General features: G+C 37.6%; 1 protein-coding gene across 1 annotated transcript; it reads right to left on the bottom strand.

Annotated features, from left to right (window-relative positions):
* Positions 1 to 3,427: 3,427 nt before the first annotated feature.
* Positions 3,428 to 33,194, bottom strand: LPL (lipoprotein lipase). Its single transcript, XM_029203732.1, has 10 exons — positions 32,747 to 33,194; positions 26,397 to 26,566; positions 22,338 to 22,517; positions 20,922 to 21,033; positions 19,916 to 20,149; positions 18,476 to 18,718; positions 16,397 to 16,517; positions 15,485 to 15,667; positions 7,564 to 7,668; positions 3,428 to 5,414 (listed from the first exon to the last, which is right to left on the bottom strand). Coding segments are annotated over exons 1-10 (1,437 nt in total). The 5' UTR covers positions 32,835 to 33,194; the 3' UTR covers positions 3,428 to 5,413.
* Positions 33,195 to 72,089: the final 38,895 nt, after the last annotated feature.

The following is a 72,089-nucleotide window of genomic DNA, read 5'->3' on the forward strand; positions in this document are numbered from 1 at the left end:
TTAAATACATTTAAATAACAGGAAAAAAAATCTTATTTATTTACCCAAACAGTTACAATTTCTAGTGGTCTTCATTATGTTGTGTAGATCCTTATTTCCATTTGGTACTATTTTCTTTCCACCTAAGGAATATTTAACATTTCTTTAACATTTCTTGTAGTGTGCACCTGCTGTTAATGAATTATTTTAACTTTTGTATGTCTGAAAAACTCTTTTTTCTCCACTTTTGTTTTTGAAAGACATTTTTACTGGGTATAGAATTCTAAGCAACAGGTTTTTTTCTTTGAGTACTTAAAGATGTTGTTCACTTGTATTCTCATGCATTTTTTTCAACAAGAAATATTCTTCCATCTTTATATTTCTCCGTCTGTGCATATATAATCTTTTTTCTCTAGCTGCTTTTAAATTTTTCTTTCTCACTTGTTTCGAGAAACTTAACTACAATGTACTTTGGTGTAGTTTTCTTGTTTCTGGGTTTCATTAAATTTCTTGAATCTATAGTTTTCATCAGATTTGAAAATGTTCTACCATTTTTTCATTTTATATTTTTTCTGTTCCTTAAGAACCCCTGCTTTCATTCAAAGTCACCGATTACACATATAATAGGACACTTCAAGTTATCCCACAACTCACTGATGCTTTGTTTAATTTTTGGTACTTTTTACTCTCTTTTTCATTTTGTACAGTATGTCTTCCCATCCCTTAATCTTTTCTTCTGCAATGCTTAGGCTGTCATTAATTCCATACAGTTTATTTTTCATCTCAAACATTATAGTTTTCATCCCTAGATGTTTGATTATTTAAAAGAAGCTTCCATGTTTCTATACTTAACATAATCTTACCTGTAGCTCTTTGAACACATAAAATGTAGTCATTATAACTGTTTTTTTTGTTTGTTTGTTTCTTTGTTTTGTTGTTTTTTATTTTTTTGTGGTATGTGTGCCTCTCACTGTTGTGGCCTCTCCCGTTGCGGAGCACAGCTCTGCTCGGCGGCCATGGCTCACGGGCCCAGCCGCTCCGCGGCACGTGGGATCTTCCTAGACCGGGACACGAACCCGTGTCCCCTGCATCGGCAGGTGGACTCTCAACCACTGCGCCACCAGGGAAGCCCTATAACTGTTTTAATGTCCTAAACTACAGATTCTATCATCTGGGTTGGTTTTGATTAGTTAATTTTTCTTTTCTTTTCAGTTACGGGTCATGTTTTTCTGCCTTTTGCATTCTTGATAATTTTGATCAGGTACATTTGTGAATTTTGCCTTGGTGGATGCTTAAAATTCTTATAAATATTCTTTAGCCTTGTTCTGGGATGCAGGTTCTTAGAAACAATTTTAGCCTTTGGGTCTTGCTTTTAAGCTGTGTTGACAGGACCAGTGAAGTGTTTATTTTAGAGCTATTTTTGTTGAACTACCAAGGCAAAGCCCTTTTGTGTATTCTACTTGATAACTCACTAATTATGAGGTTTTTCTAGTCTGTAAATTGGAGACAGGCACTATTTTATTTCTGTGTGAACTATATAGGTACTATTTTCTCTATTCCTTTTGGATGGTTCTTTCCTGAACCTTTGGTAGTTCATTATCTCCACTCCCACACACACATATATACACAATGACCAGTACTCAGCCAAAGACTCAAGGGGAACCCTCAGCTGAACTCCAGAGTTCATTATGAAATGATAGCTATGATAAGTCTAGTAGTCATCTGTTCTCATACAAAGTTACTACAATATTATTGATTGTATTCCTTAATCTTTTGACACTTAAAGAGTGGAAATGAGAACAATCAGGTACAGATACTGCATTTCTGAAGTTAAGTGGGCACAGTTTGAATGCTAATAAGGTAGGTTAGAAGCTTGGGTTATCCCAGAAGTAGCTGATAAGCATACCTTATTGGATGGTGTCATTCAGATATAATAATTCTGTGTTCCAAAAGACTTTCCCTAATGAACAAAACGGAGGCTGTGTCTAGAACATTAGTAACTAACTGTCTAAATTTCTTAAGAGGTCATTACAGATTTTATAAAACCATACTTATTTTAGTTTAACTAGAAAAACAAAATGTATAATCCATAACACTTTTTTTTTTTTTTGCGGTACGTGAGCCTCTCACTGTTGTGGCCTCTCCCATTGCAGAGCACAGGCTCTGGACGCACAGGCTCAACGGCCATGGCTCATGGGCCCAGCCGCTCCGTGGCATGTGGGATCCTCCCAGACCGGGGCACGAACCCGTGTCCCCTGCATCGGCAGGTGGACTCTCAACCACTGTGCCACCAGGGAAGCCCAATCCATAACTCTTTAAATGAAGAATGTGTGGACCAGGAAGTCAAACTAATTGCAAGCTATTCTGAGTCCCGGAAGGGCAATCCCTGCTCTAGAAATTGATGCAGGAGTACTAAGAAGTACTGATTGTTCTAAGAACCAATCCTTACTTAGTTACATGGATGGACCGTACGTTGTTCTTTTTCTTTTTAATTAATTTATTTATTTACTTATTTATTTATTTTTGGCTGTGTTGGGTCTTCATTGCTGCACATGGGCTTTCTCTAGTTGCAGCGAGCGGGAGCTACTCTTTTTTGCAGTGTGCTGGCTTCATACTGCAGTGGCTTCTCTTGTTGAGGAGCAAGGGCTCTAGGTACACGGGCTCAGTAGTTGTGGCTCGTGGGCTCTACAGCGCAGGCTCAGTAGTTGTGGTGCATGGGCTTAGTTGCTCCGCAGCATGTGGGATTTTCCCACACCAGGGTTCGAACCAATGTCCCCTGCATTGGCAGGCAGATTCTTAAGCACTGAGCCACCAGGGAAGTCCCCTTCTTTTTTAAGTCTTTACTGAATTTTGTTACAATATTGCTTCTGTTTTATGTTTTGGTTTTCTGGCTGTGAGGCATGTGGGATCTTAGCTCCCTGACCAGGGATCAAACCCACATTCCCTGCATTGGAAGGTGAAGTCTTAACCACTGGACTACCAGGGAAGACCCTGTATGTTGTTCTTTCTCATTATCAAGACAATTCAAAGAAAAGGTCTAAAAATGCACCCTCTCATCCCAAATAATTCATTTTATTGCACAAATGCCACTGACTTTGTGGCTAATGGTCAGACCTCAGAAATAGAAACACTATTCCAGAAAATGGTGAAAGATATTTTTATATTAATCTAACATTTTACTTGTTAAAAAGTATCTGGCAGGCGAGGAAAGTCCTGTGTATTTTTTTAGGAAAAATTCTGTATCATTTTTCTCTATAATGTAAAGGATCTCTAAGACTTTGTACACATGTAAATATAAAAAAATAAAATATAATATGCACTGTAATTTTTAGAAGCTATATTTTTTACTAAACATAGGATTACTCAGTAAAAATTTGCTTAATGAATCTACCCTAAGAATAAATTTCTTTTTGGAGGGGTTTAAATGATACAAAGTAATGACTTAGTATTGTAATAAAATTTCATAAATTTTATTAAAAGCAGATTCCATTTCTTCACATAGTTAAGTAAGTTTTGTGTTTTTTTAAAGCCCATTTTATTGTATTACTTCATAAGAGTAAGTTTGCTCAGTGAGACTGTCACTGATAAAGACATGTACAAAGTTAGCACCAAACAGCTATAAATGCAGATAGCCACAACGACCTTTCCAATATGTACAAACTCCCTTTACACATACACACATATATTTACAGCTAATAAATAACATTTAAAGCCAAAGCATTGCTGATATATATAGTGAAGTCTGTAGAAGCCAGAGTTCCCAGGGGCATACACTGATTTGATTCATATTTTCTAAAGTTGATGCACACTTGCTCAAAACCCAAATCCAGAGAATTAATGAATTAACAATAAAGGGTGATGCCAACAACATGTCGCACAACATTTTATTTTTAGAGAGAATTCATTCCAAGCTGGCTGATGTCAATCACAACATTCATCCTATTTTGTACAGGCAAAACCATATTTCTCAGATGAAGGGCTTAAGTTCTGGCACCACTGGAACAATTTCTACTCCAATATGTTCCAATACATCTCTTGATCATTTACCTTCCAAGCCACGCTGAGGAATAATCATACATGTGGGGCTTCATATGTGAATATGTGTTCAGACACCCACACACATTCACAGTTTGGATTCCCAGCAATAGCCTCTGAGATATTTGACTTCTTTATCATTTTATAATAATATATAGAAAAGCATTCTGAAAATATGAGATCTAGTTTATAAATAATTGTTCACTCACTCTTGACTAGTTGTTAAAAACAACAACAACTCTCATGATATTCCATGTGATTATAACAATGGAGGATCCTTTTAACTGCCCGCGATGGTTTTAAGCACTGCCTATGAATATATCCTGTAACTCTTCTATTTCTTTACTTAGTAAAAACAATCCTTGTCTAAAATTTGTAAGAGTTTGCATGATGCAAAATTTGACCTTGAACACATATTTTCTTATCAAAATTAGGGAAGAAAGAGACATGCTCAAAGTCTGACTGAAGCATGGTTGAATAAGCCTAAAATTAAATAGTAACCATCATATATTACAGGACTTCAAATCAATGAATATAATTTTGAAAATCTGATAATAAAATTATTGTTTCATTTTCTTTCTCTGTAGTTAAAATTATGTGTAAGCTGATGATAACAGGCTCATTTTAAACACCTATCCAGGGAAATTTGTTAAAATATAATCTTGAGACAAAGCAAGAAAAGGAAGGGGAAAGACTAAGCCATAAACAGTAAAGCCTATTAAGATTTAATTGATCTCAATATTATATGTCCTTTAATTTGTAACTTTTTTATGATGCAACCAACCGCAGGGAGTATTTAAAGCTCTAGTGCTTCATTCATAGCACTCCATTCTCCATTCCTCTCTCCAAGTCACTAGTTCCTGGTTAACTCCTGGGCTACATCCCAATGGCAAGAGGATCATTCCAAGAAAGTAGGTATTTTGACTGATAAGTAAATGGGTCCGACTCATGCCACCGAAAATCACTTTCTATATTTAGACCTGGAGAAAACTTTGAAAAGGCTATCAGTCTAGAAAATGCAGAATTCCAATTAAAATGTGAGGTTCTAATCAATTTTAGGCTATGGCTAAACTTACTATATGAAGAGGTCTGATTATTTTACCATGAGCCCAAACAATTCTTATTTCTTTCTCAAAGGACAGAAGGCAGTGCTTTTCATATCTGCTATTTTTTAATGTTGAAAGATGTGCTATTTGGCCACTCTACTCCTCAAATTGAATTAGCCACTTTTCAGTATTTGAGACTGTCTCCTAAAATAACTAACAAGGCTATAGAGCTGGGATTAATACTCAGGAAAGTCCACCTTTAACCACCCAAAGCACTGGGCGTCTTTTGTAAAAGTTACTTCATTCTTCATAGAATTCATAGGCTGTTCTTTCTTCTGTAGATTTTCCCAGTTTCTGAGAGAAAACAGAGGAAGAACGGCAATTTATTACCTGCTTAGTGTTTTATAACCCTTCCCCCCTCCCCCCACTACCTTCATGGTGAAAAAGTAGTCACCTGGAAGTTCAGAACAAAGGTTGTGAGAATAAACTGAATCAGAGGAAGTGGCAGGCTCATAGCAATAAAAGACACTCTAATATATACTTAGCCATGTCCTGATAAGCAGTATCATTTTCAGAAGACTGAACCAAATGATTTCAAAATTTAGGAAGATTGCTTACTTCTAAAACTTGTTAAATAAAATACCTATTTTTTCTTTTCTTGAGAGTTCTAACGAGTTATATCATAAAGTGAGAGAAAGAGAAGCTTTTATTTGATTGATTAATTTAGTCACAGAGGCGACAAACTGCAGAGTCTGATTCATAATTACCTCCTAGATAAAGATCAGATGTAAAACAAAAAAAAAGCTCTCTAAATACATGTTGTTCCAGTAGTCTTATAATCAGGTGAGGAATGTATCATAACTATCTCAGATAAAGTCTTACAACTTATATAAATAATATGACCAATATGACCAGAAATACTTTATAAACAGCTGGAGTTATTTCCTAATTTTTCGAGTTTTGTTTTTAAATTCACATTATATGTTTAGAGTTGTGGATGATTTGGAGAGAATGTATGCAGAGGTGTGTTTGTGTATGTTTATAGGTAACGTAAAAGCAATGTATAAAACTTCATATAGGAGCTCCTTTCAAAGAGTTAAAGCAAGTGTGAAATTGCCTCAGATTTGTGATGAGGAAAAACAAAGCAATGAAGCTCTTAGTAGAAGTCTCCACTTAGATAAATATTCAGTTATTCTCCCTGGCTCAATACCAGTAACTATTCTCTATTTCAAGTTTATCTTGAGTGCTCTTACATTAATGTTTTCAATCCAGATGGCTTCATCTTGTCACTCAAAGTACATATGTCATAATGCCATTATTTAAAAAAATTAAAAAATATAAATATTACATGTGCATAGAGAAAGTCTGAAAGGATATGAATTAAAATGCTAGTTGGGGGTTGTCCCTGGGTGATAGTTACAATGATTTTATTATCTTTTTGCCTATTTTCTCTAATCTATTCAAAATCCATAATTATCCATGGATAAACTATCTTATAAAATGGAAATTAAAAATAATAGAGATATTCCACATTAGGGTCTTTAATATACTTTTTTTGATTAGAAAATTCTTATTCTGTACTTTCGTCTATAAATGTAACTGGGAGAAGACAAACCGAAAGCAATTGGCTTTTCTATTTCCAGATGATGTTGTGACCAACTTTTCCCATTGTTTCTTATGTCACTGCCTTCTATGATATGACATGATATGATCTAAGCTTTCCCCCTTTATGCTTATAAGCCATCAGCACTTGGCTTCTGGCAGTGGAATGAGTGGAGGAATGAAAGTGGCACACTTTGGGAATTCAGGAGGGGACGGGGAAGGTCACATGTTCAGTCTCTACTTAGTACTGACACTCTGGAATGATTCAGCTGACAGCTGCCATGTGGATTAGCCTTAAAGGTCAGGTAGAAAAGAGCCAGGCAGTTGTTTTGAGATGGAAAAGAGAACCATCTCCTAAACTCTAAGTCCACTAGCTTTCCGTCTTTGGGGGTTTTGAGATGGATGCTTGGTGGCTGCCCCTTTGGCTCTCTGTCCTGGAATCTGCTGGCACTTGGAGAATCAAGGAGGACTCGGGCTGCAGCTGATGTTTTGCTCCCCTGGGTACATCCTGGGAGGAGCTGCACCCACAGCCGCAATCACGGCTACTAACTTGTGTTGTATCCACTGCACATAGGGTCTGTAAATGGGGCAGTACAGGAAAAAGCAGAAGTGAAGATTCTGTGGTAGTTCAAGATGTAAAATAAAATCTAAAAAGTGCACCTGGGGTGAAGGTCAGAGCTGGCAGAAAGAACAGAAAGAAGAAGAAAATAGAGGAAGTACTGCCAAAAGCAAATGCACTGGTCTAATGTGTATGCAAGAGGCCTGAGAAAGGCCACCCGAAGGCTCTGATCACAAGACTCAGTCCAAGCCTTTAGTTCAGGGATGAAGGGTAATGCATGAAGCAGCATCCCTCAGAGAGCAAGTTCAAGATACCCAGACAGCCTTAGCCCATGATGCTCACCAGCCAGACTTTCTATTCAGAGACTTGTCGTGGCATTTCACAAATATCACAGGTGACTTTCCTTTCTGCAGATGAGACATCTTCTCCCTGGAACAGAAGATCACCCTGTGGAAGAAAATGGACGTGAGCACACCATATTGGAACAATAAAAATGTTCAAAAATAAATGGTTCAGTCAGGGCTGTTTGAATCCTACATAATCGTTCTGATTGTTTTGATATTTCCAATAATTACCTGTTTATACTCAGGCCATTCAGGTCAGCAACACATCCGAATCAGAGGGTTATCTGAGGGCTTAACCCACTGTCCAGCAGTAAAGCTAGTTCATCAGTACAGACAGGCACACAGACAGCACAGACAGCCTGGAACAGGCTTAAAATCACAATATTTTCACCAAAAAATGATACAAGATCAATTTTACCACTTCTTAGTGTCTGCATTAGGGAATTCACAAACTAGCCTTCAACTGGCCCTGCTGGAAAAACAAATACTCTGTACAGCCTCTCCATTCACAACCTCTTTTCCCCGCTTTTGGTTTTAAAAGAAAATGACAAAAGAGAAATACATTATCAACACTTATTTATTTATTCATTCATTCATTCATTCATTGGTCATGCCTCGTGGCTTAGGGGATCTTAGTTCCCCAGCCAGGGATTGAACCCAGGCCCTCCACAGTGAAAGCACTGAGTCCTAACCACTGGACCACCAGAGAATTCCTTATCAATCCTAATTTAAAGAGTCATTTTATTTACAATAATAGTATACTACAGTTTGCAAAATCCCGGTACATTTAGTATAAAATTTTAAATCTTATGGGGCTCTCTATGCAATTCATTTTATCTATGTGGAGTGGGGTTGGGAAGAGAGGATGAGATTATCTTGGAATCTTGTCCTTCTTGAAGAGGTTAGTTTTAATCTTTGAATGTCCAAGTGGCATCTCTGAGGTTCTCTGCATAACTGTTTTGTGCTTGCAAGAATCAGTGCTAAATGAGAAGCTGAGATTCTTGACTTCTAATCTCAACTCTCACTCAATGACTGTGGCAATTCAGAGTTTAGGTTTTCTTTCCATAAAATGCAGAGATACCATTACTTCCCTAGTATGACAATAAAATAACACACCTAAAAAATGATAGGTGTAATTATCTAGGTAATGTAGTTTTAAAGACAAAGCTTACTAAAGTTTCACCTGAACATTGGAGGCTCCATAAATACTATTTCTAGGTAATAACATTAGAGTGAATGAAAATGAATGGAGAGGGGCGAAGTCGAGAGGGGCAGAGTCAAGATGGCGTACTAGGAGGACGCGGAATTCGCGTCTCTCACAACTAGGGCACCTACCAGGCACCGGTGGGGGACCACGGACACGTAAGGGGACTGGAGGAACCCCCAGCGACCAGGTAGAAACACGGAGAATGGGGGGAGTGAAGGGGGATGAGAAGTGGAGGTGGGATGGGACTGGCGCCCCTGAGGGGCGGCTGGGGGTGGGGAAGGGATCCCACGCTGGAAGGGGTAAATTGGGGAACCACTGGGGGCCAGAGGATCAAAAGGAAGCGTGGCCAGGTTTCCTCTGCCCACTTGGACCCCGAGGAACCTGCTGAGATCCTGGGCCTGATCCTCTACCCACCGAGGCCCCCTCCAGCCATGCTGGCCCTGAGGAAGTGGGAGGGTGAGAAGGGGGAGCAAAAACAAAGGCCGGACCTCCGGCACCCCTGAGGGGCGGCTGGCGGAGGGGAGAAGTTCCTACACCATAGGACCCACCCACGGTTAGGGGGTCCAGTGGGGTGGGGGAGACCCTGGGGGAGACGGTGGTCGTGGGATGTGAAGGAATGGAAGGGAACGCAGCCAGTGCTTTCCCTGTCCACTTAGCAAATGGGAAGCCTGTTGGGCTTCCGGGCCTAATCCTCTGCCCTTGGAGCCTCCCTCCTGCCGCGCAGAACCTGAGCCCCACCCCTACACCCCCAACCAGGGCCCCACTTCTACACTCTGAGGGCCCCTCCAATGTGCTCAGCCTAAACCCCACCCACACACGCTCACTCAGGGCCTTACCTCCAAACCCCAGAACCCCACACTCCAGAGGCCCTCCTTCCAATGTGCTGCCTCTCCCTTTCTGTGCACTTCCTAGGCAGAGGCCCCGCCCCACGCTTGAACGTCACCCCGCCTAGGTCCCGCCCCACGCTCAAGCGTCAGTCCCCCACCAGCCTAGGTACCGCCCTACCCAAAACCCCGCCCCTGCCTAAGTTCCACCCCCTGCCTAAATTCCACCCCCATAGCCAAGGATTTTTTTTTTTTTCTGTGTGGTTTTATTTTACCTTGTTGCAGTTGTTTCAATTATAGTTTTATTTTTCCTAATATATTTTTTATCTTTCTAATTTTATTTTGTTTCTATCCTTTGATATGGTACTGCTCCTTCCTTTCTTTCTGATTTCCTTTTTTGTTTTTAACCATGCCACAAAGCTTGTGAGATCTTGGTTCCCAGGCTGGAGGTCAGGCCCGAGCTCCTATGGTGGGAGCTCTGAGTCCAAACCGCTGGACTAACAGAGAACCCCAGACCCCAGGGAATATTGATTGGAATGAGGCCTCCCGGATGTCCTCATCTCAGCAACAAGACCCGGCTCTATCCAACTGCTTGCAAACTCAAGTGCTGGACGTCTCAGGCCAAACCACCAGTAAGACAGGAATACAGCACCACCCATCAAAAAGAGAGAAAAAAAAAAGAAATGACAAAAAAATATGTTACAGACAAAGAAGCAAGGTAAAAACCTATAAGACCAAATAAATGAAGATGAAATAGGCAATCTACCTGAAAAAGAATTCAGAGTAATGATAGTAAAGATGATCCAAAATCTTGGAAACAGAATGGAAAAAATACAAGAAACATTTAACAAGGATCTAGAAGAACTAAAGAGCAAAGAGTGATGAACCACACAATTACTGAAACTAAAAATACTCTAGAAGGAATCAATAGCAGAATAACTGAGGCAGAAGAACGGATAACTGAGCTGGAAGATAAAATGGTGGAAATAACTGCCAGAGAGCAGAATAAAGAAAAAACAATGAAAAGAATTGAGGACAGTCTCAGAGACCTCTGGGACAACATTAAATGCACCAACATTTGAATTACAGAGGTCCCAGAAGAAGAAGAGAAGAAGAAAGGGGCTGAGAAAATATTTGAAGAGATTATACTTGAAAACTTCCTTAACATGGGAAAGGAAATAGTCAGTCCAGGAAGCACAGAGAGTACCATACAGAATAAACCCAAAGAGAAACACACTGAGACACATATTAATGAAACCATCAAAAATTAAATACAAAGAAAAAATATTAAAAGCAGCAAGGGTTAGTGTTAACATACAAGGCAATCCATATAAGGTTAACAGCTGATTTTTCAGCAGAAACTCTGCAAGCCAGAAGGGAGTGGCAGGACATATTTCAAGTGATGAAAGGGAAAAACCTACAACCAAGATTACTCTATCCAGCAAAGATATCATTCAGATTTGACAGAGAAATTAAAACTTTTACAGACAAGCACAAGTTAAGAGAATTCAGCACCACCAAACCAGCTATACAACAAATGCTAAAGGAACTTCTCTAGGCAGGAAACACAAGAGAAGGAAAAGACCTACAAAAACAAACCCAAAACAATTAAGAAAATGGTAATAGGAACATACATATCGATAATTACCTTACACGTAAATGGATTAAATGTTACAACTAAAAGGCAAAGATTGGCTGACTGGATACAAAAACAAAACCCGTATACATGCTGTTTACAAGACACCCACTTCAGACCTAGGGACACATACAGACTGAAAGTGAAAGGATGGAAATCAAAAGAAAGCTGGAGTAGCAATTCTCATATCAGACAAAATAGACTTTATAACAAACACTATTACAAGAGACAAAGAAGTACACTACATAATGATCAAGGGATTAATCCAAGAAGAAGATATAACAATTATAAACATTTATGCACCCAACATAGGAGCACCTTAATACATAAGGCAAATGCTAAAAACCATGAAAGGAGAAATCGACAGTAACACGATAATAGTAGGAGACTTTTAACACCCCACTTTCACCAATGGGCGGATCATCCAAAATGAAAATAAATAAGGAAACACAAGATTTAAATGACACATTAAGCAAGATATTCTTAATTGATATATATAGGACATTCCACCCAAAAACAACAGAATACACTTTCTTCTCAAGTGCTCATGGAAAATTCTCCAAGATAGACCACATTTTGGGTCAAAAATCAAGCCTTGGTAAATTTAAGAAAATTGAAACCATATCAGGTATCTTTTCTGACCACAACGCTATGAGACTAGATATCAATTACAGGAAAAAACTAAAAATTACAAACACATGGCGGCTAAACAATATGCTACTAAATAACCAAGAGATCACTGAAGAAATCAAAGAGGAAATTAAAAAATACCTAGAAACAAATGACAATGAAAACAAGATGACCCAAAACCAATGGGATGCAGCAAAAGCAGTTCTAAGAGGGAAGTTTATAGCAATACAATCCTACCTCAAGAGACAAGAAACATCTCAAATAAGCAACCTAACCTTACACCTAAAGCAATTAGAGAAAGAAAAACAAAAAAAACCCCAACGTTAGCAGAAGGAAAGAAGTCATAAAAATCAGATCAGAAATACATGAAAAAGAAATGAAGGAAACACTAGCAAAGATCAATAAAACTAAAAGCCGGTTCTTTGAGAAGATAAACAAAATTGATGAACCATTAGCCAGATTTCTCAAGAAAAAAAGGGAGAAGACTCAAATCCATAGAATTAGAAATGAAAAGGGAGAAGTAACAACTGACACTGCAGAAATACAAAGGATCATGAGAGATTACTACAAGCAACGATATGCCAATAAAATGGACAACCAGAAAGAAATTGAAAATTTCTTAGAAAAGCACAACCTACCGAGACTGAACCAGGAAGAAATAGAAAATATAAACAGACCAATCACAAGCACTGAAATTGAAACTGTGATTAAAAATCTACCAACAATCAAAACCCCAGGACCAGATGGCTTCACAGGTGAATTCTATCAAACATTTAGAGAAGACCTAACACCTATCCTTCTCAAATTCTTCCAAAATATAGCTGAGGGAGGAAGACTCCCAAACTCATCCTACGAGGCCACCATCGCCCTGATACCAAAACCACACAAAGATGTCACAAAAAAAGAAAACTACAGGCCAATGTCTCTGATCAACATAGATGCAAAAATCCTCAACAAAATACTAACAAACAAAATCCAATAGCACACTAAAAGGATCAAACACCATGATCAACTGGATTTTTCCTAGGAATGCAAGGATTCTTCAATACATGCATATCAATCAATGTGATACACCATATTAACAAACTGAAGAATAAAAACCATATGATCAACTCAATAGATGCAGAAAAAGCTTTTGACAAAATTCAACACTCATTTATGATAAAAACCCTCCAGAAAGTAGGCTTAGAGGGAGCTTACCTCAACATAATAAAGGCCATATATGACAAACCACAGCCAACATCGTTCTCAATGGTGAAAAAATGAAACCATCTCCTCTAAGAACAGGAACAAGACAAGGTTGCCCACTCTCACCACTATTATTCAACCTAGTTTTGGAAGTTTTAGCCACAGCAATCAGAGAAGAAAAAGAAATAAAAGGAATCTAAATCAGAAAAGAAGACGTGAAACTGTCACTGTTTGCAGATGACATGATACTATACATAGAGAATTCTAAAGATGCTACCAGAGTACTACTAGAGCTAATCAATGAATTTGGTAGAGTAGCAGGATACAAAATTAATGCACAGAAATCTCTTGCATTCCTATACACTAATGATGAAAAATCTGAAAGAGAAATTAAGGAAACAGTCCCATTTACCATTGCAACAAAAAGAATAAAATACCTAGGAATAAACCTGCCTAAGGAGACAAAAGACCTGTCTGCAGAAAACTATAAGACACTGATGAAAGAAATTAAAGATGAAACAAACAGATGGAGAGATATACCATGTTCTTGGATTGGAAGAATCAACATTATGACAATGACTATACTACCCAAAGCAATCTACAGATTCAATGCAATCCCTATCAAATTGCCAATGGCATTTTTCACAGAACTAGAACAAGAAATTTTACAATTTGTATGGAAACACAAAAGACCCTGAATAGCCAAAGCTATCTTGAGAAAGAAAAATGGAGCTGGAGGAATCAGAGTCCCTGACTTCAGACTATGCTACAAAGCTATAGTAATCAAGACAGTATGGTACTGGCACAAAAACAGAACGATAGATCAATGGAACAGGATAGAAAGCCCAGAGATAAACCCATGCACAAATGGTCACCTTATCTTTGATAAAGGAGGTAAGAGTATACAATGGAGGAAAGACTACCTCTTCAATAAGTGGTGCTGGGAAAACTGGACAGCTACATGTAAAAGAATGAAATTAGAACACTCCCTAACACCATACACAAAAATAAACTCAAAATGGATTAGAGACCTACATGTAAGGCCACACACTATAGAACTCTTAGAGGAAAACAGGCAGAATACTCCATGACATAAATCACAGAAAGATCCTTTTTGACCCACCTCCTAGAGAAATGGAAATAAAAACAAAAATAAACAATTGGGACCTAATGAAACTTCAGAGCTTTTGCACAGCAAAGGAAACCATAAACAAGACCAAAAGACAACCCTCAGAATGGGAGATATTTGCAAACGAAGCAACTGACAAAGGATTAATCTCCAAAATGTATATGGAGCTCATGCAGCTCAATATCAAAAAAACACACAACCCAAGCCAAAAGTGGGCAGGGGACCTAAATAGACATTTCTCCAAAGAAGTTATACAGATTGCCAACAAACACATGAAAAGATGCTCAACATCACTAATCATTAGAGAAATGCAAATCAAAACTACAATGAGGTTCACGTCACACCAGTCAGAATGGCCATCATCAAAAAGTCTATAAACAGTAAAGGCTGGAGAGGGTGTGGAGAAAAGGAAACCCTCTTGCACAGTTGGTGAGAATGTAAGTTGATACAGCCATTATGGAGAACAGTACGGAGTTTCCTTAAAAAACTAAAGCTAGAAGTATTATATGACCCAGCAGTCCCACTACTGGGCATATACCCTGAGAAAACCATAATTCAAAAAGAGTCATGTACCACAATGTTCATTGCTGCACTATTTACAATAGCCAGGGCATGAAAGCAATCTAAGTGTCCATTGACAGATGAATGGATAAAGAAGATGTGGTACATATATACAATGGAATATTACTCAGCCATAAACGGAAACGAAATTGAGTTATTTGTAGTGAAGTGAATGGACCTAGAGTCTGTCATACAGAGTGAAGTATGTCAGAAAGAGAAAAACAAATACCATATGCTAGCACATATATATGGAATCTAAAAAGAAAAGAAAAAATATGGTTCTGAAGAACCTAGGGGCAGGACAGGAATAAATACACAGACGTAGAGAATGGACTTGAGGGGGAACGGTAAGTTGGGAGAAAGTGAGAGAATAACATTAACATATATATACTACCAAATGTAAAATAGCTAGTGGGAAGCAGCCGCGTAGCACAGGGAGATCAGCATAGCACAGGGAGATCAGCTTGGTGCTTTGCGACCACCTAAAGGGGTAGGATAAGGAGGGTGGGAGGGAGACACAAGAGGGAGGGGATATGGGGATATAGTATGCATATAGCATGCATATAGCTGATTCACTTAGTTATACAGAAGAAACTAACACAACATTGTAAAGCAATTATACTCCAATAAAGATGTTAAAGGAAAAAAGAAGAAAAAAACATGTGAGCTACCTTTGTAGGCTAGAGATTAAGGCAAAATAACCATTTTTTTAAAAAATGAATGGAGAAAAATAAATTTAATTACTTTTTTTGAGTCTCTCCTGCCTTTACTCTGATCTTCTCAATAGCAAAGCCGGGGCTGCTCCACCAGTTGGACCAGCTGAAGTACGAATCGCTGATCCATTTGAGTTTCAACATTAGCAATTCTCCAATATCCACCTCAGTATAAATTAGAAAGGAGTATGTTTTATTTGTGGAAACTTCAGGCCTGAATAAAAAATCAACATATTTAGTTAGTTCTGGAAAGCAGGGTGGTTTTTTTTTTTCCTTTTTCTTCCTCCTAAGATATAAATAGCTTTACTCTTCGGGGAATATTTTTCAAATGCAAAAAATGTCCAACAAAATATGCAAGATGCATGTCAATGGCATTTAGTGTATTTTAAACAATATCTACACTAATGTGTACCTTTAATGTATTCCAACTTTTATCCTAACAATATGAACTATGTAATATAATTCTTAAGAGAAAAAAGTTCATAAGTCCACCATTTAGAGATATTATTTTCATTTTCATATATTCCCTTTCAATTTGTATTGATATGTGAACGTGTCCTTTGTTACAGTCATAGTGTACATAATACAATTCTCTATTCTTTATTTGTTCACTTCATATTTTATCTTTCACTTTTTGCCACGTTTTACCTAGTTTTCTATAATTACAGTTTTTAGAGGCTAGATTGATTTTCTTGATTTGTTAAACCACAATTCACTTAGCCATTGCCTCAGTTTTGGACACTTGCCTTGCTTCTAATTTATGCTACTATATGTACCACTGCAATGAACATCTTTTGCCATATAGCTTTTAAAAAATTTTTCTGTTAAATATGTGTTTTTCTAGGTGTCCTATGCCTCTTCTGTTCCTCAGACCAATGATTAGAGCAGGTAGCAGTGCCATGATAAACCCACATGCTGGAGGTCATGTTCCGTGGCTACTCACAGGGTGAAAGGGATGTTCTCGCTCTCGGCCACAGTGCCATACAGAGAGATCTCGAAGGCCTGGTTGCTGTGTGTATCACTCTCAGTCCCAGAAAAATGTATCTTTACTTGGTAATGGAAGACTGTAGAGAGAAAAGCAGAACAACCTCTGATCAGTCTTTATGGAACACTACAGCCGAAATAAGCAGGCAATTCTGAACGACAGACAGTACCTTACTAATGATCAACAGGAAGTGCTCATACATGACTATAATTATGTGTGGCTTGGAAAGATTTCTTCATGTCTGTACAGTGCTCACTACTAGAAAATTCAGAATTTGAATTCTACTCCCCTGCATTAAAGTGTGATTGTAGTGGATAGGAAGAATCCAGGTGTATCTGAATTGCTAAAGCCAACCCAGAAAGTAGTCAACTTTGATGGGGTACTAGGAAGATCAAACCAAGAGGCCAAAATTCCCATGAAGCTTTCACTATGAACTCCACCTTTCCTTGGCTGTTTTGTCCCTTAGCATCTGGAACAAGCACATTTGGTATTTTTTACTGTCACTGTATGTGACCATGTTTCTTCATGTTTCTTGGGTATGTCTGACCTCCCTACCCTGTATGTAGGCTCCTTCAGTTCAGAGGGTCACGTGTACCTTCTATTCTCCACTGTCTAGCACACAGTCAGTAAATAATAGGCTCACAATAACATTATTTCATTAAATCACCAGTGAGGCTGTAAAGACAGCCAGTTCCTAAAGTGTTCTGTATTAGAGAGAGCCTCCAGAAGCAGGTACTTAAACTTCCACACCTCCTCCTACTCTCCCCATCTCTACTAAAAACCCTGAGTAGATGGGATGCGGGAGAGGTTAAGGGATAGGAAAGGCAGCAGGCTTGCAACACAGCTGTAAAGGATGAAGAGAAAGAGTTTGGGTTAAATGGAGCCCTTGCAGGCATCGCCACAGACCAGAGCAAGGGAACTCTGACTGCCGAAGTGTCCCCAGAGAACACTGAGGCAGGATGCTGGGGATGAGTGAGCCCTGCCCAATTCTTCAGAAGATTATGGTCTCCTCTATACCTGACACACACTTCCCTACTCTGAAAAGTCAAGGAAACTAAGGATTCCCTCATTGCTTAAAATGTTTCCTTGAATTATAGATGCTCCAAACCTCTGGACCACCAAATGCACCTCTAGATTCTAACAAACCACCTTAAAAATGGGTGCCTCTATCAGATATATTTTACCCTGGGAAACTGTTCTTCAATGCCATCTCTTCCCTCATACTTCCACCTGGACTCCACATAAACTAGCCCTTCTGACATTAGTCCCTCTCTCTAGATTTATCTGATTATCTCCTCTTCCTGTCTCCCTTCAATTCCTGCAGGTCTTGCTCTGAACAAGCTGCCAAGTTTGAAATTCAACTGTGAACAAATTCATGACAAAATGGGAATATCTTAGAAAGTTTGGTATAGACTTCCCTCCCAGGAATAGTTATATTTTCAAATACAGGTGGTTCTTGCCTTCACTGAAAGCAAACTTTAGGAGTTTGCAAACTTTTTCTATAAAGGGCCAGAGAGTAAATAATTTAGGCTTTGTGGGACCAAATAGTCTCTGTCCCAACTACTCAGCTCTGCTGTGGAGGCATGAAAGCAGCCTTAGTCAGTACAGAAATGAATTAGTGTGGCTATATTCTAATAAAACTTTATTTACAAAAGCAGGTGGTGGGTTGGATTTGGCCCATGGGCCATAGTTTGCTGACCCTGGATGAATGGTTTCAGATTAACTTGGAGCCTGGTGCTAATGCAGTGGTCCATGCTAATGGTCACAAGTACAAAGGATGGTGGCAAGCAGGGCTGCTGCATTGAGCAGTGCACTTGTGCCCTGGGTCTTACTGGCAATGGGAATTAGGAGCTTCAGTAAAATGGATTAGTACAACTCCTTCTCTACCAACAGAAACACAGGTGAGGGATCGGAGTTCAGCAACATCGTTTTATCATCTCTGTTGCAATGGACAGAATCAGTACATGTGATGCAACAAGCATGATAAGAAAAATAGGATCAAATCAATTTTCCTATTTACAACAGTCTCCAGCCTACCTTTGTAGGGCATCTGAGAACGAGTCTTCAGGTACATTTTGCTGCTTCTTTTGGCTCTGACTTTATTGACCTCATAGCCCAAGTTGTTGCAACGGTTCTTTCTGCAACTCAGGCAGAGCCCTTTTTCAAAGGCTTCCCTGGAATTGCACCGGTAGGCCTTACTTGGATTTTCTTCATTCAACAGAGAGTCAATGAAGAGATGAATGGAACGCTCGTGGGAGCACTTCACTAGCTGGTCCACATCTGGGGCAAAAGAGACACAAAGAACATTTCAACTCTGTGACAGTCCACAATGAGTGTTTCGTCTTGCATGTCTAAAATAGTTGAGGTGTGGTGTTAGAATAAAATGACCCCCTTGATTGTAGGTCCTATTTAAGGAGGCACTCTTGGCGGCAGCTTCTCACCTACCCCCAACAGTGCCAAAGTTGCAAATTTATAGGGAACTTTTGATGTTTTTGCTGTCTCCATTTGTGAGTATGTTTATGAAGCTATAATAAGAGACATCCAAGATAGAAGTTAATTTCCCCCAGTTTATCACAACTTTCTCTTATATTGAAAGCATATAATACTTCTAAATGCTTCTAGAAACATAACTCTAGAAACCACATCATAAAGGGCAGGCATAATTGTTAAATTAATAGTATTTTATCATAGATATTGATACTATGTATAATTGAGGGGTGTGTCACTGCTAATGATTTTTACATTAAATGAATTATAGAAATAATCAGCAATGTCATAAACGTGCAGCTATTACCATAAGCTTTATAACAGTTGAAGTTAGTAACATTATGCTGTAAATTCTATAATATATGCCCAAAACACCTGAGCATATTGACTACAGGTAGGTCCCATTGTCCACAAGGTATGCAAAGGTCCCTTAAAACAAATCATAAAATTAACACAGCTAACATGATTATTAAAGTAAATATTAAAAACTAATATTAAATCGTATTTTCTTCTTAAAATTTTGGAATATTTATTCTTAGGGAATGGCGATTTGTTTCTGACTTGTACATCTCTTTTAAAAGGCTGACAAAAGAAATTTGGACTAATTAACATGTCCTTTACTTTTAGTAAAATTCAAAATAACTTGTTTTGCAGCTGTATTCGAAGTTTAGCATGTGGCCAGATAACACTTTCAAAGGCAGTGCAGTTCTCTTGTCTAAATCTCACCATTTTTTTTTTCCTTTTATTACTGCAAGTGCAGTAGTTTACAACATAAGTGTAGTTTGCAATATAAGATGAAATGTCTCTCTGACCACAGGAAGTACTGAGCCTCTGAGGTGGTCATGCTAAATGTGACAGACTTCTTCAAAAACATATCTTTGCTAAATGTGTGTATTCAAACTACGTACTTGTGGAGAATGGGTAGGACCCTTGGTCAGTAAGAGTTAAGGTGAAAACTTAACATTTAATTAACTTCTAAATTATATTTACCTCCAAGGCCTCTCTCTGCGATCACACGGATAGCTTCTGCAACGTTACATCCTGGTTGGAAAGTGCCTCCGTTAGGATAAATGTCAACATGCCCTACTGGTTTCTGAATTCCAATACTTCGGCCAGGTGACCCTCTGGTGAATGTGTGTAAGACATCTACAAAATCCGCATCATCTGGAGAAAGGCGACCTGGGGCTTCTGCATACTCAAAGTTGGGTCCAGCTGGATCTAGGCCTTAGTGGGAAAACAAAAAGTCCTCAGAGCTTTTTAAATGCCCATTAGTTTTAGTCTCCTCCAGTATCACCTTATCATTCCATTGTTCATCATTTGAATGTAAATGGCAGCCACATAGATTCTTATTAACACCTCCTATTCTATAGTGACTGGATTTTTAAATTACTGAGATTCATCAAAGCAGCTTAACTCCTTCTCAAATAAAATTTGAGTTTCTCAAGCTAGCCATTAAATAACAATTTTCACTCAGTATGACTTGATTCCCTTTTGTATCAATAAATTATTTCTGAGCCTGGTTAGAAGGCGTTTATATAGTGCTGGGCTCTTTCTTCCTCTCTACACAGGCCAAACAACCAATTGCTATTGGCCCAGATGACAAGACTCCTTTTTCCAAATGGCCTCTGGTGTTGGTCCTTTTTCATTTTTCCCAGTATTGATGGGAGAGGTGACATATGTGTGTGCAATAAACTATCAAAGCACAGAGCAGAGGGAGGAGGGAAATGGGTTTCTCAGAGACACCACTGGGCTCTCTGTGCTTAACTCTGCAACCATTTCTCTTCTACTGCCATTAGACGGTAAGCTCATGAGAGCAAGCGTCTGTATTTTATCTTACTCCAGAAAAAGAGCCCTCCCATGGGATAACCAAATGGCCAGGTGTACCCAGAAGACTACCACTCACATATGGTTGTTTGACAAACAGTCTGATTCTCTTTCAGAAAATGACAGGCATCTCAAGTCTTTTGTTATAAGAAAAATGGCATTGCTTTCTTACCGGTAATTCTGTTGACCTTCTTATTGGTCAGACTTCCTGCAATGCCAGCAACATGGGCTCCAAGGCTATATCCCAAGAGATGCACATTGTCCAGAGGATAATTAAATTCATCCTTTGGAAGAAGAAAAGAAAAAGGTATTTGATATTTTACAGTTCTTTGCAAAATATCACTGCTAAAAGAAATAAAAGTTTAATAGTATTCCCGCCAAATAAATAAATAAATAAAATATATTGTTTTGAAAATATAGGCAATACTGAAAATTAATTCTACTTATTTTAATTTCTTGTTACAGATGAGAGGAACATATACTATAGTATTGAGATTTTCTCTTTCCTTAAAAACATATTTAAATTAGAAAGTTTTCCCATACATCTGAAATAGAAAGGTATGGAAACATGAATTTCCATACATCTGAAAATATATGTATATGTGTATATTTATATATAGATATTTGTATATATATTGAATAGATACATACATATACAAATATATATTTAACTCATTATCCTCTACTCTAAATACCCTGCATCACTTTATTCTTTAAGGTTAGCCAAGCAATGACTTAAAATCAGAAAATATTACAGGGGAAAGGACCACAGACACGTTGAGTCCAGTCTCCTCATTCAACAGATGAGAAGTCTGAGGTCCAGGAAGGTGATCTGATTTGTCCAAATTCACTCTCCTGGTTAGCCAAAGAGTCAAGAAAAGAACTTTTATCTTTTAATGAGCAGCCAATAAACAGCTTATTTTTTACCTCCAAGCATCTGACTTAAATAATTTGGTCCTGTGAGAGTATTAGCTTCCTTTCAACCCCGAGATACTTTCCAAAGGTAATTTTCAGAGAATGGCCTCAGAGAGTCAGAGGGAGTAAAACTCCTGGCTCTCAGCACCTCATATCCTACAGACTTTTCCTGCCATTTTTCCCTAGTTCATCTCCATCACTCCCTTAACCCTCAACAAAAATCTGGATCCTTAATCCACACTAAGGAATAAGTACTATTAATATTTTTGTCAAAGAGATTGATATTCTAACAGGTCAAACCCTGGATAAAATTTCCATGTGCCAGCCAACTGGGAGGGAAGGATTTGGCTGAACATGACATCTTCCCTCTGCCCTGAAATAACAAGCTTTTGTCCCTCCTGCCCACTTAGTTCTTGGTCTCAGCAAATCCATTCACCATGAAAATATCAAAGGACAGGGCAGGGCAGGACTACGCCTTATGGGCTTTATAGCTTTATCATTCTTATCATAATGATGCTTTTAGTCAGAAAATAATGTCCAGGCTTATTCTAAAGATATGAGTTGACCCAGAAAATATCTATATCTAAGTGAAAAAGAGCAACAACCAGTCATTAATTCAGCTGTAGCCAAGAGATCTGTTTTGGACATACAAGGCTCCTTCCCCCAGTCTTACCGCCATCCAGTTGATAAACTTGGCCACATCCTGTCCCACCAGTTTGGTGTACCCCGCAGACACAGGATAATGCTGCTGGGCCCGTGACAGCCAGTCCACCACGATAACGTTGGAGTCCGGTTCCCTCTTGTACAGGGCAGCCACGAGTTTTGGCACCCAACTCTCATACATTCCTGTCACCTGAAGAGGATGATACCAGCATTCTTAAAATATCCACCTACAACTTGTTATAGATATGTCAGCCCAATACACCTACATTAAATGGAAAAAAGAAACAAACCCACGGGAAGCCCATTGGCTCAGACACAAAACTCAAACCACAAGAGTATTCAGTCTTCTGCCTGACCCTTCTGAGGCAAATTTGTGTACCCCAAAGAAGGACTTTGTTGAGCTCAGGAATGGCAGACTGAGGTTTCAATTTTAAAAGCATATTTTATAAGTTCAGTAAAACTTCAATAATTTATAGTATTAAAAGGAAAGATCAATCTGAATAAGTTAAAAATTTGCAGCAGAATTACAGACGATTTTAAAAGAAATTTAGTTTAAAAAAAAAAGAAATTTAGTTTAAATAATTTCAATTAGGCTAATAAGTTAATTGGGAGATGTGAATGCCCTTTATTCTTATAAAGGGTCATTTACGTACAACATTTGATGTGATAATGAAAAAAATAGTTTTAAACATACTAATCTATTCCAACAGAAGGTAACTTTGTTTAGCAATCTCTTAATACATAAGAAAATTATTAGTTTCAGTTCAGACTTTTTCACAATTCTCTCAAATTCTTGATTATCACAGTGCAAATTAATGAGGCTTAATAATTGCATTTCCCAAATTATTAGATTGGTCCTGTTTTGGAGATAAGCAGACTGCCAACTGTAATTCTTTGCTTCTTGTTGATAAAAGCCCCCAAATTCAAAGTCAAAAGACTTATGCTATCAAAGAAGAGACATTGGACATCTTTGCAAAGATGCTTACTTTAAAATAATCGAAACACATTAAACAACTGCAGGTGATAAAATTCCATGCCTTCCTGCCAGGAGCCTGTACACAGCAACAACCTACTTTAAATCCACAAATCTATCCACTCCTAATATTACCTGAGAGCAGATCATACTGTAGCCACAGTAAAAGTTACTCAACTATGTACTCAACAGGAAAAGATTCTGAAATCCATGTTTAAGGCAGCTTTTAAGGGGAAGCTTGTAAAACCTATATTCTTCTTAGAGTAATGCCAATAGACAAAAATAAGACTCTTGAATTCCCAAACCAAGGGACTTCATTTAAAACTTTGATCTTAGATGGTGGGTTCTTTTAAATCTATGCTTCCATTTTGTTTAGTCTATTTTCTAGGCTAAAACATTAAAACATGAGCTCTCTCTTCACTCCTGACACTAACTGCACAATTTTTAACCAAATTGTTGTGCTCTGTGGAAGGAAAAAGCAAGCCTGGGACTCAGGAGATCTTGGTTCCAATCCCAGCTCTTCCACTGATTACTTCTATGAACACAGGCACTGTATTAACCTTACTAGGCTACCTATAAAACAAAGCGGTCAGAATCAGATGATCCGGAAGTTACTCTCCACCTCCAAAATTTCTTCTTGTGACCATTTTGGTTCCCAATCTACTTGCAGTGATAAAATGCCAGTTCTATAATCTATTTCCAGCATGAGGAGAAAACAAAAAAGAAAAAGCACATAGGTGATGTGAGCCCATTAGGAACATGTTTAAGTCTTCTTTGAACATGTCTCAGTGAGGCTGCTTCAAGCCTGGGTACAGCCTGGGTCTTTGGAGGAACCAGCTGGAATGCCCACCCAGCAAAAAAAACCCTAAGGAATCGGTCCTGCCTCCCTTTCTCCTTCTTAGAGGTTGAAGGCTGGCCACCCTTTGCAGCTGCCTTTTGAGAGAGGATGATGTCATTTCTTCAGAATGCAACGTTAATCACTCCTCTCAGCCAGGGGTGAGGATATCCAACACCACAATGAGAACCCTGGACTTAAACACAAGCAGGTGGCCAAGCTCCAGGACAGCTGTGTCTGACTGCCTTCTGGCAGGTGTCCTGTGCACACTGCATGCTAAGCATTCTTTCAGGTTCGTCAAAGCTGCAGAACAAACCTCCTCACTTCCCCTAGTCCTACGCCCTTGAGTCGCTGAGCAGCTTACCTCAGACACGGCAGGAAAATCTCATTTGCTCTCAGACCCTGTTTTAAGTTTTTCTGTACTATCAGTGTTTCTAAATTAGGTAATCTGTCAAAGGGCAAGGAGCCCAACATACTCCTACAGTGAATGATACTTTTAGTAACTGCCTAATAACCAATCTAATTCTTTCTTTTTTTAATTTAACATAAGACACTGCTATAAGTAACCCCAACAAAGGGGTGGAAAACAAGGACCCAACTTCTTCAATTCTGAAAAGGTATTATTTCCTAATTTTTTCTTCTGTGCTTCCTTAAATCAGTACCAATTTTTAAAGGCTTTGATTCTTAGGCATACAGCTGAACTTGAAGCTCTCCTTGCCACCTGCCCCAGGTGGTCCCACTGAACCAGCCAGGGAGTTTACTGAAATGGCTGAGATCAGTTATCCAGCACGGCTGGATGAGTTATAGCACATACCGACCAGCTCTGTACGATGCAACTCAGTCCCACAGCCAGTGGCCCAGCCTCTGAGCCCAGGCACTCAAAAAAGTCAGGACATATGATGTGAAGAATATAAGTGGGCTTATTGGGCAGTAGGGCTAATGATAGAAATTGGTGCTATCTACTGATACTAGGTGAGTCGTGTCATCTTAATGTGAGAAGGAAATGTTTTTCAAATATTCTTAAATTATAAAATTCTCTCAGGGATAAGATTGAGATGCCTGAGATATTCAATTTATTTCTGTCATATAAATGTTTATTAAGCTTAAACTTTTTTGAAAAGTATTAACAGCCAAGACCATATACAACTAAAATGTCTCTAAAATCATCAAAGGTTATGTTTTCCTATTTAAACCTCTTAAAATATAAAAAGATCTATGTTAGGAATTTGAATATGTAATTTTATCATAAGATATGTAATTTACTGTGTTACCTCTAGTAAATAGATGTATTTTATTAAAATAAACATCCCTGTGAATTCTGTTACTAGTTGCCTTCATCTCTATAAAAGTTATAGCAATTGTCCTACACTGTCAATAACAAAGGCACTTATGTAGGAAAAGAAATCAGGACTGGAAGTATCAATCATTAGCTAATTCATCTCATTAGAATTTAGTGTCTATTACCTTATTCACAAGCTCTGACACAATGGAAAGATATTATCTCTTTAACCATCAATTTTATATAAGTCCTTTTTAATAAACAGTAAAATCTGCTCACTAAGGAATGAAAATATTGAAAACAAGCTAAAGTAGTTAAGTAAGAACTATACCATATAAAGTGACTAATTAGCATATTTATTCATATTCTTATCATGTCGCTGACAGTTCCCTGGCTAGCCCTCTTTCATCTCAAGTAAAGCTCCCAAAAGTTTACAACTGGAGAATGTTGAAAGTGGAGGGACGTCTAGTCTAATCTCATTGTTTTACAGATTAGTAAACTGAGGCCCAGGGATGAGAGGTATCTGGATCCACATCACAGAGCTGGAGAAGGGCAAAGCAGAACCAGAACCAGCACCTCCTCCCTCCACTCCAGCTCTCTCCTCCCCCTTACAGGTTATCTTCCTTAGGAAAGGACTTTGGCGAAGTGCTGGATGAATCAGGATCATGCCAGTTTTCCATTGTCTCCTCTAAATGGTAACCTATATTCTTCTCTGTACTTAAGCAAAGGCCCAGGGGAATGGCTGCTTCAAGGTCACAGCTAGGTACCGTGGTAAAATGAAGGCTGGCACTGTCCAGAGGAAGTACCCATGAACCTTTGGCTTTAGATTCCTCAGTCCCCACCCCGAGCCAGAATTGTCTCTACTCAAGTTTAAAGCAAAGCCATCACTGTGTTCCCATCACTGGGCTCCCAACAACTGGGGCAAGACAATCAGAATGCTTGGTTCATGCCACTCAGCTCCTTCCTAAGGAGCCTTTCTTACCGTCCAGCCGTGGAGCACCATAAAGGTTTTGCTGCTGTGGTTAAATTGACAGTTAGCCACAGATTCTGTCACGCCAGGAATGAGGTGGCAAGTGTCCTCAGCTGTGTCTTCGGGGGTCCTGAGAGCAAATTTACTTTCGATGTCTATAAAATCTTTTCCTCCTGTAATTCCTGAAAAGGAAAAATTGGATAAGAGGTTAATTAGACGGTTGTTTTACTTGCTGGACTGATATGTTTTAGATTCACAAGCAAAACATCACCAATGCTATTTTTGTTTCTAAAGTTAAAAAAAAAAAAAACTGAATGTGGATTGAAAGAGAATGACTGATCCTCCAGCGGTGCTCAAAGTTGACAGAGACAGCCTTAAAATAACTGAGTTAAGTAATATTGACCTCTCCTGTGTCTTCCATCCTTTTCTTCAGCTCTTTTTCAGTCAAGGGGTGTGTGTGTATGGTGTATACAGTTTCAAGTAAGACAACTTCTATTTGGGAATTCCTTAATTAATCTTCTCTCAAAATATGAATTTAAGAGAGTTAGCTGAGGTTATGCTGCCAATAGTGGGAGAGAGAGTAGGGACCAGAACCCAGGTCTCTTGGTTGTAGTTCTTCTAGAGAACACTGGCTCAGGGCACTTGTGTTGTGTAGTTCCACTTACTTCATGTATGATTTCACCCTCTTTAAATCTCTGATTACATCAAAAGATTGTCTTCCTGCAAAATATGATACAATAAGGTTTGTTTGAAGGAAGGTTGTTTCCTTTTCACTAGCATTATTTTTTTTAATTTTAGAAAGAAGAAAAGTTGGAAACATGGGGAAGTTTTTATATGGAATCATTCCCACCAGCATGGCAAGATGCATCACTTTAAAATGTTTTTAAAAATCCTTTAGCGGGTTGTTCAGAAATATCTGTACTATGTGTGAGTTATGGTTAATTCTTCCCCCATTTCTTTTCTCAATTTTGTCTCTACAGTCTTCCACACAAAGTCCTTGCCTAAAGTACTGTAGCAAAGGTGGTTTTGGAAAGAATCCACTTTGGTTCTTCATGGTTAATCCCAAAGTGAGTCAGGAGAGAAAGAGAACTTTGGCCTATTTTTTGACTCTCTGGACAATACTTCTGAATGTTGATAAATGTTCACAGGGTATTTGTAGGTAGTACATATAATATCACAGTGAACACTTTAAGTAAATTGTATTGCAAATAAAATCAAACTCTTTTATAAAGCAAGCACATCAAAGGGAAGTTATATTAAGAAGTTATCTAATTTCTGGTCAAGTAAAAAAAGAAGTCAAAAAACCTATCCATTCACTACAAGAAGGTAGTAACTTATACATTTTAGATTTGGCTATTTAAAAGTTTCAAAAGATAAATACCTAAGGTTGCTTAGAAATACTTCTAATTTCTTAATCTAAACCTTCTTCCTTTTCACAAAAGTTGAAAATCCATAATTTCAAATAACCTTGCAAAAGTCAGACCAAAAATTAAAATAAGAATGATATAGTACAGTGAAAGTACAGGCATTTGAATCAAACTTATCATTTAACTTTCTGAGGACTGACCAGCATTCTCCTTTTTAATTATTTCCCAAAATTCCTTAAACAATAGTGTGGTTGCTTGCAAGTGATTCATTATATGCAACAAGTTGATCTCTCTCTCTCTCTCTCTCTCTCTCTCTCTCACACACACACACACACACACACACACAAACACACACACCTCTAGCACCTAAACATTCTAAGAAGATTTATTCAAATACAAGACTGTGATAGACTATTGATATTTAAAGCTTTTTTTTCATTTCCATATAGTAAAATTTCACTTGAAATCCATTCATTAATCAAGAATATTCTCTGCCTCTCAACTCATTTGAAGATGTGGGTCTTCCTTTTCCTTCCTAACCAGAAAGCACTCTGGTGGCCTAATAATTTATCTCATGGTCGAAAAAAATTATAGATTTTTAATCTGATTCCACTTTCAGATTCTGCCCAAGAAGTTCTTTTACTGTTAGAAAGTGCTTTAGAAAATTGAAAACTAAATTAACTTTACCCACTATATATTTGCTCTTTATCAAATAACTCATGTTTCCTCTCATAACAGTCTTATTTTAACATGTTCGATCAGCAAGCTTTTTAAAGCAGAAATACTCTGAACAGTCTGGCAGACAGATCTTGCCCACTACCTATTTGCCAAACTGATATTTAAGATTATTGCCTTGCATAACTCCAGAGGATACCAGTCACTTTTATTCTATTTTTTCCTAGAATTGTGCAACACGGTGGCTCTGGTGTTGCTGGTGGTTTTGAAATGACTAAGAATATTCTTTGAAATTATTAAGGCAGGATTCCAGTTTCCCACAACCAACCTTTCCTGTTGGGTACATCACTTGTAAAGAAAAATGATAGGAAATTCATATATTCTCAAGCAAATTTGTATTTGGAAACTTTTGTTTCACTTTTCATGGAATTTTTTTTTTTTTCATTTTAAGTTACAGAAAACATAATGAAGTCTTTGACAAGAAAATAATACCACTCTATATGCCACGTGATGTTTTCAATTCTATGTTTGTTCTTTATATGAAATCATAAATGTTACTGGTGTTTAGTCAGTCTTTCCCTCTCTTTGGCGTTCTGACAGGTATTTCCACACTACTGGTGTTTCCAACCCCTCAAGGATGTCTTGGCATTCTAAAGATGAGTGTGCTTTCCAAACATCCACCAGCCCTCACACAACTGACTTAGGCCAGGAAGAGTTAGGGAGAAGGATGGACCCTGATTTATGGGTCATCAATTCATTATGGATCATTATGAGTATGTTTAGTTGACCTAATATATACACTGGGATTGCTCCTGGCTGGCAGATGAACTGATTTGGCTCAACTGTTGCTAAAAAAATTATTGTTTTTCATACATGGAAATGATATTAGTGACTCTGCCCTTAGCCCTTTAAGGGGAGAAGGACCTTTCACCAGATCCCCTTAGAAATTAAAGCCACCTTAGAATAGTGTGTGTCAGGGGAGAGGTGCATAGGTTTAATCGTTTATAAGGGCCCCTATTCTGAATTTGGTTTATCATATCAATAACATCACACCATCAGACCTGTTCTTATCAAACCCTAAGGGGAGAGATTTTGGGGCACCAGGAAAGTTACAAGTTAATGCATTTCTTGACTATATTATCTTTATCCCTAAATTCCTAAATAGATAGCTAAAAATCTATGTGTATAAACAAAGACAAGGAGTTATCTTAATATGGATAATAACTCACAGGAATGAAATTAGGCTGAGAAGTCAAAGCACTTTAAAGGTACATTTATAGAGGGTACATTATAGGAGGAACACTGAGCATCCCAGGAAAGAGACTCTAAAGGCAGTTCACAGTTATCAGATAAATAAGATTAACATTTATATGAAAACATGAGATACAAGAGCTCAATTATAATGCAATCCTCTTATAAGTTTCTACTTCCTTTCTCTCTTTTTCTTTCCTCTCTCTCTCACACACAAAAACACACACTCCTAAAGAACTTCATCAGTAATTCACCTCCTCTCTGAGGCTGATGGTCACAGTTATTGACAGCTTCTGTAGAATGCCAAAAAACAAGTGAAAAATAAAACAATGGGGGTGGGGTGGAGGGGTAATCAGTGCTGTTATCTGACTGAATTAATTGAGGTTTTCAGATATTCCAATGTAAACAATGTGCCTGACTTACCTAACAAGCTGGTTTACTTTTCATTTTTATAGAAAAAAAGTGTTTGCTAAAATAGTGGCCGTAAAATGTGCAGCCCAATTTCTCTTCCCAGAATAAAGCAAAAACAGAGGGCTGAGCTAAAAATACACTGCCTGAAAGAAAGTGAAAATTTCCCATTGTCAGTTTTCCCCAGTGCCTGACTCCCACCTTTCCATACAGCTATTAATCAATCACTCTCTTGTGCTCTGCTCCCCTTGCAGGTGGTACCTGCTACTTTGCTGTCATCACCCAACATGTTTAATTCAGATGTTAGCCTAGAAATTCACTATGGCCAGTCAAATAGAACTGCAGCTACTGAGCTCTTCAAATTTCCTAATGGGGCCACGCAGAGGCTGTGGTGCCTCCAAGAGCAAAGAGCTCAGGGCAGTGCCTGTAACCTCATATTTTTCCTAGAAATCGAGAATGAATAAGTAAAGTCAGAGCCCAGAGGGGGTGCTGCTTGCCATTCCCTCACACTTGTACCTTTCTACTCTGAATTTCTTACATTCCTACCTAAATTCATTTGGAGGATAAAGGGGGCAGAAATTTGCTGTGTTGGGAGAGCCACAATATAAAGGGGAAGCAGGGGAGTGGGGCAGTAGAGTGAGAGTGGGAGGGAAGGATGAGAAGGATTAATTTCAAGTCCACTTCAAAATGATTCCTCCCTTACAAAGCATTTACAGCCATGAAAAGCATGTGTTGATTAAAATCCAATTTAATTCATTAATCACTTGTATCCATTTACATCAAAGAGTAAAGAATTAGAGGGGTCTAAGAGAACTCTTTTTAGAATTTTTTATTTGAGTATAATTGCTTTACACTGTTGTGTTAGTTTCTGCTGTACAGCAAAGTCAATCAGTTATACGTATACATATACCCCCTTTTTTAGATTTCTCTTCCATCTAGGTCACCACAGAGCATTGAGCAGACTTCCTTGTGCTATACAGTAGGTTCTCATCGGTTATCTATTTTATACATAGTAGTGTATATATGTCAATCCCAATCTCCCAATTCATCCCATCCCCCCTTCCCCCCTTGGTATCCATAAGTTTGTTCTCTACATCTGGAGGGGTCTAAGAGAATTTTGAGTCTGGTCCAAACTCCTCATTTTAGAATTGAGGAAGCAAAACCCAGAGAGGTGACCACTGACCAGCCCAGGAATTTAGGGTCCTGAATCTCTCAGGGAGTCTAGAAAAAACTCAATCTGTGGATGACACTTATTTGTGTGTGTTTTTTAGTCTAAGTAACATTACTCTGTAGTGTACTTTCTGATATAAGAATTTGGAGTTTGTTCCAACCTTTTTCTTGGACCGTGTAAAACACTATCCAGCGGCACATGCTACTTCATAAGGTGTTTAAGACTTTCTAATTGAACAACTTCGTGCTGAAATAAAACAAGTGTTTAGCAGCAACCAAAGTCAGAGACAAACTCGACTATAACGTGAACCGCTGCAGACCGCGCCGCCTGAAAGCACGACCAAAGGACACCGCCTTAACTGCAAGTCCACCAAGGAAGAGAAAAGAAAATGTTGCCTCCTTGCATGACTTGCTTCAGTTGCCTTTTCAGTTGCTGCTGTGTGTTAACTGAACCAAGGTTCAAGTTACACAGGCTGCCTCTACTGTGGCAGGTCTCGGGCTGGGCGCTCACCTTCCCGGCAATAAAGAAATGCACATCCGGCCTCGAAGCCTCAACCCTGGTGAGAGGTAACTGGGGTTCAGCCAGTGGCCTCCCGGCGGCGCCCAAGAAACCCCAAGTGCTCGCGACCGCACCGCGGGGCAGGGCGCCCGGAGCCGAGCTCAGCTCGCAGGACGGTAAGGGTAGCCAAGTGCAAACCTGGCAACCCCCAAGTCGGCGGCCACAGACTGCTGGTCGCTCTGCCACGTTTTTCAGGAGGGTCAACCCTTCGCTAGGTTTGCTGGCCGCTAAGAAAAGCCGAGCGTACAAGAGTCGAAGTTAAACAGCTTCCCCGGCGCCCCAACTCTTGCAGGACGCTGCGTCCCCAGGACTCCGCGTCCCGCGTCCTCTCCTCCCACCTCCACGTGCAGAGCAAGAATGTCCTGTACTCCTAAGTGGCGGCCAGCACCTCCCCCCACGACCCGCGGCCACGGGCCAGCTTCTCCAGGAGAAGGGGCCACTTTCTAACCGCGCTCTCAATGACGGGGACTGAGCCGCGGCCAAGGCCAAGCCAGGGTCACCTTGGCTCCCTTGCCTTTCATTCCAGGCCCCCCCCCCCCCCGAGCGAAAAGGTTGCTGCAGGTCACCGCCATCTGAGCCCTTCCTCCCGCCCCCCTGGTCCCGCCCCTCACACTCTCCCCCCGCTCCCTTCCCTGCTGAGCCCAGGCGGACGGGAACTCAGCCTCAGCCAGAGTGGAGGGGACAGCGCGGGAACGCGGGAAAGAGAGAAAGGAGAAGTGGGAGCCGCCCCAGAGAGATCGGAGGAAAAATTCCCTCCGTGGCCCTTCCAGATCCCACCCCGGTGACCCTTTCTGGGGCAAGCGCTCGGGCTAGGAGAGTCCCCGGCGCGCATCGCAACCCCTTCCTACTTCCTCCTTCCCATCTTCAGAACGTGTGCAAGTGGCCGCTGAGCAGATTCTGCAAGTGGAGGGGAGTCTGCGCGCAAAACTTACTGTCGGCGGTGGCCACCCCTCCGCGGGAGACGGTCAGACTCTGAAGCCACACGCTCAGAGCCACCAGAAGCAGGGCTTTGCTCTCCATCTCGGGGCGCGTCCCTCTGTGGGAGTTACAGGGCACCCGGCTGGAGCGGGGACAGACGGATGGACCGGCCGAGTCTGAAGCGGGAGCAGGCTGGAGCAGCGGTCTGGCGCAGGGCAAGTCACCCTTTAAAGAGGAGGCAGGACAGCTAGAAGTGGCAGGTTTCCTCGGAGAAGGAGGAGGAAGAGGAGGAGAAATTGAGTCCGACACTGTTTCCACTCCACGGCTGCTTATGTGATTGGAAATATGCAAATAAACCTCATCACCTATTGGCTATAAAATCATAAGCTGGGGGGAGGGTCCTAAATTCACTTCCAAATATTTGAGCAAATTGTAATGAGGATCAACCCTGCCAGCAAGAAGAGGGGGAAAGGGCAGAAATGAAATTTTACTTTCTCTATGAGGCCTATTTGCTTTTCCTAAGGGGTCTGGCTCTGCTGGGTGCCCAGCACAAGCACCAAACACAGGTTTATGTGAAATAATCTGGAATCACCAGTTTTCCAAGGAAAGGAAGTTAAGTTGTTAAACTACATTTGGTCAACACTGAAACCCACTCCTCCTTTGATGGATCCTGTTTGTAACTTGCAGTGTTTTTTGTTTTGTTTTTGGTTTATCCCCCCACCCCCCAAATTCTCCTGGACCATGTCAATCTAAGGACCCATGAACACACGTTGTTCTGCAGCTTGAACTTGCACAATCTGGTATTTTAACATTGGCAAAATGGCAAGTGGTTGTGGAAAGTCCTCTTGCTCTAACTAGTTTCTAATTTCTGCCTCACGAATATTATACCCAGTCCTCAAACTCATCAAGGAATGCAAAGATTACATTTTATCCTCAGAGGCAGAATATTGAGGCCAAATAGTCTAAAACTATATTGTTATGCTAAATGAAAGATGCCAGTCACAAAAGACATATATCCTATGATTCCATTGATATAAAATATCCACCAGTAGGCAAATCTTAGAGAGTAGATTAGTGGTTGCCTAGTGCTGGGGAATAGGGGAGGGAGGAGAATGGAGATGTTTTCGGGGAGATGGTGATGAAAATGTCTAAAATTACATTATGGTGATGGTTGTACAACTGGGTAGATAAATGAAGAAAATTGACTTGTACACTTTATTTATTTATTTATTTATTTATTTGTGCGGTACGCGGGCCTCTCACTGCTGTGGCCTCTCCCGCTGCGGAGCACAGGCTTTGAACGCGCAGGCTCAGCAGCCATGGCTCACGGGCCCAGCCGCTCCGCGGCATGTGGGATCTTCCCGGGGCACGAACCCGTATCCCCTGCATCAGCAGGCGGACGCCCAACCACTGCGCCACCAGGGAAGCCTAACTTGTACACTTTAAATGGGCAAACTTTATGGTATGTAAATTATATCTTAATAAAGCTATTAAAAAGATGTATTGAGGTATGCAAGTAAAATACTAAGAATAATAAAATCACTTTGGATATTGCATTTTTTTTGCCAAAATGCTGAGAATACTTTCAAATATCTTTTTAAATGTAAAGAATTAGAATTAGCCAAGAGGGATAATTAACTCTATACTCTCCACTTTACATCTGAGTAATGGGCTCATAAACCAAAACCTCCAATTCACTGTCCATATTGGATTATTTCTCTGAATACCTTTAATGCTTCCTTCTACTCATCCCTCCTTCCTTCCCTCTCTCTCTGCCTCTCCTCCCTCACAGACACACACACAATCTACATTTGTATGTTAGAAAGATGAAAGGCCATACAATTTAAACTAGGCTCATATTTTCAGTTTTTCTCAAAAACAAAATACCTGATAATGCCCAAATAATTCAGTTTGCTATTCTACAGAATAGAGTTCTATCTTTAAGCTACTGTGTTAAATGTCACAGCACAATTTGTCTTGTATTGCATATATTAAACAATACATCGCGCACATGCAGTCTATACTACAATACATGTAAAGGAATGTTGAAATGTGCCAAGAATTAAACCCTCAGAAGAGTTTCAGAAGTAGCAGAACAGACCAAGCAGCAGATGAATGATTATGCTGTGGCAGTCATCCAAAAATTCTATAGTAAATTCTAATTTTAAAAAATGACACAAGATGAGTGCATTTGCATTGCCTGTGCTCAAGGTATAAATAACATATAAACAAAAGTGCAAAAATGTCTACTATCTTATATAGAATACACAAGCAGTCTATTTTCACACATAAATATCATTTGTTAAGACAACCAAACCAATCTGCACAGCTGTGCCTTTCAGAGAACTGCAAGAAGATTTTACGTAATTGCTAAAGGGAAGTGTGATGCTTATAGCTATATGTTTAAAATGATTTTCTGGGTTAACAGACACAAAATCAGAGCAATCAAGAGTTAGAGTAATTTTTATTTTAAATATGAAACAGATTTTGGAGTGGTCTGTACTGTTACACTGCATGTCCATCAGAGTTGCAGAGATTTCCAGGAAGAATTCACTCATAGCAGCTCAGCGTGGTAGAAAAGCAGACAGATTGGCTCCAATCCCGGGGACAAGCAGTGGGCAGGTGGGTGTGGCGGCAAGGCACTCTCTTGATTGGCTGCTCTCAGAGCATCAGATGCCTGCGTTCTCTTGCAGAGGCTCACATGATCTCCAAGTACAGACTTGCATGTGCGTTAGAGAAGTGCCTCGCCCAAACTTCAGCAAGGTTATTTGATCACGGATAGTGTGAGCCTTGACTTTTTCCGTGATTGACACTTCCCTTGTAACAGACTTAAAAAGCTTCAGGTTAAAAGATACTAAGCTTTGTATAAACGTTTAACAAACAAGTACTCTTACGGTAGGACATTTGCTCCTGTTATAAGCTTAAAACTGTAAGTAAAAAGTTAAATGGGCATACCTGAAGAAACGACCAGAGACTCCAGAACTCCACATGTAAGGAAGTTTCTTTCTTCCTTCCTTCCTTCCTTTCTTTCTTTCTTGTCTATCTTTTGTCATCTGCTATTTGCACAGGCTGGGCGCTTTCCATCCCTTTTTGCATTTAATCATTTCAAAACTTAATGATATTCCCACTGTACAGATGAGGGAATATGAAACTCAAGGAAGATTAAACAACGGTAACCACAAATCATATGTTTTTTTTTTTTTTTTTGGAGATCCAAAGGAAGAACAAAAAATGTATTTTATGTGTGATATTTTAATGCTGCTGTAATTGCAAACCAGAAAAGGCTGGGAAGCAGATATTTCTTCTACATGCATAGTTTAGTGCAGATTTTATTTTGTGGCTGTTTTGCTAAATTAGTATGATGAAATGTCTAAGTGGGCTCTAAAAGAGCATCTGTACTGAAGTGAATATGGTCTCTATCGAAAAAATTATATTTAATGTAGAAAAAAGCATGGCTAATAGAAATAAAATTTATAAATACAAAATCATAATTATAAAAAATTTAAATCTATTGACCTTAATAAAAGCAAAACCAAGATGTTTACTAAATATTGCCACAGAAGTCTTTTCTGCTGCTACCTACCTATATCCCAGCATTAAAACGAGGGAGGAGCCCAATCTGAATCTGAACAGAGATGATATGACAGTGAGGGTGAGGATGAGGTTGAGGTTGTAGCTCTGGAATCTGGGGACTGAGGCAGTTGATAAGTGGAGATGTTGGTCTTGCAGACCTCTTCTTTTACTCATTACCCAGCAAAGCTATGTTGAAGAAATTCCAAGTAGCAGTTCAAGGGAAGATTAAACTCGGACAGAATATAGTTCTCCACTGGTAAAGTTAGGTGTTACATTCTAAAAAAGTTAAAGTACAAATAAATGTTATATTTTGCCAATTTGCTACTGCCTCCTTCCTCCACCAGGTTTAAATAAAGGGAGCAGGTTACTTTCTTTGCTTTGGCGGCAAAGAAATTGTGGGGTGGGGGGAGAACTGCTTCAGATGACAAAAGTATGGTGTTAAATAAGCTAGATACATTTTAAGGATTTTAGTTTTCTTGAGTTGGAGGTATTCATCTCCTCCCCTCTTCCAAACACACAAGAAAACAAACCAAAAAAATGAAGAGAAAGAAAAAAATCATGTGATAATATCAACATTAAAAGATTTGTCTAGGGACTTCCCTTGTGGCGCAGTGGTTAAGAATCCGCCTGCCAATGCAGGGGACACGGGTTCAAGCCCTGGTCCAGGAAGATTCCACATGCTACAGAGCAACTAAGCCTGTGCCCCACAACTACTGAGCCTGTGCTCTAGATCCCACAAGCCACAACTAGTGAGCCCGTGTGCTACAACTACTGAAGCCTGATCGCCTAGAGCCCATGCTCCACAACAAGAGAAGCCACTGCAATGAGAAGCCTACACACCGCGATGCAGAGTAGCCCCTGCTCGCTGCAACTAGAGAAAGCCCATGCGCAGCAATGAAGACCCAATGCAGCCAAAAATAAATAAAAATTTATTTTAAAAATAAATAAATAAAATAAGTTTTGTCTAAATAAAGTTAATAAGAGAAATAAAAGATACGTAAGATAAATAAAAGATTGAATAAGAAAGAAAATAAAGATTATGTAAATTGTACATAAAGTGAAGGAAGGTACTGTTCTTTTCACCTCTGTGGTCCTTCCCACAGCATGAATTTTTTTAAAAAGAGAGACAAAATGAAAAAGAAAAAGACAATGCATTGCAATGACATGTCCTAGAATAAGGCTTTACAGTGAGGGTAGCACATCAGAACATGACAGAGAGACAAATTCTGTCACAGAGGAACTACAACAGGTCAGGGGAGTGCAGAGAAGGATATAGGCCTTTCCTAGAAGACAGCTCATGAAAACTAAAAAGAATGTCACATACATAACCCACAGATTTATAATCCATATTTGTTTATAAGTAGTTTTTTTTTTCCCTTCTCCCCAAAAAAAAATAAAAATAAAAAACTTAAGTCCATGTAGGAAATCAAAGGAGACTTTCTATGAGACTTGAATATGGAAGACCACAAATGTTTTATGCAGAGGGCTTCACATTTACCTTCAGACAAAGCATCAAAGCCCTAGATGGAAATGAGCTGAGCTTGACTTAGCGTAGACATGTTTGAAGTGCCCCCTGCTGACTTCCTGGTGATACTGTAACGTGTCAGAAAAGCCATTTTAAGAGGTTTGACTTGGAATTGACTTGAGTTAACTTTAAGCTCTTATATTGTTATTTGGGGTTTTCTTGTTTCTTTTGTTAAATTATATGTAAGGTGCAGGAAGTTATTGCCCTTTTCACCTCTGTGGTACTTCCCACAGCGTCAAACTGTGCAGTGAAGTTAGGAAGCTCTTAGTCAATAGTTGTTGGGTGAATTAATAACACTGAGTAAAAGATTATCTAGTGCTAAATAGGGGAGAAAGCAGGATATTTTTTTATTTCGAATTTTCACTAGATTTAGTAATTAGGAAACTTGACTGTGCACGTGCACACACACACACACGCACACACACACACATCCTCCTTGCCATAATCTAGTTAGGCCAAATCTATCTGGGTTAGAGAAATGGAGGATAACTTCATTTGACTGGAACTTTTTGCTGGCCTCATATATTTCTCTTCTTCCTTTTAATTAGCTCTTCAGTTAAAAATGTAATATACTCTTGATCAAAGTAAAACCACAAAAGACAAAATTTCAAGCACTACGAAAGTGTGTGCAGTCAAACAAAAGTCTTTCTCTGACCTCAGACTTCCAAGCCTCTACTCTCTCTCCAGGAGCAACTAGTTTCCTTTTATGTGTATCTTTCTAGAAAAGGCTATGTATTTGCCTGCATAAATGTGTTTGTAAACGTGTGTACATGTATGTGTATATTCATCCACACACGCACGACTTGCTTTTTTGCAGTAATGTCAACACACTGTAAGCACTATTCTACAATTTATTCTTTCACCTAATAATGTGACTTAGAGATGAAGGCCCCCCCCCTTTTTTTTTCTTTTTATGGCTGTGTAAGTTGTACCATCCTTTATTAAACCAGACATCTATTAATAGTTATTTAGGTCTTTTGGTAATATAAACCAGGTTGTAATGAACAAAGACAAATTCTTTGAAAACATTGAGTCAAAAAGTATGGCTATTTATTATTTTAATAAGTAAAGATACTTGTTCTCTAATGAAATTGCACAAATTTACATTCCTACCTACAGTGTAGGAGAGTTGGGTGATTGGGGACATTCTGGCCATTGCTGTGTATTATTGAACTATTTAATCTCTACCAACCACAAAGTGAAAAATGGTGTCTTGTTTTAATTGTCATTTAAAATAATAATCGGGAATTCCCCAGCAGTCCAGTGATTAAGATTGCACTTCCACTGCAGGGGGCATGGGTTCCATCCCAGATCCCAAAAGTCATGCTGCATGCCCAAAAATAAAAAATAAAATAAAAAAATAATAATATCAGCTTACTCTCATATAGCCCTTGCTGTGTATAATAGTTACTCTCATATATTACAAATATATTACAGTAGCTTTTTTAAGATATGTCACATATATAATACATCCATTTAAGCTGTACAATTATATTGTGTTTAATATGTTCAGAGTTGTGTAAACATAATCAATTTTAGAACATTTTAATCATGCTCAAAGAAGCTCTGTACCCATTAGGTGTCACTCCTCTCCCCACCCTCACCCAGAGCCAGTCCTAGATTACTTTCTGTCTCCATAGATTTACCTATTCTAAACATCTCATGTATATGGAATCATATAATATGTGGTTTTTGTGACCAGCTTTCTTCACTTAACATAATATTTTCAAGGTTCAGCCATGTTGAAGTATGAGTCAATACTTCATTCCTTTTTATTGCCAAATAATATTCCATTATATGAATGTAACCCAGTTTATCCATATATCAGTTGATGTATATTTGGGTTTTTCTCACTTTTTGTTTCTATGAATAAAGCTGCTATGAACATTTGTGTACAAGTTTTTGTGTGAACAATATGTTTTTAATTCTCTTAGATATACCTGGAAGTGTAGGATTGCTGGGTCATATGGTAACTAACTCTGTGTTTAAGTCTCTGAGGAACTGCCAGACTATTAAGTATCTCTTTCTTCATAGAGTTTCCAGATTTCTCTCTGAGGGTTTGTTGCCACTTCCTTGTGTTGCAAAATAGTACTGATTTCTTGATTATTACATATTATATATATTTATATATATATAATAGGATATTATTTACAGTCTGTCTATTGCATGAGATTGTGGTCTTGCATAGTTGGGGATGAAATCTTATTCATACCCTCTGTCTCCTTAATACCAAGCATAGAACTGGGTACCAGAGTAGGTACTCAAACATTCATGTAAACAAATGATTGAATAGAAGAAGAAAGGAAAAGTTTAAAAGGTGAACATTGGCATATACTGCAATGTGTTTACATTTATCTCAAAACATATTTTCTATTTTCCTTGGCAAAACAGTTAAATAAAAAAGCCAGCATTAAAGGGATCAGTTGAAACCTTAAGTCTTAAAGAAGTTTATGTATGAATTGAATATGGTGGTGTGGGATATTCACAAATAAAAGGTAAAGGTAAATACAGGAAATCAGAATGAAATCTAGAGGATCCAGATCTCAGCTTGCGTTGTCATAACGATTTGTGGTTACACGGTCATGGTTTATTACTATTATTATATGACTTAGATATGTCATAGAAACATATAATTTTTTTTTTTTTTTTTTTGCAGTACCCGGACCCCTCACTGTTGTGGCCCCTCCCGTTGCGGAGCACAGGCTCCGGACGCGCAGGCCCAGCGGCCATGGCTCACGAACCCAGCCGCTCCGCGGCGTGTGGGATCTTCCCGGACCGGGGCACGAACCCGAGTCCCCTGCATTGGCAGGCGGACTCTTAACCACTGCACCACCAGGGAAGCCCCAGAAACATATAATTTTATAGGTGATTTTTTTCTCCTACTTGAATGGATATTTTAGTGTAAAACTAATGGCCATTTTCATGAATATTTTGTCATCAATGATAAAGTTAGAGTACTATTTTATCAAAAAATATTTGTATGCTGTCCAATACCTTTCATTCAAGATATTTAAATAGGCTAATAATAGTATAAAGTGTCACATATGAACAGTCTTCACAGTTGTAAAGGCTAAGGCATTATACTCAGAATTGAGAATTTGCCTGGATCTAGCCTGATTCTCAAAGAACCACCTGGGAAAACCAGCACACAAACTGATCTTCAGGATTATTTCTAAAAAAACTCGCTCTCTGACTTCACACATCAATTACTATAGTTCCTATCACTACAGAGAAATTTGATTGAGCCTTGTGTAAATTTCTACACAGCCACCTCAAGCCTACTGCACATACCCTACCCTAGATGCATTCTTTGGACCATTTCAGGCTATAGAAAGTCAGCCCAGTTGACTTATTACCTAATAGTAATGCAATAAATCTGCCAAGACCTTGAGTCTACATTATTAACAGCTTTCTCTAGAGGTCTTGAAACAAATGTCTGCTTGACTGGCCAGGAAAAAATAAGCAGTCTCATCTGTTCAGTCTTGCCTGAATAAGGAAGGCTTTTCTACCTCAAACTTCAGCTCTGGCAGCTTCTCCAAGGAAAGTAAACCTCATTAGAATTTGATCCTAATCAAGATTAGAAGATTGAGAATAGGTGGCAAGATCCACACTGAAAGGGGAGGCGACCACAAAAGTTGGAGTTCTGGGCTTATTCCTGGTTGCTAGGACCCTGGCCCCAGGGATCTCGCTGACATCATCCATCTCATAGAGATGGAATACTCTGTTCACTTAAGCACTGTAGATCCTTATCTGTAAAGTGCTGAAGCTGGTTTACATCAGCTCACTAAAGCTGATTATCTTTAGAAATTTTGCAAGCAGATTGATGACATTTGTAGCTTGAAATAAGCCACTGAGGTAGTATTTACATCATGAAAATTGGCAAACAGTACAAACTAAGGCTTTTCCCTCAAGAGAGCTGGCTGTTAAATATTTACCAGTATACCATTTATCCCTGCCATATAACAAACTACATATAAATCAGTGGTTCTCACCCAGGAGTGATTTTTGCCCACAGGCGACATTTGGCAATGTCTGGAGACATTTTTGATTGTCATAAGTGGGAGGAGGGGAGAGTTGCTACTGTCACCTAGTGGGTAGAAGCCAGCGATGCTGCTAAACATCTTAATAGAACCCTACATAACAGAGAATTTTCCAGCCCCAAATGTCAATAGTTTTGAGGTTGAGAAACCTTGGTGTAAACCTTGAGGAAGTAAAGCTTCCTGATAGCCAATATTCATTAAGACTAAAATGGATTTCTAGTAGCAGAACTGACCAGAATATCCCTATAAGTACTCTCTTTCCCCATTAAAATGCTCACGTGATCACCTTACGACCATTGCTAATGCTCACGTATTAAAAATTAATGTTACAAGCGCTTGACACCTGAACTGTTGTTGCTTCTATCTACTCATATTGGAGTCCTGCCCACCTTCCAATGATTGCTCTTTCTACCTATTCCAGTGACATTCTGCTACATTCAACCAACCCCTACCCACCTATCCAACTACCTTCTTTAAAAAAAACTGCTTTATTGAGATATTATTCACATGTCATACAATTCGCCCATTTAAAGTGTACAATTGGCTTTTAGTATATGCACAGGGTTCCGCAACCATCACCACAATCAGTTTTAGAACATTTTCATTACCTCAAAAACAAACCCTAAACCTATAACCAGTCGACCCCAATTTCCCCTAAGCTCCCCAGCCCTAGGCAGCCACTAATTTACTTTCTGTTTGTATAGATTTGCTGTTCTGAATATTTAATAAAAATGGAATTATATAATATGTGGTCTTTTGTAATCATGTTGAATCATATGTCAGTATTTCATTCCTTTTAATGACAAATAATATTCCAATGTGTGGATGTGCCACATTTTATTTATCAGTCAATAGACATTTGTGTTGTTCTCACTTTTGGGCTATTTTGGATAATTCTGCTATGAACATTCGTGGATACAGATTTTTGTGTGGATATATGTTTTTGCCTAGGAGTAGAATAACTGAGTCCTATGGTCACCCTATGTCTGATCATTTGAGGAACTGCCAGGCTGTTTTCCAAGCTAGCTGCACAATTTTATATTCCAATCAATAACGTATGAGGATTCCAATTTCTCCACATACTCACAAACACTTTTTATTATCTCTCTTTCTGATTACAGGCATCCTATTTGGTGCAAAGTGATACCCCATTGTGCTTTTGATTTACATTTACCTAATAGCTGATGATATTGTGCATCCTTTTGTGTGTGTGTATGGGCCATTTGTATACCTTCTTTGGAGAAATGTGCATTCAGATCTATTGTCCATTTTTTAGTTGGGTTATTTGTCTTCTATTATTGAGTTGTAAAAGTTTTTTCTGTATTCTTTTACACACTCTTTTCCCAGTTCTGTGGATTGTCTCCTCACATTCTTGATGGTGTTCTTTGATGCACAAAGCTTTTTTTTTTAATTTTGTTGAAGTCCAATTTATGTATATTTTCTTTTATAATGTGTGCTTTTGGTAGCATATCTAAGACACCATTGCCTACTTCAAGGTCATGAAGCTTTTACCCCTGTATCCTTTTAAGAGTTTTATAGTTTGTGTTTACATTTTTTTTTTTTAATTTTTTTCTTAACATTCTTTTTTTCATTTTGGCTGCACAGCATGACATGCAGGATCTTAGTTCCTCGATGAGCAATCGAACCCACGTCCCCTCCGTGGAAGCGCGGAGTCTTAACCACTGGACCACCAGGGAAGTCCCAGAGCTTACATTTAGATCTGTGATCCATTTTGAATTTACTTTTAAGTATGCTGTGATACACAGGGGTCCAAGTTTATTCTTCTGCCTGTGGATATCCAGTGTCCCAGCACCATTTGTTGAAAAGACTGGACTTTCCCCAACCTTGTCAAAAATCAATTGACCTTAAATGTGAAGATTTATTTCTGGATTATTGATTCTATTCCATCAATTATATCTCTATCCTTGTGCCTGTACCACATTGTCCTGATTACCATAATTTTGTAGTAAGTTTGAGATCAGGAAATGTGGGTTCTCTTTGTTCTTTTAACATTAGTTAAAAGAACATTCTAGTTCTTTTAACATTGGTTTGGTTATTCTGGATCCATTGAATCTCCATATGTTATTGATTTCTAATTTGACCCCATTGTGGTCAGAGTACATATTTTGTATACTTTAAATCTTTTTAAATTTACTGAGGCTTGTTTTATGGTCCACCATATGGGCTACCTTGTAGTATCGTCCATGTGCACTTAAGAAGAATGAATATTCTTATAATCATTGGGTGAAATGTTCAGTAGATGTCTGTATCATATATATTTTTAATTTTCTACATATTATGATATTTGACATCTGAAAAAAACCTTTCTGGCTGGGAAGAGACTGCCCCTCCTTGGGCTAGCCAATTCTTAGAAATAGCAATGGACACCAAAGGGAGCATGCCTTTGATAATGCAGACCAACCAATCCAAATTCATACCTCCTTGATCTGGCCTGTCCACCCCAAGAGGCAATATTCCTTAATTGCTATAGATTTTTTATCTTTTTCCGGAGCCTGTGTAAGTTTATTTTAGCAAAGTTTTGATTATTTATTGATGACTCCACGGGGGAGCAAAGAATTAGAGCTTCCTAGTCTGCCATTTTGCTGATGTCACTCCTCACCAATGAGTTTCGACCACCATAATCAAGATATAGAATATTTCCATCACACTAGAAAGTTTCCTCATTCTTCCTTCCCAGCCCAGGGAATAAATGTTCACATTTATATCACTATAGCTTAATTTTGCCTGTTGTAAAATTTTATATAAAGGAAATCAAACAGTATGCATTCTTGCAGGCCTCTTTCAATCAACCTAATATTTTTGAGATTTATGCATGTTGTTTTGTATATTAGTAATGTGTTCCTTGTTATTGCTGAGTAATATTTCATTGTATAAATATGAGTCCTTTTGTTTATCTAATCACCTGTTGATAGAAATTTGGATTGTTTCCAGTTTTTTGTTATTACACATAAAGTTTTTATGAATATTCTTGTATAAGTCTTTTTGTGTATGTATATTTTAATTTCTCTTGGGTAAATGCCTAGAAGTAGAAGAGCTAGATCATAGGGAAGTTGTATGTTTACAAGAAAGTGCCAAACTGGTTTTGAATATGGTTGCACCATTTTGCACTCCTAGCAGGTAGTTATGAGAATTCCAGTTCTTCTATATCCTCATCTACACTTGATATTGTCAGTCTTTTCAGTTTTAGATGATCAAGTGTCCATGGTGATACCACATAGTTGTAGTATTTTGTACTTTTTGGTGATTTATGATTTTTTGTAAACATCTTTATTGGAGTATAATTGCTTTACAATGGTGTCTTAGTTTCTGCTATATAACAAGGTGAATCCACTATACATATACATATATCCCCATATCTCCTTCCTCTTGTGTCTCGCTCCCTCCCACCCTCCCTATCCCACCCCTCTAGGTGGTCACAAAGCACCGAGCTGATCTCCCCGTGCTATGTGGCTGCTTCCCACTAGCTATCTATTTTACATTTGGTAGTGTATATATGTCCATGCCACTCTCTCACTTCGTCCCAGCTTACCCTTGCCCCTCCCCCTGCCCTCAAGTCCATTCTCTACGTCTGCGTCTTTATTCCTTTCCTGCCCCTAGGTTCTTCAGAACCTTTTTTTTTTTTTTAGATTCCATATATATGTGTTAGCACATGGTATTTGTGTTTCTCTTTCTGACTTATTTCACTCTGTATGACAAACTCCAGATCCATCTGCCTCGCTACAAGTAACTCAATTTTGTTTCATTTTATGGTTCAGTTATAGTATATTGTATATATGTGCCACATCTTCTTTATGCATTCAACTGTCGATGGACACTTAGATTGCTTCCATGTTCTGTCTACTGTAAACAGAGCTGCAGCGAACATTGTGGTACATGACTCTTTTTGAATTACAGTTTTCTCAGGGCATATGCCCAATAGTGGGATTGCTGGGTTGTATGGTAGTTCCATTTTTAGTTTTTTAAGGAACCTCCATAGTGTTCTCCATAGTGGCTGTATCAACTTACATTCCAACCAACAGTGCAAGAGGGTTCCCTTTTCTCCACATGCTCTCCAGCATTTATTGTTTGTAGATTTTTGATGATGGCCATTCTGACTGGTGTGAGGTGATACCTCATTGCAGTTTTGGTTTGCATTATTCTAATGATTAGTGATGTTGAACATCCTTTCATGTGTTTGTTGGCCACCTGTATATTTTCTTTGGAGACAGGTCTATTTAGGTCTTCAGCCCATTTTTGGATTGGGTTGTGTTTTTTTTTTTTTATATTGAGCTGCATGAGCTGCTTGTATATTTTGGAGATTAATCCTTTGTCAGTTGCTTCATTTGCAAATATTTTTTTCCTATTCTGAGGGTTGTCTTTTGGTCTTGTTTATGGTTTCCTTTGCTGTGCAAAAGCTTTGAAGTTTCATTAGGTCCCATTTATTTATTTTTGTTTTTATTTCCATTTCTCTAGGAGGTGGATCCAAAAGGATCTTGCTGTGATTTATGTCATAGAGTGTTCTGCCTATGTTTTCTTCTAAGAGTTTTATAGTGTCTGGCCTTACATTTAGGTCTTTAATCCATTTTGAGTTTATTTTTGTGTATGGTGTTAGGGAGTGTTCTAATTTCATTCTTTTCCATGTAGCTGTCCAGTTTTCCCAGCACCATTTATTGAAGAGGCTGTCTTTTCTCCATTGTATATTCTTGCCTCCTTTATCAAAGATAAGGTGACCATATGTGCATGGGTTTATCTCTGGGCTTTCTTTCCTGTTCCATTGATCTATCGTTCTGTTTTTGTGCCAGTACCATACTGTCTTGATTACTGTAGCTTTGTAGTATAGTCTGAAGTCAGGGAGCCTGATTCCTCCAGCTCTGTTTTTCTTTCTCAAGATTGCTTAGGCTATTCGAGGTAATTTGTATTTCCATACAAATTGTGAAATTTTTTGTTCTAGTTCTGTGAAAAATGCCTTTGGTAGTTTGATAGGGATTGCATTGAACCTGTAGATTGCTTTGGGTAGTATAGTCATATTCACAATGTTGATTCTTCCAATCCAAGAACATGATATATCTCTCCATCTGTTTGTATCATCTTTAATTTCTTTCATCCGTGTCTTATAGTTTTCTGCATACAGGTGTTTTGTCTCCTTAGGTAGGTTTATTCCTAGGTATTTTATTCTTTTTGTTGCAATGGTAAATGGGAGTGTTTCCTTAATCTCTCTTTCAGATTTTCCATCATTAGTGTATAGGAATGCAAGAGATTTCTGTGCATTAATTTTGTATCCTGCAAATTTACCAAATTCATTGATTAGCTCTAGTAGTTTTCTGGTAGCATCTTTAGGATTCTCTGGTGATTTATGATTGTGAACATCTTTTTCACATGCTTATTGATGATAGGTATATCTTTTGCTCATGTATTTTGCCTATTTTAAAATCATATTGTTGATATTATTATTGACTTCTAGATATGTATTTTCAGACATACTTACTACAAATATTTCTTCTCATTCTGTGGTGTGCCTTTTTATTTTCATAGCAGTCTTTTTTGAAGAGCAGATGTTTTCATTTCAATGAAGTTCAATTTTTTTTTCTTTGTAATTGTTTGTTCTTGAGGAACTCTTTTGCCAGTTAGAAGTTTACAAAGATATTCTACTATGTATTCTCCTAGAAGTTTTATAGTTTTTGCTTTTTTATTAAGGTTTATGATCTCTAATTTTTATGAGGTAAGGGTCAAGTTTTAGTGTTCCCATATGCATATTACATTGTTTAGCATCATGTATCCTGTCATTATTTAATTACCTTGGCATCTTTGTTGCAAATCAACTGTCTATATATGTCTGGATTCTCCATATATTTCTTAAAATATTTATCTAGACTTAAGCCAGGACTACATTGTCTTTATTGTAACTTTACAGTAAGCCTTGAAATCATGACATTTAAGTTTTGTTTTTTTGTTTTGTTTTGTTTTGTTTTTAGGTAATGCTTTTGACTTTTCCTGCTGAGTCTACCTCAAACCATATTTCAAGAGCAATTGACTATAAACGCATTGATAATAACAAAGAAAAAGATAAAGCTAACATTTTTTAATCGACAAAGATGTCCATTATTTTGGGAGCTGGTCAAGTTCTTGGAAGACTTGCAAATATGCACTCAGGGACAGCCATGACTCCTTCAACTTGTGTCTCTTCTTTATTCTTCCTGGCTCTTTATCAATCTTTTACCTACCCCCAATTTGCGATTATCTCAAGTTAAGAAACCATGCATTTCTATATGTTACATTTCCCATTCCCAACTCTGAACTTAGAAATGACCCAAAGGGACTTCCCTGGTAGTCCAGTGGTTAAGACTCTGAGCTTCCACTGCAGGGAACATGGGTTCAAACTCTGGTCAGGGAACTGAGATCCTGCATGCCCCACGGCATGGACAAAAAAACCCAGAAATGACCCAAAAGTTTTTCTTGATCCTCTGCATATAGCCAGTGAGAAAATGTGACTCTTTAGAGATTGGAATATACACAGTACAATGAGAGAACAGTGCCAGAAAATTAAATTATATGTGCAAGTCTATGGGTGTGTATGCATGGATCACCACACTAGCTGTGTAGTCTGTAAATGACATATGTGAGCATATCCTTGAAATGCTTTTCAAACATCCTCTAAATTTCAATAAAAGAAACTTAATGAACTCCAAACACGAATTTTACATATTTTTTAAAATTCTGCTTCATCGTTTTATTTCTTTGAATTTTAGTGTTAAAAGGACCTTAAAAGACCAATATTCTCTTCCACTTTATGAATGAGGAAACCAAGCCACCAAGCAGTTGCCACAGAACTTATTCATGTCAGAGCTAAGACTCAAAGCTTCAGTGCTTTGCTAATTATTTTTTAATAACAGCAAAAAGTCTTTTTTACTCTTCTTACAAGACATGATATGTTTAATTTAAAAAATAAATGTATATCTGAATTTTCTATTTCCAAGCCCCATTTTTTCTAGGTATCTTTTTTCTTCAACATTTTTCTCTATCTCCTAACATACTTAGTATTTTCAGTCTTTTAATTATTCTGATTTCTGCCCCCCCGCCTTTAAGCTTTTAATCTGTGTTCCCTCTGTTCCCCTCTCTCTCTGTCTCATCAATTTCTATAACCCAGTTGTGTCTTTTTTCCTTCTTCAACAGTTTCTTATGTCTCATTCCTATTTTCTCCTTATTTTATTTTATTTTATTTTCTCCTTATTTTAAAACTTATCTCCATAACCTCTACGTTTCCCCTAGAATCCCCTTTTATCTTGTCTCTATCTGTATTTTTCCTTCTTCAATTCTGTTTCTGTCAGACCATTTTTAACCACACCCCCTCCCCCCCACATTTTGTTTTACTTTTTGGTTTTTAAAAGATTTTTTTTAACTGAGATATAATTGACATATGCCATTATATTACTTTCAGGTGTACAGTATAAGGATTCAATATTTGTATGTATTGTGGAATGATCACCACAATAATTCTAGTTAACGTCCATCACTACATATACATTTTTTTCTTGTGAAAAGAACTTTTAAGATTTACTCTCTTAGCAATGTTTAAATATTATAAACTATTATTTACTATAATCATCATGCTGTACATTACATCCCCATGATTATTTATTTTATAACTAGAAGCTTTTGTCTTTTGTTCCCTGATAAACTGAGTTTTAAAAAACTTTTTTATTATAGTTGATTTACAATATTGTGTTAATTTGATGTGTACAGCCAAGTGATTCAATTATATGTATATGTTTTTCACATTCTTTTTCATTATAGATTAGTACAAGATACTGAATAGAGTTCCCTGTGCTATACAGTAAATGCTGTTGTTTGTCTATTTTGTATATCGTGGTGTGTATCTGTTAATTCCATACTCAATTTATCCCTCCCCCAAATTCCACTTTGATAACCATAAGTTTTCTATGTCTGTGACTCTATTTTTGCTTTGTAAATAAGTACATTTATAGCACCTTTTTAGATTCCACATATAAGTGATATCACATGATATTTGTCTTTCTCTGTATGACTTATCTCACTTAGTATGATATTCTCTATGTCCATCTATGTTGCTGCAAATAACAATATTTCATTATTTTTTCATGGCTGAGTAATATTCCATTGTATATTTATATACCACATCTTTTTTATCTATTCATCCACTGATGGACATTTAGGTTGTTTCCATGTCTTAGCTACTGTAAATAATGCTGTAATGCACATATGGGTACATATATCTTTTTGAGTTAGTGTTCTGATTTCCACCCAGAAGTGGAATTGCTGGAATGTACAGTAGTTCTATTTTTAATTTGTTCATACTGCTTTCCATAATAGTTGTACTAATTAACACTCTCACAAAAGTGTACAAGCTTTCTTTTACTCCACATTCACAAATAACAACACTTTATTTCTTGTCTTTTTGATAATAGCCATCCTAACAGGTGTGAGTTGGTTTCTCATTGTGTTTTTGATTTCCATTTCCTGAATGATAGTGATGAGCATCTTTTCTTGTACCTGTTGGCTATCAGTATGTCTTCTTTGGAAAAAATGTTTATTCATATCCTCTGCCCATTTTTATTTTATTTATTTATTTTTTCTTTTAATTTTTTTTTTTTTTTTTGCGGTATGCGGACCTCTCACTGTTGTGGCCTCTCCCGTTGTGGAGCACAGGCTCCGGACGCACAGGCTCAGCGGCCATGGCTCATGGGCCCAGCTGCTCCACGGCATGTAGGATCTTCCCGGACCGGGGCATGAATCCATGTCCCCTGCATCAGCAGGTGGACTCTCAACCACTGCGTCACCAGGGAAGCCCCCCATTTTAAAAATCAGATTGATTTTGCTATTAATTTGAACAAGTTCTTTATATATTTGAATATTAACCCCTTATCAGGTATACAATTTGCAAATATTTTCTCCCATTTGGTAGGCTGCCCTTTTATTTTGTTGATGATTTCTTTGCTGTGCAGAATCTTTTTAGTTTGATGTAGTCCTACTTATCTATTTTTGCTTTTGTTGTCTTTTGTTTTTCTTTTATGAAATTGTTTTTGTTACTGTAGGTCCTTTGCTTTGCCTGATAAATTCTTGAATTACCTTGTCAATTTCTACAAAAGAACATATTGGGATTTTTACTTGTATGATGTTGAGTATATTCATTAGCTTGGGAAAACTTACATCTTAATAATATCAAATCTTTGAATCTGGGCTTCCCTGGTGGTGCAGTGGTTGGGGGGTCCGCCTGCCGATGCAGAGGACACGGGTTCGTGCCCCAGTCCAGGAGGATCCCGCATGCCGCGGAGCGGCTGGGCCCGTGGGCTGTGGCCGCTGAGCCTGCGCGTCCAGAGCCTGTGCTCCGCAACGGGAGAGGCCACAACAGTGAGAGGCCCGCGTACCGCAAAATAAATAAATAAATTAATTAATTAAATTGGGTCGTCTTTAAAAAAAAAAAAAACTTTAAATCCATGAACATGATATATCTGTATTCATTTAGTTTTTTTTTTTTAATTTCTGTCTGTGTAGTAAGTGTGGCAATTTTAAACATTTAAACATATATTTCTAGGAATTTTATGTTCTGAAGCTATTGTAAATGGTGTTTAAAATGTTCGTTTTCCAATTGTTTCTCACGATGTAGAAGCTAATAAATTTATTTATTTATTTATTTTTGTATATTACTCTGGTATCTTGTAATCTTGCTAAATTTTTTGGAGATTGCCTATGGTTTTCCATTTAAAGGTAACTGTACTGTTTGCTTTTAAATTTGCATACATTTTATTTCTATTGATTTTCTTATCTCATTGGCTAGGCTGTCTAGTAAAATGTGGAATATAAATGCTCAATACAGAACTAACATCTTTGCATTTCCAGTCTTTGGAGAAAAGCATTCAATATTTCACCATTAAATATAATTTTAGCTGTGATTTTTCACAGATGCCTTTATCACATGGAAAAACTTCCTTTCTATTCCTAGTATGTTAATATTTTATAAACTAGATGTTAAATTTTGTCAAATGCTTTTTCTACCCTTACTGAAATAATCAAAAAACTGTTATCCTTTGTTCTTTTAATGTGAGAAATTACATTGATTTTCAAATGTTGAAGCAACCTTGCTTTGTGGGAATGAACCTCACTTAATAATGATGTAATATTTTTCTATGTTGTTGTATTTGGGCTGTAATATTTTTTAAAGTGTTTTTTGCAGTTATATTTATGACCAGTATTGTTCTGTAATTTTATTTCCTTGTAAAGTTCTTTGCAGATTTTGCTACCAGGGTACTCTTTCCTTATATTGATAGAGTGAATTGTGATGTGTTCCATTTTCTGTTTTTTGTTTGTCTGTTTTGGCTGCACCACACAACACGTGGGATCTTAGTTTCCTCACCAGGGATGGAACCGCGCTCCCTGCAGTGGAAGTGCAGAGTCTTAACCACTGGGCCGCCAGGTAAGTCCCAGAGTGTTCCATTTTCTATATTCTAAGAGAATTTGTATAAGATTAGTATAATTTCTCTCCTAAATAGGAATTAACTTTCTTTAGTAGACATGAAGCTATTATGATTTTCTATTTTATCTTGTGTTCATTTTGGTAAGTGTGATTATCCAGTTTTCTCAACACCATTTGTCAAAGCAAATTTCATTTGTTTTCTGATTATTGCTTTAATAAATCTTTATATTATTCTAGAAACAAACTTTACAGATATGTGTTTGCAAATGTTTTCTTCCAGTATATGATTTTTCATTTACTTAACCATGTCTTTCTAAGAGTACAAGTTTTTTTTGTTTGGTTTGGTGGTTTTTTTGGCTGCATTTTGTCTTCATTGCTGAGCACAGGCTTTCTCTAGTTGCAGCAAAAGGGGGCTATTCTTTGTTGCTATGTGCAGACTTCTCATTGCAGTGTCTTCTCTTGTTGCAGAGCATGGGCTCTAGGCACATGAGCTTCAGTAGTTGTGCCTCGTGGGCTGTAGAGCACAGGCTCAGTAGTTGTGGCGTATGGGCCTAGTTTCTCTGCAGCATGTGGGATCTTCCCAGACCATGGATCAAACCCGTGTACCCTGCATTGGCAGGTGGACTCTTAACCACTGTGCCACCAGGGAAGTCCCAGAGTACAAGTTTTTAAATTTAGTAAAGCCCATTTATGTTTTCTTTTTAAGTTTTATTGATCATTCTTTTCAGTGTTTTTCATTAGTTTTCATAGGTCTGAATTTTCAACTGTTAATATTTCTCTTTAATCTGAATAACTGCTTTTTGCAATGTTTTGTAGTGTATGTCTGCTGGCAACAAATTGTCTCTGTTCTTGTTTATCTTAAAAGATCTTTATTTTGCCTTTATTTTATTTTACTTTTTTTTGGTGGTACGTAGGCCTCTCACTGTTGTGGCCTCTCCCGTTGCGGAGCACAGGCTCCAGATGCACAGCCTAAGCGGCCATGGCTCATGGGCCTAGCTGCTCTGTGGTATGTGGGATCTTCCCAGACCGGGGCATGAACCCGTGTCCCCTGCCTTGGCAGGCGGACTCTCAACCACTGTGCCACCAGGGAAGCCCTGCCTTTATTTTAAAGGATATTTTTGTTGGATTCTAAGTTGATGATTTCCTTCCAAAATTTTCAAGATATTATTCCTCTTCCCCTCTCTTCATCTCCACTCTTTCTGATTAGAAACAAGCTGTCATTATTACACTGTTCTTGTGCATGTAACATATCTTTTTTCTTTATCTTTAGTTTTCAGAAGTTTGAATATGATGTTCCAAGGTACAATTTCTTTGTTAGTATTTATTCTTCTTGGGGTTTGTTGGAATTTCTGCATATGTGAGTTGCTCTATTAATCAAATTTAGAAAAATTTTGATTAATATTCAAGTACTTTTTTCTGTTCGTTTTCACTCATGTTTCCTCTTTGACTCTATTTATACTTACTTTAGACTACTTGATACTATCCCCTGAGATATTTCAAATATTTTATTTATCTTTTTATTTTTTGGCTGCATGGCATGTGGGATCTTAGTTCCCTGACCAGGGAATGAACCCTCGCTCCCTGTGTTGGAAGCATGGCGCCTTAACCGCTGGACCACCAAGGAAGTCCTCAAATATTTTAAATCACTTTTCTCCCTGTGCTTGATTTTGGATGATCTTGACTAATTCGTTTTCAAGTTCACTTATCCTTTCTTCTTTATATAAAAATCTTCTATTAATCTCATCCAATCAATTCTTTTATATGAGACTGGACTTTTCAGATCTAAAATTTTCATTTAGTTCTTTATTACAGTTATCCTGTCTCCCTAATACTCCTTATTCTTTTCTCATATATCCACCTTTCTCCGTAGATTTTTAAACATGTTTTTCATAGTTGCTTGAAAGTCTTCATCTGCTTATTCCAACATCTGGATTATCTGTGGGTCCGTTTTTACATAGCTCTTTTATGCCTACCAGCTATCATCTCTGGGTTGTCTGGAATCTTGGCTCATGCGTGTGCAATTCAGAAGTCAGCAAAGGATTCTGAAAGAGATTTATATATTTTATTGATCACATTTCATAAAAAATTTTCTGTGAAATACATATATTTTTTGAAACTTCTAGTGAAAATAAAACTCCACAGGATAAAATTTTATTTTGAATTGAGGTATAATTATAATTACAGATTTAAGCAAATATATTACAAATGTTAATAAACAGCAAAATGTAAAAATAAAATTTCATTGGAAAAGCAGTTTTTAGTGCATGGATTGGTGTTTTAAAATTTAATCTATGTATGTATGAGTTAGTTATTGCTAGAGTGGTTCAGGGTTCACCTTCAATTTTACTTTTATTTTTATTTTATATGTGTAAGCATTGGGAATCCTTTTTCATGTAAATAAATTGGTAGAAATGGAGAAAAAATTGTAATAATCATGTTATTCTGTTCTTAGAATTATTCTGTAGTTACATGCAAACATTATATACTGATCTACCATTAGAAATAATGTTTAAGAAACATTTGCTTACAACTGAATTTTGTTCTCCTACTTTTTTTTTTTTTAGGAAACAAAGAACTGGAATGATATTTTATGCAGAGTAGAGTCCTTTGTTTTCTCAACAACAGATACCAATATTTTGAATTGTCCCATTGTTCAGTGTTCCTCTCCCTCCCTCCCCTGCAAGATTTTATGTCCCAGGGAAAAGTTCTCAATAAATGGTACCTTTTATTAGCAATATCTATTGGTCCCAGATACCCCTCAAGGCACTGACTAAACCCCTAGTGTGACAATTTCCTTTTGTTATCTTCAGCATGCTAAATATTAATTCACAGTTTCTACTGGACAATAGACTACAGACTTAGATAACTGTTACCTTCTTCATGTAACATTCCTTCACATTTATAGCCTTCAATAAAACTCTTCAAGCATGGCAAACTATTTAATATGACATTAGGGTAGACTACATACTATTCTATACCATATCATTTCTGTGTATTAATCATGTGGCAAAAATCAGATTTTACCCTTTCTGAAGACAACAATTCTGATTTATAATTCTATTTACTTCACATCTACCTCACAGATTAACATTTAAATAGATTTTCAATAATGTGTGGGAGAAAAGATATTTCCTCCACTCTTCTAGGATCTTCTGGCTGGTCTAAGAAGTAAATTGATATGAGAGAGAGTAACAGGAAAAAATAAAATTTAATCATGTACATACGAAGTCTCTATAACTATATGAGGCTTGATATAGACAAAGGACTGTTAAAAGTATTCAGACATGTGTTAAAGGATGGTAAGATATACTTTATTCAGAGGGACTGTCATGATAGTGTGAATGAAAAATGTTGTCTGCCATATCAGTAAACAAAGGATGTTGCGACCATCAAACCACTGCAGCCACCCTGACAGTGAGCCCTGAGGGCACTAAGGATGGAGACAAAGGGCCTGTCCACTGCCAATCCCTCAGCCACTACAGCCACCCCCAACAGTGCACCCTGAGGGGACTAAGAATGGGAAAAAAACAGGACACTGTCCCTAGATAGCTAAGCTGTATATCAAAGGAATGATTTCAATAAGTCCAGGCTCTTGCATCTTCCCATACATAGAAAAGTGCTAAATTTCTTAAGATATCTTGTTTTCTTTAATTAACAGTAATCTTTTGATGTTCTGACTACCTGGTCTTTGTTGCAAAAACCCCTATATATCCTGGCTCCTCCCTTACTTCTTTGGAGCAGTCCCTCAGAGCTATCTGAGAAGCTGCCTCTGGGCTTAAGGTCCTCAGAAAGTCCACTGAATAAAACATAGCTCTCTACTTTTAGGTTGTGCACTTTTTTTAAAGTTGACAATGGATATAGGGACTACTGTTATGGAGTTTTGTATTAGGGGACAGAGATTGGGTTCAACTCAGAATATGACAAGGAACAGTGGGAATTTATAGCCAAGAAGCAGAGTGCAAGTCAGTGGATGGAAAATTACTAAGAGGAAATATAAACTGACCTAATGAGATCTTTGCTGAACGTAAGTCAGGGTAATCAAACATTACCTGAAGGATGGTAAGAGTGAAGAACCTGATTATATATTGAGGGTGATCAGTTATTGAGGGTGGGGGATCCTGGATGAACTGACTTAGCAGGGTTCTTGCTAAAATTGTGCTGTAGAGAACATGACCAATTGATAGGGACAGAGTAGAATAATCAGATAGCTCAGAAATCCCATTAGAGAATTGTAGATAGAGAGGGAACTTTAGGGGGCTTTGGGAGACCACAGTAAGTTAATAATCACTTAAGGAAGTAGGTTTGCTTAACCACAAAAGCAAGCAGGCTTGCTTAGTAACAAAACCATGCAGCAGAAGCACGAGACATGCCTCAAAACAATCAAACAATGGTGGCATGAGACCCACATCCTGCCCAGTGAGATCAGTAAGTTAATGACCCCTAGGACATGCTCTCTGCACACATAAAAAACAATGATTTATGGAAAGGTGAATTTTCAAAGTGAAAGGCCTTCATTGCACTGAGACCTGAAATAATTTTTCCATAGTGCCATGACAGTCCTGGCTTGACTATGTAAGGACAAGAAAACTCCCCTGTCCAACCTGGAGGAGGAGCTGATGATGGAAGCGTGATGTCTACTCAAGAATGAGGAGGAAGTTGTTCTTTCCCCCTCCCCACTTTTCCTTTGATTATAAGCCTGTAGCTAAGTTCTTGGGGCATGGCATCTTCTCACCTGCCTGCTTGTAAGCCTCCCAAGCATCCTATTCTAATAAATCACTTCTTATCTATCACTTTGCCTCTCACTGAATTCTTTCTGCACTGAGACATAAAGGACCAGAGCTCCTCAGAGCCCTCTGAGATGCCACCTAGTGGTTTCACAATGATGCTGAAAAAGAGCTCAGAGGAACCTGGCTAGAGTTTGGTCAAGGAGACAATATTCACCAGGGCCTTTCTTGTGTGAAATAAAAGCCAAGAGAACTTTGGGTGTCTAGGGAGCTAGTGTGACAGACTAGAATCTCAAACTCAAGACCTCTTCTCCAAATGAGACATTTCATAAGAACTGGAGGGGTCAAGGAGGCTGGGGAGCTTGGGAAGCAAGCAGTATCTTCTGAAGTCTCATGGTGCTTAGGAGACAAAGTCTTACTACAGAAAAACTTTCAACAGAACCCAAGAGGTCCTCACCTCAAGATATTTGCCATATTTTGAATTTTTTGAGCTGAAAGACAAGAAAAGTAAGCACAAAACCCCTGATGGACAAAAATTAGGGAACTGAGGTTGTGAAAGATCTGTCAGGTTCTCAATCAAAGGTGGAGGGGTGCCATGCTCTGGGAGAAGACTGAGGTGGAAAGGCAAGGTGAAATCCTCCATGATCTACTAGTATTTTGAAGACAATTTCTTGTCTTGTTCCAGTACTAGAGAGAAGGGTCTTTCATTACCCATGTGGCTACTCTCCCCCACGTGGCATCTGCTAGATTTTGAAGCTGCCTGGGTAGGATTTTAAACAATTAAGCTTAAATCTCCAAAGGACAGAACAAGAATCACCTGCACTCTTCTGCAGAGACAGATATATGCCAGACTCTTAATTAAGAACTTGAAAGAACAATGTCTAAGGAGCATGCACAAAGTAGTAGACACTGCATCTAACTAAAAATGTACCCTACACCAACTCAACTCAATTCTTTATTAGGATCCATTTAACAGAGGAAAGGTAAACCCTCTCAGTGATGCTTAACATTATCTTCAGTTTCTATGGCTGTCTTGTAAACATGTCCTGTACCAAAACAATTTATGAGAATCCCAATGGCAAAATGTGACCAACAAGGAAGAAATAAAAATGTGCAATATAAGTACAGACTCAAAGATGATCCAGATGTTGGTGTTAGCAGATAAGGACTTTAACTTCCTTTATTAATAATGTTAAAGAGAGCAGTGGGAAAAGATGGACAAAATAAATGGAAAAAATGGAGAATTTTAACAGAGGACTGTAAACTATAAAAAAAAGTCAAATGTACATTCTAGAACTTAAAATAAAATGTATGAAATTAAGAATTCATTGGATGGATTTAACAGCAGCTCAGATGAAGCAGATGACAGAATTAGTAAATTTGAAAAAAAAAGAACAATAGAAAATATCAAAGCTGAAGCACACAGAGGAAAAAGAATAGGAACAACAGATCAGATTATAAAAGATAAGTTTTGTATAGCCTGGTGAGCTAAGTATGATTTTTACATTAAAAAATACTAATGGAAAACTCATTATTATTTCTTTCCAGCTTTTTTGAGGTATAATTGACAAATAAAAACTATGTGTAATTAAGATATACAAAATGATGTTTTAATATACGTATACATTATGAAATTCTTACTACAATCAAACTAATTAATATAACCATCCCTTTTAATAGTTACCATTGTGTGTGTGTGTGTGTGTGTGTGTGTGTGTGTGTGTGCTGAGAACACTTATGATCTATTCTCTGAGCAAACTCTAAGTATACAATGCAGTATTAACTATAGTCACCATGCTGTACATCAGATATCCAGAACTTATTTATCCTGAAATTTTGTCATCTTTAAACAATAACTCCCCATTATCCCTACCCCCCAGCCCCTGGTAACCATCATTCTACTCTCTGCTTTTATTTATGTGTTCAACTTTTTAAGGTTCCATATGTAAGTGAAGTCATACAGCATTTTTCTTTCTATGTTTAGCTTATTTCACTTAGCATAATATCTTACAAGTTTATTCATGTTGCAAATGGCAGAATCTCCATTTTAAAGGCTGAATACTATTCCATTGTATATATAAACACCACATTTTCTTTATCCATTCATCCATCAATGGAGCACTTAGGTTGTTTCCATATCTTGGCTATTATGAATAATGATGCAATAAACATGATAGTGCAGATATCTCTTTGAGGTAGAGCCCACTGAAATTATTTAAACCAGCTAGTCCTAATTCTTCTTACCCTACCTTGCCTATTCCTTCCTATGGAAATCACAATAAAAGCTCTTGTCCATATTTTTCCCTCATTTCATTTGCCTCCTGACCAACCCTGATGTTTTCCCATGTGGCCCCTGCATGGCATGGCATGTCTCCTCCTCTTGGGAACTATGAGTAACAAACTGTCTTTTCAATGACAATCATTCCTTTATCTGTTGGGCTCAACATATCTGAATAATAAAATCTACATTTTAAAACACTACAGATTCAAGAAGTTTGAGAATTCTGAGGCAGGTTAATATAAAGAAACTCACACGTAGGCATATCAAAGTCCAATTGCTAAACAATAACACAAAGAGGAAATCTTAAATGCAGCTAGAGGGGTAAGAAAAAGACACATTATCAGCAAAAAAATCAACCATAGGACTAAAGGCTGAATTTTCAAGAGAAATTATGGAATACAGAAGAAAATTGAAAGATATATTTAAAGTGTTGAAAAAGGAAGGAAGAAAGGAAAGAAGGAAGGAAGGAAGAAAGAGAAGAGGCAAGGCAAACCTACAACCTGGAATGCTGAGCAAAAAGAGCCTTTAACTAAAGATATTTTCAAACTAAAAAAAGCTGAGAGAATTTATATTAATAGACCCATATTAACAAGAAATATTAAGGGAACTTCCTTAGGCTGAAGGAAATTGATCCTGGATGGAGCTACAGAACTGTAGGAAGAAAGGAAGGGCACGAGAAAAGGTAAATCTATGTGAGTAAATAGAAAAAAAAAATACTGACTGCTTAAAATAATAATAATAATATCTTTTAGAGATAACATATGATTTAATAGAAGTTTTTAAATGACCAAAAACAGCATTAAAATTAGCACATTGTTCAAGAAGTTATAAAAATACTAATTTAAGAGGGTGATAAAAAATCAAGGATGCATATTGAAATTTATAAGAAAACCACTAAAAGAAAAACATTCAAATATATAGCTAAAACTCTAAATAGAGGAGATAAAATAGAATGGTAAAAAAAAATACTTGGGACTTCCCTGGTGGTCCAGTGGCTAAGAGTCCACGCTCCTGATGCAAGGGGCCCAAGTTCAGTCCCTGGTCAGGCGACTAGATCCTACATGCTGCAACTAAAAAGATGTGGCAATGAAGATCCTGTGTGCCACAACTAAGGCCTGAGGCAGTCAAATAAGTAAATAAATAAATATTTTAAAAAATACTCTATTAATGCAAAAGAAGTCAGGGAAGGAGGAATAAAGAAATAAAGAACAGATGAGTCAAATGGAAAATAAATATCAAACTAAAAGACTTAACCCTAAGTATATTATATTAAATATTACTGGACTAAAAATTAGAGTTTGGCAAACAATGCCCATTGGCCAAATCTGACCTGCAATCTATTATTGTACAACTCAGTGAGATAGAGGTTTTTTTTATTTGTTTGATTGTTTTTTACATTTTAAAGGGCTATAAGGAAATGCACCAATAAGAACACGTGATAGAGACTGTATGTGGCCTGAAAAGCCTAAAATATTTATTGTGTGCCCCTTTCAAAATGGGCTTGTCAATTGTGAACTGAAACCTCCACTTGTGGTCCTTGATATGAAGGAAAAGTACAATGAATTATAAAAAAGGAGCTTCGAAGAACAAAATTCTTTAAGTTTTAGCTGATATATTATATTCCATTTAATTATGGTATTTTAAAATTTATCTCTTATCTTCTAATTCTTACTCTGTATCTACTTGGATAATAGATTTCTGGAAGATAACAGCTCTCCTTCATCATTTTTCTAGTTAATTTATTAGACTCTTCTATGTATGTTTTACCATAAACATTTTTCTTAGTTGTAATAAATTTGAGAGGACTCATTAATGTTCAGTCTTGGTAATAGTTTAAACAGTCATTTCTTTCAAATAAAGGCTGTGACAGCAGTCTTCACACATTAGATAGTTTTGTCTTTTCTCTCACTCTCTTTTCCCCATTGAGGTTGAACACAGGATGAATACAACAAAAGCCTATATAGTCACACGTTTTTGTAATCAATATATGACTATGAAAATTAGTCACTATTTGTTGACCTTCTACTAGTGACTAGCAAGCTACTTAAACTTTGAATAAACTTTTACACTTAGCAAAGTGTCATGTTGGAGGGGGCTGGGAGTGGGAACCACTGTAATTGCTTATCAAGCTGCTTACTGTTTAAATGGAGATGTGAATAAATACTAGAAAGAAGGAGAAAGGAAGGGAGGTAGGGAGGGAGGGAGGGAGGAAGGAAGAAAGGGAGGAAGGAAGCAAGCAACTTAGAGGATTGGGATTTACATTTTAAGTGTGGAAATATAGGTTAAATGTACTGAACCCAGCTCATGTGCCACTCCAGATCCATTTTCCTTCATCTATATCTTCCCCACCTCTGTGCCCCCAGCTTCACTATTTTTTTTTTTTCTGGCTAGAGCAGTCCTTGAAATAGTCATGCTGTTGTTATGATAACAAAACCACTGACAAGGTGAGACCACCATATTTGTGCTCTGTTTGGACTGGACCCATGGGATAGTTGGAAATCCCATGTGTCCCTGAGATAGAAAGTTGGCAAGAACTTGGAAGCATGAATAGATCAATAACAAATAAGGAAATTGAAGAAGTGATCAAAAACCTCCCAACACAGAAGAACCCATAATCAGATGGCTCACTGGTACATGTAAAATATATTCAAAAAATTAATATTGATTCTTCTCAAACCCTTCTAAAAAACTGAATAGAAAATAATTCATTCAAATTCATTCTATGTGGTTAGCATTACCCTGATACCAAAGCCAGACAAGGACACCACAAGAAAAAAACTGTATAGACCAATATCTCTGATGAACATAGATACAAAAGCCCTCAATACTAGCAAACCCAATTCAACCATACATCAAGAAGATTATACAGCATGACCAAGTGGGATTTATACCAGGATTCAAGGCTGGTTGAACATATGCAAGTCAATCAATATTATAAGTTGTGTTGATAGAATAAAAGTTGAAAACCACATGATCATCTCAATAGATGCAGAAAAGCCTTTTGACAAAGTTCAACTTCCATACATAATATAAACTCTCAACAAAATAAGTGTAAAGGAACTTACCTAACACAATAAAAACCATTTAGAGAAAGTCCACAGCTAATATCATAATCAATGCAGAAAAACTAAGTGCTTTTGCTGTAAGATTGCGTACAAGGTGAGGATGCCCACTCTCACCACTTTTATTCACCATACTACTGGGAATACTAGCAAGAGCAACCAGATAAGTAAAAGAAATAAAGGACAATGAAATTTAAAAGAAAGAAATAAAATGACCCCCTTTTTTTTTTTTTTTTTTTTTGCGGTATGTGGACCCCTCACTGTTGTGGCCTCTTCCGTTGTGGAGCACAGGCTCCAGACGCACAGGCTCAGCGGCCATGGCTCACGGGCCCAGCCGCTCCGTGGCATGTGGGATCCTCCCAGACCGGGGCATGAACCCGTGTCCCCTGCATCAGCAGGCGGACTCTCAACCACTGTGCCACCAGGGAAGTCCGATCCCTGTTTTCAGATAATATGATTCTATATGTAGAAAACCCTAAAGACTCCATAACAATGTTAGAACTAATAACTAATCTAGTAAACTTGCAGGATACAAAAATCAGCATAAAAAAACCTGTTGCATTTCTTTACAACAACAATAATCTACCTGAAAAGAAAATCATGAAAACTATCCCATTTATAATAGCATCAAAAATTATAAAATACTTAGGAATAAGTTTAACCATGAAGATAAAAATCTGTACACTAGTAAGAATAAAACATTTATGAATGGAATAGAATAGGATAGAAATAAATGGAAAGATATCACATGTTCATGGATTGGAAGAGTTAATATTCTTCAAATGGCCATACAACCCAAAGCAATATATAAATTAATACACTTTATATCAAAATTCCAATGGCATTTTTCACAGATATAGAATAATAACCCTAAAATTAATATGAAACAACAAAAGAACCCAAATAGCCAAATCAATCTTGAGAAAGAAGAACAAAGTTGGAAGCAACACACTTCTAATTTCAAATTACATTACAAAGCTGTAGTAATCAAAGCAGTATGGAACTGACATAAAAACAATCACATAGACCAATGGAATAGATTATAGAGCCCAGAAATAAACCCAAGCATTTACAGCCAATAATTTTCAACAAGGGCACCAAGAATACACAATGAGGAAAGAATGACCTCTTTAATACATGGCACTAGGAAAACTGGATACCCACGTGCAAGAGAATGAAATTAGACCCTTAGATCACACACACACACACACACACACACACACATCAACTAAAAATGAATTGAAGACTAAATGTGAGGTTTGAAACTATTAAATTTCCAGAAGAAAACAGAGAAAAAGTTCCTGACATTGGTTTTTAGCAATGATGTTTTTTGGATATGACACCAAAAGCACAAGCAACAAAGCCAAAATAAGTTGTCTTTATCAAACCAAAAAGCTTCTGCATCCAAAGAAAACAATTAACAAAATGAAAATGCAACCTATAAATTGGAAGAAAATATTTGCAAGCCAGATATCTGATAAAGGGTTAATATCCAAAATATATAAGGAACTCACAAAACTGAACAGCAAAAACCCAAAACAAGTAAACAACAAACCCACCCAAAATAACCCAATTAAATAATGGGCAGAGGACTTGAATAGACATTTTTCAAAAAGATGTACAAATGGTTACCATCATATGAAAAGATGCTTGACATCACAAATGATCAGGCAAATGCAGAGCAAAACCACGATGACGTATCACCTCGTACCTGTCAGGATGGCTATCATCAAAAAAACATGAGAAGAAGGGTTTGGAAGCTAAACAAGTTAAATTATTAGAAGTGGAGAGATGAATGTTAATTATCTCGACTCGGGAGGTTGGAGAAGTGTTCAGATGTTAGTCAAAGGGTGCAGTTTCAGTTACATAGGATGAATAAATTCTAGAGATCTAATGTACAGCATGTGACTATGGTTAATAGTTCTATATTGTATACCAGAAATGTGGAGAGTAGATTTTCAGGTGCTATTAACACAAAAACAGGTAAGTATGTGAGGACATTATATGTTAATTAGCTTAACTATAGTAATCATTTCACTATGTATACGTATATCAAAATATGCTGTTCACCTTACATACACACAATTTTATTAAATAAAATTTTAAAAATTAAAAAAATTAAAATTGAAATAGAACTGGTCTTGAAAAGATCTCTAAATTTGTATACACTTCCAAATATAAATAGGGTTAAAGACTAGGAAGGAAATTTTATTGCTAATCACTTTTGCTTACTTTTAATGTCATTTATGATATTAATGGTAAACAAACTATTAAACTGGCTTCAGAACCCCAAAAAGAGAATCATTTCCAGTTTCTATCTTAGATGTGTCTAAGAAGGACACTAAATAAGAGAGATCCATTAAAGGCATCTGGATCAGAAAGGGGAAATAAAGGAGATGACTAAAGTGTACAGGGTTTCTTTGTGAAGTGATAAATATGTTCTAAAATTGACTATAGTAATGGTTGCATATATCTGTGAGTATACTAAAAATCATCGAAATGTACATTTTAATGTGTTGATGGCATGGCATGTAATATCTGAATAAAGGTGTTAAGTAAACAAGAAAGAGAGATCCTCCATGAGAGCAGAACAGGAGGCAGTGAGATTGACTGACCAAGAAACTTCCTCTATCAGCAGAGCAGGGAGTTCTTGCTGTTCCTGCCAAGCAGTACACAATGATGTCATACACAGGGGAACACTACAATTGTCCTAATATACCCTTTTCTAAATGTAGGTTGTCAGTGCAGTTTGCCTGTTTTATTACTTACCTAAATTAGGTATATTATGGTGTGTGTGTATGTGTGTGTGTGCGTGTGTGTATTGGGGAGGAGCATTGTAAGTGGGGGTTATTGAATTCATCCTTTAGTAACAGATTGCCAGACCTCGAGGACCTATCAGTATATAACAAAGAAAAATGCCTGTCATCCAGGGAAGGCAGGCTTGGAGCTGTCGCAGCAACTAGGTAAGACCCTGGGGTCTCTCTTGGAGAGAAAATGAGTGCATATTCTGTTGCATTGTTTTCAGTTGAGACATTTCAAGAACCACTTAATTTTTTTAATAGATCTTTATTAGAGTATCATTGCTTCACTATACGGTGTTAGTCTCTGTTGCACAACAAAGCGAATCAACCATATACAAACACATGTCCCCATATCCCCTCCATCTTGAGCCTCCCTCCCATCCTCCCTACCCCACCCCTCTATGTCATCAGAAATCACCGAGCCAATCTCCCGTGCTATGCTGCTGCTTCCCACCAGTCAACTATTTTACATTTGGTAGTGTATATATGTTGATGCTACTTTCCCTTCATCCCAGCTTCACCCTCCCACCCCATGTCCTCAAGTCTATTCTCTATGTCTACCTCTTTATTCCTGTCCTGCAACTAGTTTCATTAGTACCATTTTTTTTTTAGATTCCATATATATGTGTTAGCATATAGTATTTGTTTTCTCTTTCTGACTTACTTCACTCTGTATGACAGACTCTAGGTCCATCCACCTCACTACAAATAACTCAGTTTCATTTCTTTTTATGGCTAATATTCCATTGTATATATGTGCCACATCTTCTTTATCCATTCACCTGTTGATGGACATTTAGGTTGGTTCCATGTCCTGGCTATTGTAAATAGTGCTGCAATGAACCTTGTGGTACATGACTCTTTTTGAATTATGGTTTTCTCAGGGTATATGCCCAGTAGAGGGATAGCTGGGTCATATGGTAGTTCTATTTCTAGTTTTTTTAAGGAACCTCCATACTGTTCACCATAGTGGTTGTATCAATTTACACTCCCACCAACAGTGCAGGAGGGTTTCCTTTTCACCACACTCTTTCCAGCATTTATTATTTCTAGATTTTTTGATAATGGCCATTCTGACTGGTGTGAGGTGGTACCTCATTGTACTTTTGATTTGCATTGCTCTAATAATTAGTGATGTTGAGCATCTTTTCATGTGCTTCTTGGCCATCTGTATGTCTGCCTTGGTGAAATGTTTATTTGGGTCTTCTGCCCATTTTTTCCATTTTTTAACTGGATTGTTTGGGGGTTTTTTTTTGATATTGAGATCCCTAAGCTGTTTGTATATTTTGGAGATTAATTCTTTGTCTGTTGTTTCATTTGCAAATATTTTCTCCCATTCTGAGGGTTGTCTTTTCATCTTGTTTATGGTTTCCTTTGTTGTGCAAAAGCTTTTAAGTTTCATTAAGTCCCATTTGTTTATTTTTTTTTTATTTCCATTACTCTAGGAGGTGGGTCTAAACAGATCTTGCTGTGGTTTATGTCAAAGAGTGTTTTTCCTATGTTTTCCTCTAAGAGTTTTATAGTGTTTGGTCTTACATTTAAGTCTTTAATCCATTTGGAGTTTATTTTTGTGTATGGTGTTAGGTAGTGATCTAATTTCATTCTTTTACATGTAGCTGTCCTGTTTTCCCAGCACCACTTATTGAAGAGGCTGTCTTTTCTCCATTGTATGTTCTTGCTTCCTTTGTCCTAAATTAGGTGCCTATATGTGCGTGGGTTTATCTCTGGGTATTCTATCCTATACCATTGATCTACATTGCTGCTTTTGTGCCAGTACCATACTCTCTTGATTACTGTAGCTTTGTGGTATAGTTTGAGGTCGGGGAGCCTGATTCTACCAACTCCGTTTTTCTTTCTCAAGATTGTTTTGGCTATTTGGGGTCTTTTGTGTTTCCATATGAATTGTAAAATTTTTTGTTCTAATTCTGTAAAGAATGTCATTGGTAGTTTGATACAGTTTGCACTAAATCTGTAGATTGCTTTGGGTAGTATAGTTATTTTCACAAAATTGATTCTTCCAATCCAAGAACATGGTATATTTTTCCATCTGTTTATGTCAACTTTGATTTCTTTCATGAGTGTTTTATAGTTTTCTGAGTACAAGTTTTCATCTCCTTAGGCAGGTTTATTCCTAGGTATTTTATTCTTTTTGTTCAGTGGTAAAGGGGATTGTTTCCTTAATTTTTCTTTCTGATTTTTCATTGTTGGTGTATAGGAATGCCAGAGATTTCTGTGCATTAATTTTGTATCCTGCAACCTTACTAAATTCATTGATTAGTTCAAGTAGTTTTTGGGTGGCATCTTTAGGATTTTCTATGTATAGTGTCATGTCATCGGCAAACAGTGACAGTTTTACTTCTTTTCCAATTTGTATTCTTTTTATTTCCTTTTCCTCTCTTATTGCTATGGCTCAGACTTCCAAAACTATGTTCAACGAGAGTGGAGAGAATGGACATCCTTGTCGTGTTCCTGATCTTAGTGGAAATGCTTTCAGTTTTTCAACATTGAGTATGATGCTTGCTGTGGGTTTGTCATATATGGCTTTTATTATGTTGAGGTAGGTTCCCTCTATGCCCATTTTCTGGAGAGTTTTTATCATAAACGGGTATTGAATTTTGTCAAAAGCTTTTTCTGCATCTATTGAGATGATCACATGCTTTTTATTCCTTAATTTGTTAATATGGTGTATCACTTTGATTTGTGTATATTGAAGAATCCTTGCATCCCTGGGATAAATCCCACTTGATCATGGTGTAAGATCTTTTTAATGTGTTGATGGATTCTGTGCTAGTATTTTGTTTAGGATTTTTGCATCTATGTTCATCATGATATCAGTCTATAATTTTCTTTTTATGTGATATCTTTTTCTGGTTTTGGTATCAGGGTGATGGTGGCTTTGTAGAATTAATTTGGGCATGTTTCTCCCTCTGCAATTTTTGGAAAAGTTTGAGAAGGATCGGTGTTAGCTCTTCTCTAAATGCTTAATAGAATTCGCCTATGAGGTCATCTGGTCCTGGGCTTTGGTTTGTTGGAAGATTTTTAATTACAGATTCAATTTCATTACTTGTGATAAGTCTGTTTACATTTTCTAATTCTTCCTGGTTCAGTGTTGGAAAATTGTACCTTTCCAAGAATTTGTCCGTTTCTTCATGGTTGTGCATTTTATTGGCATTTAGTTGCTTGTAGTAGTCTCTTATAGTCCTTTCTTTTTCTGCAGAGTCAGTTGTGATTTCTCCTTTTTCATTTCTAATTTTATTGATTTGTGTCCTCTCCCTTTTTTACTTGGTGAGTCTGGCTAATCGTTTATCAATTTTGTTTATCTTCTCAGAGAACCAACTTTTAGTTTTATTGATCTTTGCTATTGTTTTCTTCATTTCTATTTCATTTATTTCTGCTCTGATCTTTATGATTTCTTTCCTTCTACTGACTGGGTTTTCTTTGCTCTTCTTTCTCTAGTTGTTTTAAGTGTAGGGTTAGATTATTTATTTGAGATTTTTCTTATTTCTTGAGGTGAGATTGAAGTGTTATAAACTTCCCTCTTAGAGCTGCTTTTGCTGCATCCCATAGGTTTTGGGTCATCATATTTTCATTGTCATTTTTTTCTATGTATTTTTTAATTTCTTTGATTTCTTCAGTGATCTCTTGGTTATTTAGTAGTGCAATGTTTAGTCTCCATGTATTTGTGTTTTTTTTACCATTTTTTTCCTGTAATTGATTCCAATCTGATACGAATTCAATTTTCTTAAATTTTCTAAGGCTTGATTTGTGGCCAAAGTTGTGATCTATCCTGGAGAATGTTCCATGTGCACTTGAGAAGAAAGTGTATTCTGCCACTTTTGGGTGGAATGTTCCTTAAATATCAATTAGATCTGCCTGGTCTATTGTGTCATTGAAAGCTTGTGTTTCCTTATTTATTTTCTGTTTGGATGATCTGTCCATTGGTGTAAGTGGGGTGTTAAAGTCCCCTACTATTATTGTGTTACTGTCAATTTCTCCTTTCATGGTTGTTATCATTTGCCTTATGTAGTGAGGTGCTCCTATGTTGGGTGCACAAACATTTATAATTGTTATATCTTCTTGGATTGATCCTTTGATCATTAGGTAGTGTTCTTCATTATCTCTTGTAACAGTCTTTATTTTAAAGTCTATTTTATCTGATACAAGTATTGCTACTCCAGCTTTCTTTTGATGTCCATTTGCATTGAATATCTTTTTCCATCCTCTCATTTTCAGTCTGTATGTGTCCCTAGGTCTGAAGTGGGTCTCTTGTAGACAGCACATATATGGGTCTTGTTTTTGTATCCATTCAGCCAGTCTATGTCTTTTGGTTGGAGCATTTAACCTATTTACATTTAAAGTAATTATCAATATGTATGTTCCTATTACCATTTTCTTAATTGTTTGGGGTTTGTTTTTGTTGGTCATTTTCTTCTCTTGTGTTTCCCGCTTAGAGAAGTTTCTTTAGCATTTGTTGTAAAGCTGGTTTGGTGGTGCTGAATTCTCTTAGCTTTTGCTTGTCTGAAAAGCTTGACTTCTTCATCGAATCTGAATATCCTTGCTGGGTAGAGTAATCTTGGTTGTAGGTTTTTCTCTTTCATCACTTTAAGTATATCCTGCCACTCCCTTCTGGCCTGTAGAGTGTCTGTTGAAAATCAGCTGATAACCTTATGGAAATTCCTATGTATGTTATTTTTTGTTTTTCCCTTGCTGCTTTTAATATTTTTTCTTTGAATTTGATTTTTGTTAGTTTGATTAATATGTGTCTTTGTGTGTTTTTCCTAGGGTTGATCCTGTATGGGATTCTCTGTGCTTCCTGGACTTGGGTGACTATTTCCTTTTCCATGTTAGGGAAGTTTTTGACTATAATTTCTTCAAATATTTTCTCAGACCCTTTCTTCTTCTGGGACCCCTATAATTCAAATGATGGTGAGTTTAGTGTTGTCCCAGAGGTCTCTGAGATTGCGTTCAATTCTTTTCATTCTTTTTTCTTTATTCTGCTCTTTGGCAGTTATTTCCACCATTTTGTCTTCCAGCTCACTTATTCGTTCTTCTGCCTCAGTTATTGTGTTATTGATTCCTTCTAGTGTATTTTTCATGTCAGTTATTGTGTTGTTCATCTCTGTTTGTTTGTTCTTTAGTTCTTCTAGATCTTTGTTAAACATTTCTTGTATTTTCTCAGTCCGTGCCTCCATTCTATTTCCAAGATTCTGGATCATCTTTACTATCATTACTTTGAATTATTTTTCAGGTAAATTGCCTATTTCCTCTTCATTTATTTGTTCTTGCAGGTTTTTACATTCCTCCTTCATCTGTGACATATTTTTTGCTGTCTCTTTTTTTTTTTTTTTTTTTTATGAGTGAGATTGTGTTCCTGTGTTACTGGTTGTTTGACCTGAGGTTTCCAACACTGGAGTTTGTAGCGTATTTGGCAGAGCTGGGTCTTGGTGCTGAGATGAGGAACTCTGTGAGACCTCACTTCAATGAATATTCCCTGGGGTCTGAGGTTCTCTGTTAGTCCAGTGGTTCATATTTGGAGTTCCCACCACAAAAGCTTCAGCATGACCCAGGGCTCATGAACCAAGATCACACAAGCCACATGGGGTGGCAATAAAAGGAAAAAAAAAGATCAATAACAAATTAAAAAGTAAAATTAGACTAGGAAACTAACAGATATGTTAGAAAGAATATAAAAATAAAAATATAGATGAATCAACAACTGTAAGGTACATCAGTACCACAATAGTAAAAAAGAGGAGGAGGGAAAAGAAAGAAAACAAAAAAGGAGGGGAAAGGCCTTGGCTGTGGAGGGCAGGGCCTACGCAAGGGTGAGGTTTGGGCAGTGGGCGGGGCCAATGCTCAGAACCCACAGGGCTGGCAAAGGCCCTGGGGACTGTGAGGGGTGGGGCTTAGGCTCAAGGAACAGAAGGGGCCCAGTCTTGCGCCCCACCCCTCGTCTCAGAGGACAAGGGACCTCACCTGGGAGCCCAGCAGGCTTCGTGGGCTAGAGTGGGTGGGGAAAATGCCCTCCTCTTGTCTCCTGCTCCTCCTAGATGGCTCCTCTCACCTGCCTCTCCTGATCTCCCCTGCCTCCCTCCTATGCTCCCAAGGACCCATGCAGCCTCAAGACCCACTTAATATTATTTTTAAATTTTTCACTTGCAAATTTCCTCCATCTTCCAATTTACTTTTCACCATTAAAACTTTCCTCATTTTAGTTTCTTCTTTTAAAGATTGTTGAGCCTATTTGTCCTCTGGATAAGAGCCCATATTTACTTTTACCAGATTCAGAGGTTGAGGAACTAAATGAATCTCCTAAAAACATTTATTAGGGTGAATCTAATATTATTATATGCATCTCCTGCCTGGAAGTACAAAACTCTTTTTATTAAGCCAATGTTCCCCATGGAAGAGTAGAGGATTCAGAGTAGCAGCTTTTTTCCTCCTTCTAGTCTTTGATTTTTCTATGATAAAATGCCAAAATATTTAGATGAAAAGTGAAAAATGCAGTCACCAATGCATATAAATGTATATAAATGTATCAAACATATACATACAAATGTATCAAACATTCTACACAGTTTGATATATATGAATATTCAGTGCTATGTAAGTAAAATTTAAATTTTCAGCTTATTGTCATAAACACTGATGACATCACAAGGCTTCAATAAACATTTGTCAATAACATTTTTTCTGTGCAATATTAGAAAAGAAATTAAAGAAAAATGTTATAATTTGCCTGTATGTAGATGTGCTTTGAAATTAGTAGTGGTTTGTGAGAACTGAAAGTCACCAGAGGTCAAGGATAGAAGTTTTGTAATTATTATTACTATTACTATTATTTTGTTAAGGAAGATGATATAGAGTGAACCATCACTATTCCATGCTGTTGTGCAGGTGAAGT

This window comes from Monodon monoceros, unplaced genomic scaffold (genome assembly GCF_005190385.1).
Source record: "Monodon monoceros isolate NGI ecotype Baffin Bay Population unplaced genomic scaffold, NGI_Narwhal_1 Super_Scaffold_5, whole genome shotgun sequence".
Classification (NCBI taxonomy): Eukaryota; Metazoa; Chordata; class Mammalia; order Artiodactyla; family Monodontidae; genus Monodon; species Monodon monoceros.

Coding starts and splice junctions, on each gene's coding strand:
- LPL (XM_029203732.1), bottom strand. CDS start 32,834: ATGGAGAGCAAAGCCCTGCTTCTGGTGGCTCTGAGCGTGTGGCTTCAG. Junction 22,518..26,396: donor TGGTGCTCCACGGCTGGACG/GTAAGAAAGGCT, acceptor CATCCTCTTCAG/GTGACAGGAATGTATGAGAG. Junction 18,719..19,915: donor CGCAGAGAGAGGCCTTGGAG/GTAAATATAATT, acceptor CTTTTGCCCCAG/ATGTGGACCAGCTAGTGAAG.